The sequence below is a fragment of the Gossypium raimondii genome, chromosome 11 (genome assembly GCF_025698545.1).
Source record: "Gossypium raimondii isolate GPD5lz chromosome 11, ASM2569854v1, whole genome shotgun sequence".
Classification (NCBI taxonomy): domain Eukaryota; kingdom Viridiplantae; phylum Streptophyta; class Magnoliopsida; order Malvales; family Malvaceae; genus Gossypium; species Gossypium raimondii.
Genome location: NC_068575.1, coordinates 6,001,193 through 6,073,281, shown reverse-complemented (window position 1 = coordinate 6,073,281; position 72,089 = coordinate 6,001,193). Strand labels below are relative to the sequence as shown.

General features: G+C 32.1%; 4 protein-coding genes, 1 long non-coding RNA gene and 2 pseudogenes across 6 annotated transcripts; 3 read left to right on the top strand and 4 right to left on the bottom strand.

The window, feature by feature from the left end:
- Window positions 1-40: 40 nt before the first annotated feature.
- On the bottom strand, window positions 41-4,322 carry LOC105801288 ((+)-delta-cadinene synthase isozyme XC14-like; annotated as a pseudogene).
- A 21,430-nt stretch (window positions 4,323-25,752) lies between these two features.
- Window positions 25,753-26,214, bottom strand: LOC128034721 (uncharacterized). Its single transcript, XM_052623548.1, has one exon. It carries the CDS (start codon window positions 26,212-26,214, stop codon window positions 25,753-25,755), a length of 462 nt encoding a protein of 153 aa, XP_052479508.1.
- Window positions 26,215-27,913: 1,699 nt separating this feature from the next.
- On the bottom strand, window positions 27,914-29,881 carry LOC105761214 (uncharacterized). Its single transcript, XR_001123652.2, has 3 exons — window positions 29,769-29,881; window positions 29,257-29,331; window positions 27,914-28,147 (listed from the first exon to the last, which is right to left on the bottom strand). It is a non-coding gene; the product is annotated as an uncharacterized LOC105761214 (long non-coding RNA).
- A 1,803-nt stretch (window positions 29,882-31,684) lies between these two features.
- LOC128034720 (uncharacterized) lies at window positions 31,685-33,106 on the bottom strand. Its single transcript, XM_052623547.1, has 2 exons — window positions 32,451-33,106; window positions 31,685-32,369 (listed from the first exon to the last, which is right to left on the bottom strand). Exons 1-2 carry the CDS (start codon window positions 33,104-33,106, stop codon window positions 31,685-31,687), a joined length of 1,341 nt encoding a protein of 446 aa, XP_052479507.1.
- An 18,129-nt stretch (window positions 33,107-51,235) lies between these two features.
- Window positions 51,236-54,036, top strand: LOC105761216 (zinc transporter ZTP29). 2 transcript variants are annotated; one of them, XM_012578964.2, is made up of 6 exons: window positions 51,236-51,558; window positions 51,642-51,723; window positions 52,014-52,042; window positions 53,278-53,363; window positions 53,489-53,606; window positions 53,769-54,036. In XM_012578964.2, exons 2-6 carry the CDS (start codon window positions 51,709-51,711, stop codon window positions 53,812-53,814), a joined length of 294 nt encoding a protein of 97 aa, XP_012434418.1. In that variant the 5' UTR covers window positions 51,236-51,558; window positions 51,642-51,708; the 3' UTR covers window positions 53,815-54,036. The 2 variants fall into 2 exon arrangements, with proteins under 2 accessions (XP_012434418.1, XP_012434419.1); XM_012578965.2 differs by having other exon boundaries at window positions 51,237-51,558; window positions 51,633-51,723.
- Window positions 54,037-64,290: 10,254 nt separating this feature from the next.
- On the top strand, window positions 64,291-67,329 carry LOC105761217 ((+)-delta-cadinene synthase isozyme XC14). Its single transcript, XM_012578968.2, has 7 exons — window positions 64,291-64,477; window positions 64,637-64,904; window positions 65,211-65,589; window positions 65,704-65,922; window positions 66,046-66,184; window positions 66,465-66,713; window positions 66,791-67,329. Exons 1-7 carry the CDS (start codon window positions 64,361-64,363, stop codon window positions 67,097-67,099), a joined length of 1,680 nt encoding a protein of 559 aa, XP_012434422.1. The 5' UTR covers window positions 64,291-64,360; the 3' UTR covers window positions 67,100-67,329.
- Window positions 67,330-70,337: 3,008 nt separating this feature from the next.
- The window catches only part of LOC105801634 ((+)-delta-cadinene synthase isozyme A-like), a 3,302-nt pseudogene continuing 1,550 nt past the window's right edge, over window positions 70,338-72,089 (top strand).

The window sequence follows — 72,089 nt, the reverse complement described above, 5'->3', positions numbered from 1 at the left end:
GATCTATATAACTCCTTAAATACAATAGGACATGTAAAAATAACACTAACATATATAAAGGTTTATTGAGGTTTCAGGCACTAAATAACACCTTAAACAAAACATGATACATACAAGTAACATAAACACATACCATAGAGTATTGAGATGCTAGGATCTATATAACAACTTAAATAGAATATGACACATACCAATAGCACAATGATATACCATAGATTATTGAAATATCAAGATCCGTAAAACATCTTAAACACAACATGACACAAACAAAAGCCACTTAAAAGAAACCAAACACAAAAAGGATCATGAGATAAGGTAAATTCTTAATTCATCAAGTTGAGAGTGAGATTGGATTAATGAGCAAAGAAGTGATCCCATCTTTAGAATTTTTTCCAACATGTGTGTACTGATCTTCTCCATCTTTGTAAAGAAAATCGATGACCCTTGTAAGATTGAGACTTCGCATAAGAACTGGCATCGGAACAACCTTGGATGTCTCACTAAACATCAACTCATGGTTTATATCTTTCCAAGCATTCTCCACTTGCTTCTTCAATTCAATGCATGCTTCTTGTTCTGAAACTCCATATTCTCTCATGTAGCATTCAACAGCTGATGCACAATGCTCTCTCTCTTGCTCAAACTACATATAATATGCATTAGCCTTATTTATCAAATGTAAGTTATAGAATATACTCTAGCGAGATTCAAGGGGAAAAAATACCTTGTGTGAAGCAATATCATCCATGAGACGGCATATAATGGAAGATGCAGCAATAATTTTAGGGTTGGTAGATGCCCAATTAAAAATCTCAGGTGTTACCAAATCCCCCATTCCAATAAAAGATGTGAGAGTTAACATGATATAGCCAGCAGTTAAAACTGCGTTCCTCATATACTCCTCCATCGTTGGTAAATAGTTTTCATGGCACCAATTAGCCTCCACCATGTAAGCTTCAGATAATTGTTTAAACTATGAAATGGAAAGAAAACAAAAAGAAAAAATCGTCAGCTCAAGTCTAGAGTTAGGATGTTAACAAAATGGATAAATTAATTGAGACTCATTTTTTTAGGTAATTGCATTTAACTTTTTTTTCTCTCTCTTTATAAATACATATAATGAAGGTACTTTTGAGAAAATGTTGTCCGGATCCATACACATTTACCCTGAAAATTTGAGGTTTTCAATGAATCAAGGGAAAATGGGCATCTCTACTATGCACCTTTAGAATCTCCCCCAAGTTTACAAGCTGGTAAGTTGATTCCTTTATTCTTCAAAAATGATATAAGCATGGATTTGGGTAAATCAGTTTATCCATCCGAGCTTGAAATTTGGTTTAGACAAAAGTATTTAGTTTTAAAAAAATATTGTGGGCAATAAAATTAGTTTTGTTTAAATTATGGGTAGGGTTTGAGCACTAACATGCAAGGCTTGAGCTCAGTCCATCCCAACTTGCTTTTCGTATTGTATTCTATTATTTTTATGTATATTATGTAATTTATATCATATAAAAATTAAATTTATAATAATATAATATTATGTTGTAAACAGCTAAAATATATTGTCGTGACTTGTATGGAGCGGTGATTAAAGTTCTTGTCAGACACATGCTTGACATGGGTTCAAACCGTGTTACCCCAATATATACAAAAAAAGAACTATTAAAAATATATTAACTTGTCTAACTTTAAAACTTCGATAAAATACATATTAAATTAAAAGTAGCGTAAATTAATTTTTCTTCCAATTTTTTTTTAAAAGTATGGACAAATTTGAGGTTGAAAGACAAGTTAGCATGAGTAAATATATAGATCATATTAATACAATATAATAGCCTAGACCAACACAACTCATGAACACTTCTAAATTAAGGTACGAATTTATTAAATTAGCAAATCATGTGGATGTTAAATCAACAATGAATGAATTTACTTTGAAATGGCTTCTCAATTAATTCTTCTTTCACAAAAATAATAATAAATAAGATAATGTGTGAATTTACCGTGTTTTTCGAGTATTCAACACAACATGATTTTTCTTCTTTTGCCATCGCTTTCTCTACTTCTCCATAAACATCCAATAATGATTTGTAGAAGAATTTCATGTATTCTGGAAGTTTATCCATACAATCAACATCCCACCTGAAAATAAATTAAAATTTTACAATTTTAACATGTATGGATTGGAGTAAGCTTTAGATTTAAAAAATCGATATTTTAAAAGTGTGGAATATAATTTTATATATATAAATTGTTTGACCTCTGAATTGCATGTGTAAGGAGTTTGAGTTCTTCCAATGTCCCATATGCGTCATAAATGTCATCCATAATTGATGCCATGGCTAATACTTTAGTTAATATCTCTCTGGCAAGAGAGTATTGAGGCTCAAAGTATACTCCTAATATCCAAAAGTAACCTTCCACCAATCTATTTCGTATAAATGGTAACTTTTTGGCGAAGTCGAAATCTTTCCACCACCTGAAACAAAACCCATAACTAATCTTTCCACCACCTGAAACAAAACCCATAACTAATGAATTACTCATCCTTGAAATTTTGGTTAAAGTATTAATTAATGTTGAAGGAGTAATTTATTACTTGGAGATTTTGCTTAGCTCTTCCTTATGTAAATTTTGTAACAAGTTGAAATCCAACTCTGCAAACTTCAACAACGTTTTGTCATGTGACCCATCATCTTTATAAATGTCTATGAATCGCCTAGCCTCCAACCTTGGCAAGCATTTGCATATGGGTCGGTCTCGAGCACGGGAGACCAAGACTGAAAGGGGAAATTCGATGGTGCCAGTAGCTTTGGCTAAATCTAGATGAGTGGTGGTGAAACCAAGAGCTTCTTCCAGTATATCTTCTCCATGCACACGTAAATGTGCTGCTTCATATAATTCTAGTAAGCCTTTCACATCACTTGTTAAGGACTTATCAAAGTTTCCTTCATCATCTTTAAACTTGTAGAATGTGTCTGTACAATCGAACAAGATAGTATGATATATTTCAATGAAATTACAATGATTGCAATTAAAACTTTCCTCATATTAAATTTATAAGTTATTTTTAATGAAAATTACTTTTCATTGTTATATTTAGGCATAATGACATGACATTATTTGTTATATATGTCACATCAACAAATAATTTAAAAATATAAAAAATAAAAACAATGTAAAATTCAAAAACAATTATCATGAAGCACAAGTGGATAGCCATGCAAGGTGCCATGTTTAAATTTTAGTGTTTTAATCTTTATTTCTTTTGAAAACATAATAATTTGAGATTTTTTGAAAAGTTGTTAATTAAACTCATTTTTTAAGAAAAGGTTAATAACCAGTTTTAACTCAAAAAAATCAAATCAATAAAAGATATAAATACTAATGATTAAATTTATCATTATGCTTTATAGTTATCATCCGAACTTTGTTTTTAATAATTACTAATAACTTATATTTATTAAAAATAAGCATGTTGACATTTTATTTGATTGATGGAGCTTTTCGTGGCAATCATGGTTGGAGTGTTCTTTTATTCTATTTTCTTTTGTCGATTGGGGGTGCTTGTTTTGCCGGTCTATTTTGCATGTTGCCTGTTCTGCTTATCTTTTTTAGTTCGGAAAAGTCAATGTAAACTCTAAGCTCACACTAAAATTTTTAATTGTGTTAAAAGAAAAATTTTGATAAATAAGTGAAAATGGACTCACCACAATGAAAACTAAAGCCATTTTCTCTAAGTAATCGAAATCGAAGAGAGGTAGCCTCGAGAGTTTGGTCATCGTTGCAGTCATGCTCATAAATGTTGTGCAATGCTTCTTCTATCTCTCTTTCAAAATGGCAACTCACACCTAACCGTCTGATTGTATCAATCAAACGCAATTTATGCAGAAGTCATCATCCATGGCTACCTTAACCATCCTTCTTATTTCTTCTTTCAGTTCTCCATGTTGTTGTTGAATTGTAGCATCTTCCTTCTGCACAATTGTAATGTGAGAAAAAAAGATTAAAAAACTCAACAATACTAGATATGAGGCATAAAAGGAATTTAAACGCGAGAAAATATTATATGAAAACACGAATTTAGATTTATATGTAAGACTTTATTATACAATGTAGATTCTTTACCATTTTAGATGGAGGTGAAAGGAAAGTGTTCCCCCAAACGCAAAGATGAAAGTTGGCTAAGGGACGATTGTGGTTGGACATGGATCTATGAGTTGAAGGAGGAAGCTTTGATGAACATATTTGAGAAGACATTTTTTTAGAAATGTGATGAAATGGTGTGGCCAAAGAGCTCCTATGTAGTAGAGGAGGTTAGACAGGATGGTGAGACTGAAGCTACACATAAACTTATATAGAAACTGTCCCAAGCTTTGGGTTTCAAAAGGATAGTGGAAAAAAGGATAAACTACACTGTGAGTTAGTAAACTATAGGTAACTTTTCAATTTGGTCACTAAATTATTCAAAAGTTTTCGTTTAAGTCATTGGATTGTTAAAATTGATGCTATATGACTTTTTCTGTTCGCATTGCTTGCATCAATCGAAAATTTTCTTTCCTCTTCTCTTTTATAGTTTAGTTTTTTTCATAGAACAGCCTTAGATATCACATCATAAATCCACGAACCAAAATTCAAACAACTTTTTTCTTTGATCTCCAACACTGATTGCTAGATCCGTTTGGATCTAAGGTATGTTCTTCTACTCGTTGATGGGTACTGATCTACCGTACCAATCGTCAAATCGTTTCTTGGAGCTCACTGGTGAACCTTTTTTTTTTTTTAAATTTAACAGTCCCATGACTTAAATAAAAAATTTTGAATAGTTCAATGATTTAAATGAAAACTTTCGAATAATTTAGTGACTAAATTGCAACTTTTAAAAATTAAATAATTAAAATAAAAATTTACTCATAATTTAATGACTAATAATATATTTTAAAAAAATTATTGTAGAGGTAAATTCAGATAGGATATAGGTAAAATAATTTTGCAGGATGTTTGGGCTTCATGAATGTTAGTATTAGTGACAGTGTTGCTGATATAATAGCCTTCAAGTATTTTGTGTGGCGGGTGACGAACAGTGAAGTGCTTTGTGGATTGAAATTGGATACGCAATGTAACATAGCAATGATTCCTTGAATTTGGATGGTGATCAAATGGTTTGGGTTTGGAGTGTAGGGACACTAATGTAGATATTTTGTATTCCTCTATTTTAATGTATTATTTTAGATTTATTATTATTTTAAAAATGATTTGATATTGACAATATTTTTAAAATATATACTACTTATTAATTATATAAAAGTTACTTAATAAATTTCCTTAATAAAATTTATCATTAAACAAACTTAAAATCAACAAGTACAAAATGATGCTATAAATTAAATAATAAAATCATTCCATAATTTACATATTATTCAACTAATCCAAAATAAATAATAATTTTTTTATTGTAACATTCCTTTTTTATCAACTAACACGTTATACTCCAATCCGTACAAACAAAATGAAAGAAGAATTCGTGTCTGTTTAGTTTTTGTTTTTGTTTTTTTTTTTTCATCTTCGGCTAAGCGTCGGTGTTTTAGAGGTTGATGAGAAAACCTGAGCCCCCATTATTTCCCTTTCCTTGAAAAGCTGCAGTTCTAAATTACACGCTTTCAGCCACAAATTTTCAATAGGAACAGATATCCCGAGGTTCACTATTTTTTTTCTTTTAATTTATTAAATTGTTCAATATTTTGATTAGATAAAAATAAAATTAAATACAATGTAGTTTATGATTTTCTTTAAAAAATAAAGAAAGCTATCTTATTAAAAACCGTTTGATTTTATCATCTCAATATATGCCTAAATACTTTAGATTCAAATCCGGAAGAAAGAGAAAATACTATTCTATTAATTTAGTGCTAAATTTTAATACTAGTGCATGTAAAATACTCAACTACTAGCTAGTAATCCATAAATAAAAATAATATAATTTAATGCATTTAAATTCATATTTTCTACATTGAGAACAGAAAAAATACTATTAATTAAATGATAATTAACTACAAGTAAGAGTTTAATAGAGAAACCTTAATTCCCATAGCCATTGACTACCTTAACAAATCTAAAATAAATAATAAAATCATTTATATTTATATTCTAACATTTTTTTTATAAACTAATATATTATATTTCAATCAATACAAATGAAATCAATGGATACAATGAGTATCAATCCAGACATTATCATGTTTTTATTTGACTTAGGGTGGGTTTGGATGAGTGATTGGGTGTGGTGCGGTATGTTTAACTTACTTTTTGTCTCACGCTACAGTATCGCTACAGTATCTAATCCCATCGCCACCGCTATTTTTACACTAACTACAGGTAAACGCACCGCCCATCCAAACTCACCCATAATCAACGAAGAATTCGCGTGGCCTGTTTCTTTTCATCTTTCGCTATGCGTCGGTATTTTAAAGGTTGATGAGAAAACCTGAGCCCACGATTTCCTATTCCTTGAAAAGAGCTGATCGTCACTTTCTGCGACATTTCAAACGTGTTAAAAAGCTGCCATACTAAATTACACTTTGAGACCATTTCAGCCACAAATTTCCAATATGAGCAAATAGCCCGAGGTTCACTCTTTTGTATTTTTGTCTTTTAATTAATACAATGTAGTTTATGATTTTTTTTAAAAAAAATAAAGAAAGCTACCTCATTAAAAAATCGTTTGATTATATCATCTCAATACATAGATAGAAATCCGGAAGAAAGAGACTATACTATTCAATTAATTAAGTGCCAAAATTTAATACTAGTGGTACAAGTAACCAATTAATCACCCACCAAAGCCAACGTCCACATTTATTTCCACTATACCATTTGGTGATTTACTCCAAGTGTGTAATTTTTAAATTATTTCCCATCAAAACAACACCTTCAGATACTATTTCGTAAGTTGTAAACCAATCCCGATTGGGTTCCATTTGAAAGGTGCAGCTTGAATCAAGGATCCACTCCTCGCTCACTTTAGAATTGTTGACATAAGCGACTAGAAGTTCATCATCGTTGTAGTCTTCCACAACATCAGCTTTACCGAAATTTTTTGGTTGTTTTCCCTTTTGATTCGTAGCCTCCCTTTTGATCTTGTTCTGTAGCTTATAGCACTCAGATTTAATGTGCCCTTTCTTCTTGCAAAAGTTACAAGTTTTACCTCTGTTTGAAGACTTTGATCTACCCTTAGATTACTGCGAGGATTCCGTTCCTGTGTCCTTCCACGATAATCATCAGCATTTCGATATTGTCTCCCATGAATAATGAGACTCTCTCACTAAGAGTCGATTTTAACCACAAGATGCTTCATCTTATCATACAAGGTTAAAGAATCATAAACCTCTGTTAGAGTATGCCCAAAGATCAATCATGAAATGGTTGTAATAACATACTTGATTTATCATGTTTATTAATATAAGGCGTTACCATTATTATTTCAGTTTCTTTTCTGTGTGTATAAATAAACTATTTTATAATAATGTCCTGAGAATAATATGATTATTCTTAAAAGATCCTTGGTCAAGTATTATTGTTGGCTAGGACAACAATAATGCATTAAGACTAACTGTAGTTGATTGATGATAAAGAGTTGTCATTGATATGGAGTGTCAAAATCGATGCATGAATATGTGTGTTAGAGAACAACATATTGGTCTGACCCGTTATGAGTATGTTTCTTGGATTATTATGTAATTGTCACAACATTACTCATAGTGATTAATATGTATATGATCCTCAGACTTGAGATCGTTATAATCCCAACATCATGAGTTGTATATTTTGATACAGTCAAACATACACCGTAACTAGTTGTTCTATAAAGGCTGATGTTGGATATATCATGATCTATGTAGAGGGATATGGTTGATCGATATAGGATAAGTCCCTCCTACATAATGGGAGTAATATCTTAGGCCACTTGATTGAGTGAGACTAGAAATGCATGACCATGCTCAAATAAGTTGATATGATATGTCATACTTGTTTGTATATTATAGTCTACTTAAGATATCAAGGAACATGGAATGGACTAAGCAAGTGTGACTATTCTATGACTTGTGTCCAATCCAGAGATAAAGGACTTAAGGATTATTGCATGAAAGGTTAATCATAAAAAGGTTATGTCGAATCATGATTTCTAGTGAATTAGGTAGCAATGATGCATTGCTAGGTGCCATTCGTTGTTTGTAACATCGGAATTGTTCTAGTATTACTGCTAACGTTACAAGAACCTACAGGGTCACACCCTATAGTTGAAATGAACGGAATAAAACATAGTTGCTCAAATAAGCTCAAATGACCTTGTACATATAATGTATTCGATATGATATGTCATACTTATCTACCCCTAGCAGGGCTTCCTCTAAGTCCATCTGTGCAAGAATTGCTCGCATCTTTATCTACCACAATGCGAATCTGGTGTTGCGATCCAACAACAGAATTTCATACTTCAAAGATGCCATTACCGTGATTGAGATGAACCACCCAGAAGCTTAGATACCAATTTGTTAAAAATAGAACATCGATAATGATAATGTATCGCAAAGAAAAAATAGAGAGAAAAATAAAGAACACACAGATTTTACGTGGAAACCCTTTCGGGAAAAAAACCACGGGCAGAGGAGAAGATAATTCACTATGTCGAATTTGAATAATTACAAGAGGAGTAGACTATGTCTATTTATAGGCTTGTAAAACCATATTCTAATAAGAGTGTAGTAAGATTGAAACACCTTATTCTAATCAATATCAAATAGATGGAGTTTAAGAAGGTTTAAAAAACCTTAATCTATAATAAAATAAAAGAAGTGTAGTTCTATAGGGATTTTACTTTTATTTTATTTTACCATTGTATTTTATTTAAATAAGGATTCAGGTCGCTTAATTCTAAAAATTGGTAATGAAGAGAAGAGGTTAGATGCTTGAGCGATGGTTCATATGGTGGATGACGTGTGGAGAGCTGTAAAAGAGAGATGGTAGGTGTATTTGATTAAAGTAGAAGGAGAAGTATCCCTTCAAGATTAGAGATATGTATTTGTAGATGAGAGTGTCCCTCTCTTAATATTAGGTCTTTACATGTGTATAGTGCAAGTCCTATTCTGGTTGGCTACTTAAGAAGCATAATAGCCCTCTAGGTTGGTTGGGATGAGATAATTGTAGGTTAGGTGAGGTATCAATTTGAATGAAGCAAAAAGAAAAAAAGTGATAAACAGTTCCATAACTTAAATAAAAACTTTTGAATAGTTCAAAAACTTAAATGAAAACTTTCGAATAATTCAATAATTATATTATAACTTTTTTTAGACCAAAATGATAATTTACCCATAATTTAGTGACTAAAAAGCGAGGATTAGTGACTAAGGGGGGGGGGGGGATTATTATAGAGATAAACTCAAGTGCAATATAGGTAAAATAATTTTGTGAGATATTTGGGCTTCATCCATGTTAGTATCAGTGGCGGTGTTGTTGATATAAAAGGCTTGAATTATTTTGTGTGGCGGGTGACGAACTGTGAAGGGGTCTGTTGATTGAAATCGGATAGGCAACGTAAGGTAGCAATGACTCCTTGAATTTGGATGGTGAACATGTGTTTTGGGTTGGAATGTTGGGTCACTAATGTTGAATTCGGATTTTTTTTTTTAAGATTTGATATATACAGTATTTATAAACATTAAATGATAAGATTAAATAGATCGTAAATATAAAATATTTATCAATTATATAAAATTATTTAATAAACTTCAGTACTAAATCTATGATTAAATAGACTCCAAGTATAAAAATTACTCCATAAATTAAATAATATGATCATTCGATAACATGTATGTTATTCAACAAATCCAAAACAAACAATAAAATTATTTATATTTATTTTTAACATTCATTTTACTTATATCAATTAACATATTATATTTCAGTTGATACAAGCAAAATCAATCCATACGGTGAATGTCATATTTTTACTTGGCTTTATAAACGAGGAATTTGGGTGGCGTGTTTGGTTTCTGTTTTGTTTTTATTTTTTCATCTTTGGCTAAGCGTTGGTATTTTACAGGTTGAATCTGATATTAGTTTATATATTATTAGTAAATTGTGGATGTAATTAAGTGTCAAAATTCAGTACTAGTGCATGCAAAATACTTAACTACAAGCCTCAATAATTGTACCAAAGCCAATTGTATTGCATGCCCCACCAAAGCCAACGTCCACATTTATTTCCACTATACCATTTCTTTTCCTAATCAAAGTAGCTTCGAAGTCTAATTCTAACAGTACGTGAGATTTAATTATTTTTATATTTTTTATTTTGTAGTATTTGAATATTTTCTGGTTTGATTACAAATATTTAGGTTTGTTAAAATTGATATTATTAAAGAATATTGAAAATTTGTTGGTAGTTTGATTTGTTAGTAGCAGTTGGAATTAGTTAAGGCAGTTAATAGCATGGTTTGTATGGTCATGTGTTGTATAAATAGATTACTCTAAGACTGAAAGAAATACAAGTTTAGTTTCTTTCTACTTGTCAGTTAGGAAAGTCTCACAATTTTTTATTTACTACTTCTACGATTGTACATGTAATTTTCCTTTTGAGTTGGTAGCTGTTGAAACCATTTTTTTTAATTTGAAAAATGGGAATCGATTTTGAAAATGGAGACGCCACCAATCTTTTATTGAGGTGTGATCGGATCACCTTAAAAAGCGATTTTAGGTCTACATATTTAGAGAAAAAAAGGTTCGGAAGTCAGTTACGCACAAGGAAGGGTTAGCACCCTCGTGACGTCCAAAATTGGTACCAAATTGATTGTCTAATGTCTTAGTGTCGAAACTTGAAAAGATTTTAAAATACAATCCCATGAAATGAAAACCTAAATAATTGAATTGGTTAATAAGACATACCCATTTCAAAGAAATAAACCGTCACACTCAGTGAGTTAGAGTGCAGCAGTTCAATCTTCGAAGTTAAATTCGTCTTTTTTAAATTTTAAAAATTCATATGTTTTGAGAAGGATATTTAATTATTTAGGTCAATCGAGAAATCAGAATCCAGTAAGTTAGGGTTCAATTTCTCGAAATTCCTAAACACCAAATATTGCCTTTATTTTAAAATCAAGATAACAAAATGTCATATCCAGTAAGTTAGGATCCAACATTTTGAAATCTTAAGAACTTTATTTTAAAAATTGTATGGTTTTAATAAAATAAACACTTGGCTATCTAAATTCACCGAGAAGAATTGAAGCCTAGTAAGTTAGGGCACAATTCTCTCGAAAACTATGAACACCAAGCCTTTTTGAAATAGAATGATTGTAGTGCTTTGATAAAATACGTTTTAAGAAAACAAATATAGCATAATTAATGTGTAAGATAAATGATAATTCAAACACATACCAAGAAGTAACAAATAAGCAATAGATAAATTCAAATAAGAATAGCAATAATAGTTTTAATAATGTTATACAAATGCCTATATTGACAACCAAACATCAAAGAAATTAATGAACAATTTTCTAATGTACATCCAAAATAATAAAAGAGGAATTATACCTAACTAATCCTATCCACTCAAGTTCTAAAAGAGATTTATTAAATTACATATAAGTAAAATCAATTTAACATACATATATAAACATATTAAAAACACTTGAAATTAATAATCTTAGTAATATCTATTATCATAATATTAACATTTACCTTTTTTAAATATTTAATAATTTATGTGTATATGAATAATAGTATAATATGTAAAAAATATATTATCACGTAAATATTTTATATACAACACATTAAAAGATAAATTTTAAAACAAAGATAAAACATCAAAATATATATATAAATTATATCAAATCTTCAAAAAATGTATATTAATAAATGATAAATTAAGTAATAATATATTAAAATTTTCTTAAAACGTATAATGAATAAAAACTAATGTATGATGAATTTAAATAATATAATTAACAATTTAAATAATATATTTTATATTTTAAAATTGTACTAATAACAAGTTTAACAATAATAACAAACCTAAATATTAAAGTAATGTTTAAGTATTAGAAATAACAATGTCAAAATAAGAATTAAATATGTTTATCTTTAAATAAATAAAAATAAATTGCAACCGAAATTAAGAAAGAAAAAAAAAAGCTAAATTGTTAGTTGATTCAAAGTAGAGGGACTAAAACAGCAATTAAACACCAATATTCTGATACTCAAGTCCAATCGATAGAACGATGTCGTTTAACTAAGGATTTAAATGAAATTTGAATCAAACATGCTGTACAATTTGAAAAATAAAGAAAAACAAATCGAATTGAAATCTCTCAAAATGAAAGGGAACTATGGCGCAAATAGACCAATTGATAAAAAATGCGCGGATCCTTAGCTTTACTCTTTTACTCAACAACGGCAAGTCAAGCAGTCACAGAAGGAATTCGAAAAACCAAAAAAACAAAGAAAAAGGAAAACGACCAAAACGAAGGTATGATTTGGAATCACCTTTCATTTTCTTTCTCTGAATTTTTTTGATTTCTTTTACTGCTTCCGTGTAAACATTTACAGTATTCCAATGGCTCTTTTTTAGCCAAATTTACAGAAAAATAAAATAAAAAATAAAAATAAAACAAAATAAATAAAATGAAATTCACTCAAATCCCATTTGTTATTCTGTTACTGCTTGCTTTCGTGTGTATTTGCAGGAATTCGGCCAGCCTGGAACAACAGACGAAGGCACACCCGTGTGAGGAAGATGCACACGCGAGGTCTGTGTCGGGCTCGTCTACGGCGCAAAAGCAGCAGTCTGCTGTTGCTGCTACACCGGAACAATCTAGAAACCCCTAGGGTTTCTGAATTTGGGTCGTTTGGGCCATTATAATTGGGTTATTTTTCGGATTTTGTAATTTAATTTGGACCAAATTAGTTTCGGGTTTGTAAGTGGACTTTTATTGGAAATTTAATTTTTATTTGTTTTATTTATTTTAAAATTGTTTTTTTATTTCTGATTTGGGCGCCGGGCAAAGTGGGCCTATTACAGTTGTGTCAGACTTATGGGGTCCTACCCATGTGTCATCAGAGTGGTGTTTGTACTATATTACCTCCTTTTATGCTTATAGTCGATATACCTAGATTTACCTACTAAGGAAAAAGTCGGAGGCTGTTGAAATATTTGTTCAATTTCAAAATTTTGTTCAAGTACAATTTAATTCCAAGATTAAGATGTTCCAAAGTGTTTTGGGAGGCGAATTTAGATATTCCTTTCCACTTCTTCAACATTCTGGTATTCAGCACAGACTTACTTGTCCTCATACTTCAGAGCGAAACAGCATGGTCGAGAGAAAGCACAACACATTGCTGAAACCGATTTTACAATGTTTCCATACCAATGCACTTATGGGCACATGCCTTTCTCAGTGTGGTATACCTGATCAATAGGTTCCCTACTTCAGTGTTGCATGGAAAATCTCCACATGAGCTACTCTACAATGCTAAACCCGAGTATCTGCATCTAAGGACTTTTGGATATTGCTGTTATCCTTATCTAAGGCCTTATAACAAAAAAAAAAAACTTCAGTTTTGGTCCAAGCCCTGTGTTTTCCTTGGTCATAGTGCTCTTCACAAAGGCTATAAGTGCTTTAATGATCAGACATAATTTTTATATTTATATACTCAGCCTGAAGATCAAATTTTGGAGACGTATATAAATAATTTAAGTAAAGGTGCACCGGATGTCATTTATTGATACTTGCGAGATGTATGATTTTTATATGTGGCTTGCATGCTTAAGGGGACGAAATTGGATCTCCCACTTATCAATGCTTTGGTAAAAAGATGGAGACCAGAGACACACATTTCATCTTCCTTACGATGAGTGTACGATAACACTCGAGGACATTAGTTTACAACTCAGTCTACTAGTTGATAGAGAAGTCATTATAGGGCCAGTGATTAGTCCCAATTGGAGTGCAACATGCTAGAAACTACTAGGGAAGGTGTCGAACAAGTTTAGGGATAGTCGAATCAAGATGAAATGGTTGGAGGAAAACTTCCAAACTATCGAGGCTTCTACAAGTGACGTTGAAAAAGAACAATTCGTGCACATGTTCATCTTGAGGTTGATCGGGGGTCTGTTAATGCCAGATAAATCTCGCAATCTGGTACATTTAAAGTGGCTACTACTACTAGCTAACTTGAAAGAAATGGGACAACTTAGTTGGGGATCAGCTATGGTAGCGACATTGTACTGAGAAATGTCTCAAGCGACGATACCAGAAAATGTTAAAATCAGTGGTTGCATGTTCCTTCTTCAATCGTGGGCAAGGTATCAACTACCCTTTTCACGCCCACGAGTGAAACTCCCATACGAATTCCCACTTGTAATATGATAAAATTCATTGGATAATATCATTAATGATTTTCTTTTTCATTATTATAATTTCGAAATAACATATTATTTGAATAGGTGGAACAACCCCGCGAGACATTTATGTTATGCTTTTAATCAAGTTTTTGTGTTGTATAGAATGTCACGAAGTATTAATTTACTTACATTTGATTACCTTTTCAGGTTATGGATGAATTTAACAATATATATAATAGTTTTGATATGAATTATGATACATCTGAATTAAGTGAAGAAGCTCAACGAAGAATAGCCACAATTGTTACCCAAGTTGAGCACAACAATTATCATAATGAGGAAGAATATGTGTTAAGCAGTGTATTGGTACACCACGAAACTTATTTCACTATGCAACCACGTATGGATTCAAATTATACTGGTCAAATGTGGGTGGACGAAGTATTAAATGGGCACGATGATCGTTGCATGATTAGTTTTAGGATGCCAAAAAATATATTTCACAGATTGTTGCATGATTTGCAAACAAATTATGGCTTAAAGAATGGGAAAGTATCGGCGATGGAGAAGTTAGCATTATCATTGTATATTCTTGGAAATAGAGAATCAAATTCAAATGCAACAGAGCGATTTCAACGATCTGGGGAAACTGTTAGTCGAATTTTTACTGATATGTTGCATATATTTGCTCGAATGGGAATAGACACGATTAAACCCATTGAAGGTCAATTCGAGGAAGTACCGAACCATATTCGACATGATACAAGATATTGGCCTCACTTTAAGGTAAAATTTACAAAATCTTTATATTTTTAAAACATAAATTATTTCTAACTTTTATCTCATTACATGTATTTATTTTAAAGGATTGTATTGGGGCCATAGATGGAACACACATAAAAGCATGCATTTCGCCTTCTTCTCAAATACCTTATATCGGACGGAAAGGTGAACCAACTCAAAATATTATGGCAGCTTGTGACTTCAACATGTGCTTTATTTTTGCATTTCCTGGTTGGGAAGGAACAGCACATGATAGTAGAATTTTTTTACAAGCAATTAGAAAGCAAGAGTTGAAGTTTCCACACCCTCCGCCAGGTCGAACTTTAATTTTTTAATTACTTTTTACATAAAAAATATTAAAATTTTTAATTTATTTTTAAACTTGATATTATGTTTTACTTTTTTTGCAGGAAAATATTATCTTGTGGATTCCGGATATCCCCAAATGGCAGGTTTTCTAGGTCCATATAGGGGGGAACGATATCATTTACCTGATTTTCGTCGAGGTAATCACCAAGTATCTGGAAAAAAAGAAATCTTTAATCATGCCCATTCTTCGTTACGCTCTGTGATTGAACGAACATTCGGAGTGTGGAAAAAAAAATGGCCAATATTAAGAGATATTCCAAGTTATTCATTCAACAAGCAAGTTTTAATAGTTATTGCAACAATGGTTTTGCATAATTACATTCAAGACATGCTTGGTCAAATGATGAGGATTTTCGAGAATTTGAGAATATACGGACATGCCGTCTCTTCAAGCCGCTTTGACAGAGGTGAATCGAGTTCTTCTAATGAGAAAGTGACCTTGAAATCACAATGTTAAGGGAAACCATTGCAACTAATTTAATGAATCAATATTTGTAAACACATTTTGTATCATAACCTAATTTCTAGTAATAATGAAACTTGTTATGTCTTATGTTACTATATTTTTTTATTAAAATCATCCGTTTAGATACTTCAAAATTAGATCCAAGTATAATGTTATTATTTGTGAAAATAATATTTATCATTGTTATAAAAAAATATTTAATTATAACTATAAAAAAATTAAAAATAATTATCATTTTATCTAATAAATAATTTAAATTAATTATATAATTCATTAAAATATTGGAAGATACATTTTAATATTTTATTAAATGGTTTTGCATATTTTAATAATTTTTAAAATGTAAAATAATTTAAATAACTTCTATTATATATCAATTCTAATCTGATGTCCTTAATAGTCATTTTTCATTCTCACCTCACCGCTACAGCTGCGTTTGAATCCAAACACACACTCCACCATTGTTTCTAATCTCACCGCTACAGTACCCAATCTCACCGCTATAGTAACTAATCTCACCGCCACCGCTGTTTTTAACCTCACCGGAGATAAACACACCGCCCATCCAAATTTCTTAAACTCTCCATTCCACCGGTCTTTAGATACGGGAAACTATGATGTCTGAACCGTCATACAATACTCAAAGATTACTCACAGCTAGCCCGCCTGCAAGCACTTTATTATAATCCTCAATCGGAGCAAATTTTGCCATACAGTTGTTCTCCAAATTCATTAATTGAAAGTTAAAGGATGGCTTCCATCAGACGAAAGTATTATTTTAAAGAGCATTAAAACCCATTTTTTGACAATTTTTTTTAAAAAAAAAATCACCGTCTTGATCACACTTTCTTTCTATCAAAAAGTGGAGGCGATCCGAGAATCGTATCAATGGGACACCCTTCTTAGTATCTTTTTTTAATATCGTCCTCCAACAGTCGGATACCATGTTCGAAACCTGTGAGAACATATATCTCTCCATTCACTAGTTTATGCTGAAAGGACATACGAGGTCCATCATAAATCACCGCTGTTTTTGGCGGATCATCCTCCCTCAATCTCATTTTCTTGGCAAAGTCCAAGCTGAATAGTTTGGCGACTATTCAACTGCCAGCTGCATTGCGTGGTCGACAGGCAAATCTTTATGTTTTATTACGCTAACACATTTTCTTATCTATGCATATAAGCTGATGACTGGGGCGTATAAATAGAGACCTAGATTGCCTTTGTTTAAGCATTCTTAACTCTCCAAACACTTTTATTCAAGATTGCTCACTTTGATTTAAAAAACAAAAGTCAAATATGGGTTCGGTTTGCAAGAGTTTTCTCATCCTTGCTGTTTTATCTGTGATTGTTCTTTCCATTTCTTTGGAAGTGGCAGCTAGAGACCTTACTGAAACAAACAACGGTCAGCAGCCAACATGGCTTTTTAATTAATTAATTATCATCTCCTCTCATTTATATTTCATGAATTGAAATGTATCCTAATATGAATGTTGATAATGCTGCGAGTTTTGCAGGTAAGGCGGCTACCCAAAAAACAAAGGCTGAGCTAGGAGCTGCCAAATTTGGAGGGGCCCAAACTGAGCAAGATTATAACGGAAGAGTATACCCAACCTGGCCTTGCCACCCAGGCTGCTAGTTTATAACGGAAGAGGAAGCGAAGGTGCTGGCGCGCGAGGCGGTGGATTCTGAAACACATGCCATCCTCACCCTTTGCATATTGCCTGTATCCAAATTAATTAATTAATCAGTCTATATATAGCATATCCTACAATTTGCAGTGTCCTAAACTAAAAAGCTTCCTTCCTCGGACATATATTATATAAAGAAATTTAAATTGATAAATTTGTGCTTTTCTGATGATTTCTCTGCTCCTTTACTTATAGCCATGTTGTTATATAGCAAGTAAATCTATTATGATTACATCAAATTAGTCTAAATATTAAATGAATAAACTTAATTTATATAATATTAAAAAAATCAAAGAATTTAAATTTTAATAGAAATAGCATTTACTAAATAACCCAACCCAAATATTTAGTTTATTAGCCAAGGGCAATCACCCTATATCCACTTTGTGGGTTAGAATCACAGTAATTGCCTATCACGGATATTGCATATATATGTGGCGGTGATTTTCTCTTATTAGCGGTGTGTGGTGTGCGAGTTGTGCAAAAAACCGTTTAACACTAAACAATTTATAAATTTTATATTTTCTTATTTATAGTTGAATTCCAATCAAGAAATTCCATTTGCAAAATTATAAAAGCTTTAAACATTTTGAAAAAGACCATATATATGTTTGTAGGTTGTTCCAATTAGTTGTCTCAACCGGTGTTCTAATACTAGTTATAACTTCACAATTTCATAACCGAATTCTAAGTGGAGAGTAAGGTAAACAAAATGAATACACGATATTAATTGATGTAATTCGTATGATTTTATTCAATAATTAATTCGGATTACCTATTAGTTAAAGTTAATCTATCCTTATAATAATGGTAATTACAACCCAACAATAAATCTAATTGATACAATCACTCACCTAAAATCTTAACTTACAATCAAGATTAACTTTCCAAAAAAGTCTGTAAAAGAGTGAAAAAATACAAAGTAAAAGCAAGCAAACACTTGATTGAAAGTACTCTCAAAATCATTTGAGAGGCAAACATCCAAGTGAAATACAACAACCTATTTAGTTTAATTATGTTCGTTTTAGTTTGATTATCATAGGTGTCAAATTCTTACCAAAAAAAAAACCCCAATATCTATGGGTGTTAAAAAAATTCAATATCTATGGGTGTTGAGATCTTGTTATCTCAACACGTGTAAAAATAAGAAAATAAAAATAAAAAGTTTAAATAAAACTTTCTCAAAATCCTCTCAAACACTACAAAATATAAACCATCCCAACTACTTCCAATTTTTCTACATATCATTATACCATATTCTTTTGTCATAATTCATGAATCGGTGTTACGAAGTAGTTATTAGTTCTTTTACCAACATTACAATATTATTGTGCTCCAGTTCTTGATAATAAATTTATAAGTGTTTTATAATCAAATTAATTAATATCTTAAAAAATAAAAAAATAGTTATTAGATTGGATAAATTATAAATGCTGGATAAAATTTTAGATAAAACATATAATTGCACTGAATACACAAAATGGGCAATAAAACCTAGTTTTAATGTGAGGAGTGACAAATCCTAGATACCTAGAGATGTTGTTGCCTCTCTGCAATCAACTTGGGGTAGAATTTGTATTTTCTATTGAAATTTTATTATTTAATTAAACATTATTTGAACTGAATTTTTGTATTATTTCTTTATAAATAGATATTATGAGTTAATTTATTTACACAACTTTGAGAGCATTGTTGTTCTATTGAAAATAATGGCAATTTATTTTAAGAATAAATTTTATTTCTCAAGAAAAGCTCGTAGTTTCTTGTTTCCTATTTGATAATAAATTTGCCGCATTAAATTTTAGAAATGAAAGAACTTAACTTAATGAATTTAACAATTATCATCTAATAAGGATTAGAAATTCAAAAATATTAAAATGACTAAAATAAAATAGTGATAGCAAAATTTATTCAAGAGAGAAAGAGGAAAGATAGGAAATGGAGAAAAGAAAAGGAAAGAAATAAGAGAAAAGGAAAAGAAAAGAAAAAAGTGTTTATAATATTATAGTTTCTTTTACTAATATAATGTTTTTATGCAGTAATAATTTTATATATGTTTTGAATAAATTATTTGACATATTTTATTTATAATATCTTTATTTCTTGCTTTTTGAATCATTTATCTTTTTATGGCATGCATTAATTGTTTAGAAGGAATAAATGTTTGATTGTAATCATGTATTTGTCAATTACTTTTTGGGGGGAATGGGACAATGAGATTAGGATTGTTTGATCGTAAGCACCAAAAGGTTCATTCATATACGTATGATAGCCGTCGTTCGTGATTTTGAAAAGTTGACTTAGTCAACCAACGAATCTTCCAACTATCTCCTCTGACGCTCTCTTTACCTTCTGTCGACACTATTTTTTTGAAAATAAAAATTTAGTTGTTGATTTTAAAAATTAAAAATACAAATTAGAGTCGCCACCGATCTATGATTTAGGTGTGATCGGCTCACCTTAAAAACAAATTTGGTCTACAAAATTTGAGAAAACAGGTTCGGGAGTCAGTTACGCACGAGGAAGGGTTAGCACCCTCGTAATGCCCAAAATCGGTACCAAATTGATTACTTATTGTCTTGGTGTCGAAAATTTGAAAAGATTTCAAAAAGAAAACTTTTAACTCGTGAATGAATTAAAATGATAAAACATTCTTGTTTCAAAGAAATAAAGCATCACACCCAGTGAGTTAGAGCACAATACTTTTAAATCTTCAAAATTAAGTTTGTCTTTTGATTTTAAAACTCACACGGTTAAATCTAAGAAGGATATTCGATTATTTAGACCAAATGAAGAAAATCGAAACCCAGTAAGTTAGGGCACAATTTCTCAAAATTCCAAATACCGAATAGCACCTTTTTGTTTTAAAAATTCTTATTTCGAGAAGTCAAAATATCAGGACCAGTAAGTTAGGACCTGACATTTTAAATTCCCGAGAACAAGCTTTTATTTGAAATTTGTGTGAACTTATTGCGAAATAAATACTCGGCTTTCTAAATTCGTCGAAAAACAATCGCGATCCAGTAAGTTAGGACACGATCTTTCTCGAGAATCATGAATGCCAAATATTTTGAAAATTTATAAAATATGATAATTTTAATACTTTGACAAAGCCAAAATATATTTTTCTTTAAAAGTATGATAAAATGTTAATGCATAACATGAAACCATTACTTTAATTTAAATTATACATGTATATGTATTTAAAAAATAAAATACGATATATAAGTAAATTTTAAAAATATATGCATATGCATATATTAAACATGTATATAAAAGTTATGAAAATAAAGTGTAAAATATGTATAGGTATAAAAAATAAGTAAAATATATTAATAAATTATGAAAATGCGTATATATATGTATATGCAAGAAAAATGCGGAAAATATATTTAATAATTTTGAATAGTGTATGTATATACATATATTAAAAATTATATATTTGAATTAAAAATATGAAAACGATATGAAAATCATAAAATATAAGTATATGTACGTATGCATATAAAACTAAGAAAATAAAGTAATAATAAAATATATAAGACATGTATATATATTTTAAAACCAGTTAAAATATGTGTATATATATTAACATACATATGCGTATATATATATATATAGGTATAATAATATTAATATTTAATATAATAATAAATAATACTAATAATAATACAGTAATAATAACAATCTAACAGTATTAATAATAATAAAAACCTTAAAATGACAAATGAAGGATTAATTTGAAAATAAACAGAATTTAAAGGTTGAATTCAAAAATAAAAAACGAGAAAAGGATTAAATTAAAACGCGCGCAACATGAGGAGGACCGAAAAAACAATTTACCCAAACCTCCCAAAATGCTGCGCAGCATTGGATTAAATTGAAATCAAAATAAAATATGCGGTAAAATTTAAAAGAAATAATAAGCTTAATTAAAATACACTGAAACAAAAGAGGACGAATTAAGCAAATAGACCATCTAGGGCAGAAACACGCAGGTCGGGTCGACGCGCGGATCTACCCACGTTGAACGACTCCGTTTTGATTTCAGTATAAAACAAAAAAATCTGCTTTGTTTTTAAAAAATTTAATTTGTCCTGTTTTAAAACAAAATAAAAGAAAAGGGGAGGGGGTGCTCTACTAGGGTTTCCCTTAACCCAAACCCCCACCCAAGCCACCACAACCTCTGGCTTCTCCGACTCTGATCCGGCAGCAGGTTCCTTCCTCGCATGTAAGTGTATCCTTTCTCTTTTCTTTTGCTATTTCATTTATTAAAAAGAAAACGACCCCTAAAACATGAAATAAGAAAAATAGTAAAAAAAGAAAACGAAAACACAAATTCACCTTGAAAATCTTTTGCTTTTCTGTCTCTATTTTAGTATTTTCTTTAATGTTTTTTCATACAATATTTTTTTTGCTAACCCCGTTACAAAAATAAATTGGTCTTTATATCGCCTCTTTTTTTTTACAATTTGCTGTATGTATCTCTTATTAGTGCTGTTCGTGGCTTCTTTGTTGAAGGTACGTGCGTGTGTGGGAGTTGCTACGACGTGGGGCGTGCACGGCACTAGAGATTGTTGCGACTTGAGGTGTTGTTGCGAGGGAAGAACGTGGGCAGTTGTGGCGCCAGCTTGCTAACTGCTAGGGTTTCTAATTTTGTTTTGCTTGGGCCACTCTGTAATTGAGTCAAAAAATGGGCTTATAATTCGGTTATTGTGTCGGGGTGTTATTGGGTTTAAAATCGGGTCTGTAATTTATTGTATTTTTCATCTTAAGGTTTATGTATTTGGGCCCGGGCTAAAATGGCCTATTACAACTACCCTTCTTTGCTCGTTCTCGTGTAACGGGAACAGGGCAAAGACTTTAAGATGGCCAATTTTGCCCGGGCATACTGGACTTTAGCGCTCTTCAAGTAGCCTCATTCCAACCTACTACGTCTTTAGATGTATAGGAATCGGTGCTTCAATCCACTTTACTGCAACATCAAAGAGATAGCACTTGTACCTTGTAGCTTCTCAAAAGAACAGAATTTGCTATCTTTAGTCTGCTCCACTGCAACTTCAGGGAGATAAGACTGGATGTAACCTGCTCTCTGCAACCTTAGAAAGATAAGATCTGGATGTTAATCCGCTCCACTGCAACTTCAGGGAGATAAGACTGGATACGATCTACTCTACTACAGCCTCAGAAAGATAAGATCTGGATGTTAATCCGCTCTACTGCAACTTTAGGTAGATAGGATTAATTTCTTCTGTCTGCTCCACTGTAACTTCAGGGAGATAAGACTGGATGCGATCTACTCTACTACAACTCCAGAGAGATAAAATTTGTGGTTTTAATCCGCTCCACTACAACTTTAGGGAGATAGGATTGATTTTTTCTGTCTGCTCCACTGCAACTTCAGAGAGATAAGACTGGAATTTCACCGGTTTGTTCTCTGGGGAACATGACCTGTATAATTCAGTTTATGAACCTAATTATGCCTAGTGATTAGGATGTCATGATTAGAATGAACCAAATGCTCCTAACTAGACATGTATGAATGACATTTGAATGAATGTAGAACATTATTTTTTCCAAGAATGATCCCATTTAGGTTGTCATTACTCAAAGTTTATTAAGACCGTATCACTGACGCACTACAACGTCCTCCTACTCGGCCAGCATCTCTGAAGAAACACTTGACTAGATTGCCCCCACTGTAAACCTCCAAGTTTGATACACCAGGATGCAAAATTTGTACCATCTTTCTCCCGTTGTAATTCAAGAGTGAAAAGATTTGGTCTTTTCTCAATCCTCCATTATCACAATTCAAGGATACAGGATGTAAAACTCTTTGGTCTCTTACACCAATCCCAGGGTGTCATACCAAATGCTCATGCATAAATGAAGAATTTTCTTCTTCAGGAACAAATTCTTCTTAATACTCAGTGATCATTGCTTGCTTGTTCATTGAAGCTTTGTCACCAACACGACATCCTGCCATTTTGTTCAGTCAATTTTTTTGACAACAATATATGAAGGGATAGTCTTAATTTTTCCCTCTTAGATATTCATCCTTTAAGCTTGGTGCGTTCTAAACAATAATCTTGTTTCAAGTTCCCATATTATTTAGAAACTTCTAAAGTAATATGCAAAATTTCCTTTATAAAAGTATTATTATCCCATTGTCCCAATGAAAAAATGCTTGAACAAGACTATCGAAATGGACAAGATGAAATTCATTGAGAATAAAGCTCAAGAGAAATAGATTATAAAGAATAGAAAGAATAAAAGAGGAATAGATTGGAAACACGAATCTTGAAAAGGAATAAAATATTCCAAGATATAAACACTGAGAAGACTAGGTGCCCCAGATATCGCAGTTTGAACTTCTCTGTGCAAACTTCCTGAAGACCACTCTGAATCCGACATGTGCTTAGAATATCTACAATACTCTGTCAATGCCCCAAGATGTTGCGTCCCCTTTCCCACTGATTCAATCATTGCAAGATCACCGGATACGTCACTTGATCAACATTTGAGCCGCCCTTTTTCGGGTTTTCAACTCAAATCCCCTTTGGTCTCAAAGCGCCCTTTGTGGGTTTTCACCTTGGCCTCTCCCCCTTTTTTTTTAAGAAAAGTATTTCTTAACTGAATCTGAGTTTACAGGGTTTGGCAAATCTTTGCCATCCATCTCACTCAAAATCAAAGGTCCCCCTAAAAAGGCTTTCTTTACAACATATGGACCTTCCCAATTTGGCATCCATTTTCCTTTAAAATCCTTTTGTATAGGAAGGATCTTCTTCAACACCAGCTCCCCCTCATTAAATTCTCTAGGACGAACCTTTTTGTTGTAGGCTCGCATCAAGTTTAATTGATCATAACGAGATTGGACCCATTCTGCCTCATCCAATTTCAACTCAGATAATACCCGGAGAGAAGGAATTTCTATCTCAATAGGTAAAACTGCTTCCATCCCATAAACCAAAGAGAAAGGTGTTGCCCCAGTCGAAGTCCTGACAGACGTTCTATAAGCAAAGAGAGCGAACGGTAATTTCTCATGCCAATCCTTGTAAGTCTTGGTCATCTTTCCCACAATTTTCTTGATATTCTTATTGGCTGCTTCTATTGCACCGCTCATCTTTGGGCGGTATGGTGACGAGTTATGATGTCTGATCCCGAATTGACTACAGACCTCCGCTATTGCACTATTGTTCAAATTCAGTGCATTATCAGATATGATCCTCTCAGGCATTCCATATTGACATATGATTTCCTTTTTCACGAATCTGCTAACTACTGACTTCGTGACATTTGCATATGAAGTAGCTTCCACCCATTTGGTAAAGTAGTCAAAACCACAAATATGAAGCGATGCCCATTAGAAGCCTTTGGCGATATTGGCCCAATAACATCTATACCCCACATAGAGAAAGGCCATGGAAAAGTCATAACATGAAGAGGTGAAGGAGGTGCATGCATTTTATCGCTATAAATTTGGCATTTATGGCACTTCTTAGCATAGTTGATGCAATCCCTTTCCAAAGTAGACCAATAGTACCCAAATCTCATGATCTACCTGGCCATTGTGAAACCATTTGTATGCGTTCCACAGATACCCTCATGGACCCCCTCTAGAATTTTTCTAGCTTCCACTGTGTCCACACATCTTAGTAGTACCTGGTCCTTCCCTTTTTTGTACTAGGTCTCCCTATCTAGAATATAGTCAATAGCCATTCTTCTCAACACTTTCTTACCATTCTTCGTTGCCTGATCTAGATATTCACGATTTTTCACATATCGCAATATATTCAAATACCAGGGATGATCATCTTTTCCTTCTTCCTCAACATTATAGCAATGAGCTTGGGTTTCAGAAATACTCATCTAAATAGGCTTCATCTCCTCTAACCTATTCACCTGGATCATAGAGGCTAGGGTGCCAACGCATCAGCCATCTGATTCTCATCTCGTGGAAGGTAACAAAATGTGATGTCATCAAACTCGTCCATCAATTCAAGAACCATTTTTCGATAACTGATCAATTTAGGGTCTCTTGTCTCTCATTCTCCTTTAAGCTGGTATATCACCAATGCAGAATCCCCATACACTTTTAACACTCTGATCTTACGTTCGATGGCTGCACGAATGCCCATAATGCATGCTTCATATTTCGCCATATTGTTCATATAATCAAAATCTAGTTTGCTAGCAATAGGATAATGATCTCCGCTTGGAGATATTAGGATTGCCCCAATTCCATTACCTACAGCATTTGAGGCTCCATCAAAATTTAGCTTCCACACATGATCCATTTGGGAATTTTCTTCAGTGACTACCACATACATCAGATCCTCATTTGGGAAATCAAAGTTCAAAGGCTCATAATCCTCCAAGGCCCTGCTAGCTAAAAAGTCAGCTATTGCGCTCCCTTTTACGGCCTTCCGACTCACATACACTATGTCAAATTCAGAAAGCAAGATCTGCCATCTAACCATCCTCCCATTCAAAGCAGTCGACTCCATCATATACTTTAAGGGGTCTAACTTTGAAATTAGCCATGTCGTATGATACAACATATATTGCTGTAGTCTTCGAGTTGTCCAAACCAAAACACAACACAACTTCTCAATAGCCGAATATCTCACTTCACAATCAGTGAATTTCTTACTGAGATAATATATTGCCCTTTCTCTTCTCCCTGTCTCATCATGTTGGCCCAACACGCACCCCATAGAATTATCAACACCGTTAAATACAATATTAATGGCCTATCAGGACTAGGTGGTGATAGCACTGGAGGTTTAGACAAATATTGTTTTATTTTGTCAAAAGCCTTCTGACATTCTTCATCCCATACGCCCGGATTATGCTTCTTTAGAAGACGGAATATGGGATCACATTTCTCAGTTAGTTGTGAAATAAACCAAGAAATATAATTTAGTCTTCCCAAAAAACCCCGTACTTCCTTCTGAGTGTGTGGTGGAGGCAAATCTCTTATTGCCCTAACTTTGTCTGGGTCAACTTCAATTCCCTTTCCACTGACTATGAAGCCTAGCAACTTCCCTGACCTAGCTCCAAAGGTGCACTTGGTTGGATTAAGCTTGAGTTGAAAATTTCTTAGTCTCAAAAATAATTTTCGCAGAACCTGAACATGCTCCACCTCCGTTCTGGATTTTGCAATCATATCGTCAACATAAACTTCAATCTCCTTGTGCATCATGTCATGAAACGAGGTCACCATGGCTCTTTGATAAGTTTCCCCCGCATTCTTTAATCCAAAGGGCATCACTTTATAACAGAACGTCCCCCACAAAGTGATAAATATGGTCTTTCTCATATCCTCCGGATGCATCTTTATTTGATTGTATCCAGAAAAACCATCCATGAAAGAGAACAACGAATAGCCTACAGTATTATCTACCAAAGTATCAATGTGAGGCAACAGAAAATTATCTTTTGGACTGGCCCTGTTCAAATCCCTGTAATCCACACACATTCGCACCTTTCCATGTAACACCCCTTACCCGAGACCGTTTCCGGAGTCGAGCACGAGCATTACTTAGCTTATTTTACTAATTCGGAGCATAAAAATTTGTTTTGAAGATTAATATCACTGTTTACAGCAAACCTATCCAATCGCGCAGCAGTTACTAAATTGATTATAACTCAAGCTACGGGCCTCGAAATTTAATTCTATAAATTTTCCCTGAAACTAGACTCATATATCTTCCTACCATAAAATTTTTAGAATTTTTGGTTCCTCCAATTAGTACAGTTTATTAGTTAAAGTCTCCCCTGTTTCTTCACTCGACTGTCCTGAGCTCTTGCTACTAAAATCAAGTTTTCTCATTATAGGATTTTCATATGATATTACCACTTGTTTCTCCAGAAAATAGACTCAATAAGTATTCTATGAATATAAACTACAACTAATAAATATTTTTATACCATTTTTAGTGATTTTCTAAACTCAGAATAGGGGACTCCAAAAATAGTTCTGACCCTGTCTCACTAAAATTCACATATCTTAAAATATAAATTTCTTTTTGCTAAACCGTTATTTTTCTATAAAAATAGACTCAACAAGATTTCATTTCATATATCATTCACCCTCTAATTCATTTTATACCATCTTAGGTGATTTTTCAAAGTCGCGTCACTATTGTTGCCTGAATTCTGTTTCTTTGCACAATTTTACCCTTTCATAATTTCCATACATAATTTTACATAATTTATCACTTAGACTTTTATAACAACAAATAACTTCATCCTTGATCATTTAAACAACCATTTCATCATCAAATACTTACACATCATTCTATAACAAAATCATATTTACAAACATACAAAATGACTAAATTCCTATACATGCCATAACTAAAAAAAATGTTCACCACCACAATTAGTTCAGAATCGGCTTTGGATGCTGATTCAACAATCCGACTTTGACCTAACCTGCGCATGGAAACAACCGTATGCTGAGTATGGGAATACTCAGTGGTATTACCATAATTCAAATTAATAACATTAATCGATAAATTATATACAATTAATTTATGTCTACAATTATTCGTTAATTATCTCGCACTTTAAATCAACTTGTTAATTAATAACAATAAGCAATATTTCAAATCTTGTATTTAATTGTATTCATACATTATTTCACTATCTCAATTCTATCGGATTTTCCAACATCTCCTTCCAATAACTCATTTTATACTTTTAATCTTTTAATAATCAAATTAAACATTCGAGACCAACATGTTTCAATAATAATAACAAGAATAACCATCTTTCAATTCGATTCGTCCATTTTAATCAAATTACACATATAATCTTTTAATACTCAATTTATTCATTAGATCCCTAAATAAATTTCAATAACTTGTATTCAATTAAATTCACGATGATTCCACTATTTGAATCATTTATTTTCACTTCTCATTTCTCAGCAATAGCTATTTCAATTTGCTTTACTTTACTTATATTTTTCTTTACATCATCTCATTTCGATTCATATTCAAGATCATTCAATTTAAAAATTTATATTGTCAAAATTATTCATTTACCCCTATTAACAAGACTCGGACCTTGGCGGATACACGGATCCAACCAAACACACCAGAATGGCACCCAGTGCCTCATCGGATAGTTCGAAGCAATAGTTGACACCCAGTGTCTCATCGGCAAAGCCAAAGTAAGTTGGTACCCAGTACCTCATCGAATCTATCCGAAGTAACAGTATGACACCCAGTGTCTCATCGACTCAAGGCCGAAGTATCCCTAAACACTTCCAATCCTATGGCATGCCAACTATATCCGACTCAGCCCGACTAGTTAATAGGGTTTCCGAATCACATTTCAATTCAATCACTTTCTCATACTTTCAATTCAAATCATTCCAATTTAATCACCATTTGGTTCAATACATTTTTCGATTTCAAATTCACTTTCAATTCAATCACAATTCAATTCAATCATGATACTCACCTCAATTTGCTTATCAGGTATATTAATTTAATTTTAACAATTAATAATTAAATTCGAATTATGGTAATACTAACCGAAATTTCTCTCGAGTCACTCCTTGTCCTCTTTCTCCTTTCCGTTCTCGGACAATGACTCGTACACGACATTAGCTACGTAATTAAACAATTAAAAATTATTAATACACAATTTCATTAAAATATTTCCTTTTATACCTAAACTTTACCCGAATTCTAATTTAATCCCTTATCAATACTAATTTTATTTTTCCCAATCTAACTCTATATTCTCTCTTAATTCTTACTATAAACTCAATTTAATTCTTCAATTTCCCCATAAATCCCTAATTTCGGGATTCTTTCAATTTAATCCCTATCAATTCAAAACTTATGTTTTATTTTACAAATCAATCTTTTACTAACTTCTAACTTAAAATTCAATCAATTTAACCCCTAATTCATCAATTAATTCAACATGAACAACATCTAAAATTTTACTAACTTTCAAAATTTCAACTTAAATCAAGTAGTATTTTGTTCTAGGATTCCAAAACTCAAAAATTATAAGAAAATGACTTAATTTGACTTACCAATTGAGCTTGGAACCTCAAAACCTTAAATTTCCCTTTTTCTTTTTCTTTCTTTCTTTCTTTCCTTCCTTCCTTCTCTGCTTGTTTTGCTCTCTGTTTCTTTCTTTCCTTTTTCATTTGCTTTATCTGATAGTATAATATAATAATAATATAATATAATAGTTTTATAATTAAATAATATTTTAATGTATTTAAAACATAAAAATCTAAGATTTTTATCATACTTATGCCGCCTCATTTATGGGACTTGGCATATTTACCTATTTAGTCCTTTTAACTTTCTTTAATCTATAATTAAACTTTTATCCCTATTGCAATTTAATCCTTTTCATAATTAACTATCAAAACGTTAAAATTTCTTAACGAAACTTTAATACTACCCTATTAACACTCCATAAATATTTATAAAATATTTACGACTCAGTTTATAATACCGAGGTCTCAATACCTCGTTTTTGACCCAATTTACCTAACAATTTCTTTTAAATCACAAAATTCACTAATTCAAAAATATTTCTAAAATCACGCTTAACTTATAATTATTAATTAATAAATTTTGCTAACTTTTTCATCGATTTTAGTGATCTCAAATCACTGTTCTGACACTACTGAAAATTGGGCTGTTACATTCCATCTTTTTTAGGGACAGGGACAACATTAGCTACCCATTCTGAATATTTAACCTCTTGTAAGAACCCAGCATCAAACTGCTTCTTGACTTCTTCTTTTATCTTTAGCACAATGTCAAGCCTTATTCTTCTGAGCTTCTGCTGAACTGGCTTGCAATCCTCTTTTATAGGAAGACGCTGCACCACAATATCAGTGCTTAACCCAGGCATATCTTGATATGACCATGCAAAGACATCTTTGAATTCCCGGGGTAATTCAATGAGGTCTTGCCTTGTCTTGGTGAAAATGTCAGTTCCGATCTTTACCTCTTTTCCCTCCTCTAGACTCACAATCTCCAATGATTCTTTATGAGGTAAGATTTGCTTATCCTCCTGTTCTACCATTCTCAATAAGTCCGGAGATACATCACAGTCTACGTCATCCTCAAAATCCTGTGATCCCTCTAAACACATGTCTTGTTCAAAAGGTGATTCTGAGTTTGAAGCAGCGTCATTCATATCCTTGATATCCAGGGACCTATGATAGGTACCAAAGAATATACAAAGAATATATGAATTTATGAACAAAATATGATTATGAAATGAATAAAATGATGTAGAAAAAGAATAAAAGAATAATTACTCGAAGAAGAATAAAAGAATAATAGCTCAAAAATGCATACGAAAAAGTGTATTTATTGAAATTATAACATTCAACATGTGCATAATCCATAAAGAAATTATATTTTAAGTCAAAAACAACAAGGATGTTCTGCATATTTACTCTGAACAAGCTCTAAAAACTACAGGAATCTCTTCCGCGGTCCAATTGTTCAGATCATTTCTAGGCTCGTAAGGGCGAATCTCTGGCAAGGTATCTCTTTCAACTATGTCTACGACATTGATGTGGACATCTCCTAGCAATTCTTCAACACCTTTCACTTCAAGCATTCTTCGCTTCGGATGAATAAACCCTCTTGATACGAAGGTCTTAGATATGTGAGGAAAAGCCATAGGCTCCCACCTAACTTCATTTCCACTCAGGCGTGCCCTGCTTCTCTCCTGTCTTCTCTCCATTTCCTTTCTTCTTTGTTTTACATCTGGTCTATAGCCCAGGCCAAAACGATCAAACTTTTCTTTCATCACTGGTGCTTCGGCTCCTCCTTGCAAATATCTTCCCAATCTTTTTCCGGGTACAGCTCCTCTTCCAACCATTAATTGAAGACCCATTCTTATAGTTTTAGATATCTTCGGCACTGGAATTCTATTCCCCTCGGTAATAAAAGTTGCATTCACAAACTCTAAGGTTCAGAAAGAACATTCCACCGCCTCCTCATCCGTCTTCACATATGGTGTATTGCTGGTTATTGACGTAATAATACCCTCCTCGGCACTTATTGTCACCAACCGTCCCTCTGACACTAATTTCAAATTCTGATGCAGTGATGAAGGCACAGCCCCTACCGAGTGTATCCAAGGTCTCCCTAACAAACAGTTATACGAAGGCTTGATATCCATTACAATGAAATCCACTTCATAAGTATTTGGGCCAATCTGTAACGGGATTTCAATTCTCCCCAAAACTTTTCTTTCTGTTCCATTGAATGCCCTTACCACATTTTGACACGTTTTCATATGTGAGCTATCCACAGGTAGCCTATTGAGAGTAGATAAGGGCAGTATATTCAATGCGGATCCATTATCAATCAAAACTCCTGGCAGCATGTACCCTTTACATCGAGTAGTAATGTGCAGAGCTTTAGTGGACCCCATACCTCCAGATGGTCTTTCGTCATCATTGATGAAGATAAAATTATTAGCGCTTATATTGTTGACCAACTGATCCAATTGGTTGACAGAAATATCACTTGCCACGTATGTTTCGTTTAACACCCTCATCAGTGTATTTCGATGCACCTCTGAACTCATGAGCAAGGCTAACACAAATATACGAGCTGGTTGCTTATGCAGTTGCTCTACTACGCTATACTCTCTGTGCTTCAAAAATTTCAAGAATTCAATGGCTTCTTCTTCCTCTATTGGCTCATTAATCAATAGCCTCTCTTCTTTTCACTCTGTCGTAAGAACTTTTCCCTCCGCCGATTCTGCTTGACCATTCATCCGGCTGCAGTGTCTCTCAGTACTTGTACAAGAACCTGTCTTTTGGTTTTCTTTTATAACACTAACTAAAGCTTCCTTTCCTGAAACTGTTACATTGCACTCATAATTCCAAGGGACCTTCTTACTATCCTTATACGAAAACTTTATCGGCTTCTGAATTACAATCTTCGGTGTCACCTGTGACCCAACCTCATTAACTTTAGGGCGCGAGATGATAATCACAGGAAGACTTACCTTCGAAATCCTCGTCACTAACTTCGATGCGCATATACTTCCTTTTCCTTCCACCTCTTCAAAAACCTCTATTTCTCCACTAACCATCAAGCTCTGGACCAGAGCTCTGAATTCCCCACATCTCTGAATTTCATGTCTCACCTCATGATGGAACTCACAAAAACTTTGGGTCTCACCACCTCTCACTAAATCCGAGACGATTAACCCTCTTCCTACCATTTCTTTCCAAACCCTCCTCAAGGGGATTTTTACCTCAGCAATACTCTCATTGACTCTTCTCCCCATACTTTCATCCATCATGTTTACCGCAACATTAGTATGATTAGGTAATGGATTTTCTGTACTAGATGAATCATCTACCTTGACAACGCCCATCTTAATGAGCTTCTCAACAAGCTTCTTAAAAGATGTACAATGTTCTATGGAATGTCGCGTAATTCCTACATGGTAATCGCATTATGCATTCGCGCCATACCATTTGGGATATGGAGGCTGCAAAGGGGTCAAGTAAAATGGGGCAACAACATGTGCGTTGAATAAATTCTGATACAACTCCTTATACGACATAGGAATAGGTGTGAATTGGGGCCTCTCAGTACTTGGCCTCGCACTAGATTCCTGTTTTGATGAACCCTGCTGACTTGTCACTACCTTTCTGGGTTGGTTTACCGTAATTGATTTGTTGTATGTATTCACGTTGTTCACCTCACTTTCTTTTTTCTTTGAGGCTTGTCTTCTGTTGTTCTCTCCAACATCAATTTTCCCGCTCTTTATAGCACTTTAATCATCTCACCACTCATGACTATGTCAGAAAAGCTTTTCGTTGCACTTTCTAACATGTGTGTGATGAATAGAGCTTTCAGCGTATTTATAAAGAGCATCGTCATTTCTCTTTCAATGAGCGGTGGTTGGACCTGCACTGCCACCTCTCTCTACCTCTGAGCGTTGTCTAAAACCTTCATTCGACTTTTTCTCCATGTTCTGCAATGTAATCCTATCAGGAACTATTTCTGACACATGACCGTACTGTTTCATAAAAGCCTGTGCCAAGTCCCTCCAGGAGCTAATCTTAGCACGGCTTAATTGATTATATCATTTAGACGCTGCCCCCGTGAGGCTATCCTAAAAACTGTGTATCCATAACTGGTCATTATTGACATACCCCGTCATTCGTCTACAAAACATGGTAATGTGGGCTTCAGGGCAAGTGGTCCCATTATATTTCTCGAAATTCAGTATTTTAAACTTGTAAGGAAGCACTAAATCCGGTACCAAACTTAAATCCTTAGCATCAATCCCGTGACATCTTTCAGTAGTTTCCATTGCTTTGAATTTCTCTTCAATCCACTTTCATCTTTCTTCCAATTGCTTTGGTAATTCCTCTTTTGTTTTTTCTTTTTCAACTGCTTCATTGAAATCAGGAACAATAGGATTGGCAGGATTATTCTCAGGGCTAGAGCCTGATCTGGCTTGGAAATTCATGGACCTTGAAGCATCAGCCTGAAACTGTTGTGGCCTAATTGTAACAGAAGATTTGCGCGGGTAAACCTCAACTTGAGGCTGCGCACGCGGAGGGGTAAAGCCTGGAGGATACAAGAGTCCTTCTTCACCTTCCTCTTCAATGTTGGCCATAAGGCCTTTTCCCTTTTCTTTTCCACTGGTCAAGAGTTGAGTTAACTGGTTCATTATACTCCCTTGGGATTCCATCATTTTGTCCATCAAATTTTGTTGAATCTTCTCAAGTTGTTCTTTCATTTGCTGCTGAAGCTGATCCTGCATGTCTTTTTGAAACTGTTCGAGTTTTTTTAGCCTTTGATCCATACTCTTTGATTTCGCCCATGTACCGTAACGGTGTTGAGTTGGCTGGTTAGATTCCAGGTTAGCTGAAGAATAATTTTAATCAGAACCTTTTAATAATTTTAAATGCATGTAATGCGATGTATGAAAATGAAAGCAAAAAATGCGTCAATTTTAATTTCAATTACTTTCAAAAAAACTTTATCAGAAAACAAATGTTTTTACATAGAATGAGCTACAAATATGGCTTTGCCCTAATACTTAAGACCTTGATCTTTTTAAGCAATGAAGCTAATTCTTGTCTCCGGTCCGACTCCAATTCATACTTCACACTCAACGTGTCTGTTTGTACTGCCAAAGTTTGTAGGTGATCTGCTACTTCTCGAATCTGAACCACAGCTTCTCCCATAATATGATCCCTGTTTCTGACTTGATTTTGGAAATAATGAAGTTGCTCATCCTGACGACCTTCCTTTGCCTCTAAATGTTCAATCCAAACCTCACAATTCGCAATGTTGCTTCTAACCCCTCTATTTTACTCTTCATTTCTTCAATCTTGCTCAGACTTGCTTTCAGCTCTATTACAGAGTTTCGACTTCTATGCTGACAAAGAGCCCCTTCTAACTCAACCACTCTGTCCTTTAATTCGCCTTTTTCCTTTTGGCTCTCTGACAAGCTCTTCTCTAAGGCTTCATTTCGTGCTTGCACCTCTTGCAGTTTTCTTTCCCACCGGTCTGACTTGCTTTTTTCTTCTCGAATTTCTTCACGGCACTACTCTAAAGTTTTCTCAAGCTCGGTAGTTCTCATTGATAGACACAGCTTCTTGTAATCCGTCTTTAAGCTATCTAATTCTTTTTCAGCTTTATTCTTCCCCTTCCTTAACTTATCAGCCTCGAGCTTCTGAACATCCACATCCAGTCTCAAATTCACCTTTTTGTTCTCCATTTGCTCTATTTTCTTCTCTAATTCTGCATTTCTTCTTTCAAAGTCCTGCTTTATGATTTCCAACTCAGAAGGGATGACCCGCAAATGTTCCTCTATTGACTGACTATTTTCTAAACTCGGCCCAGGAATGTTATCGTTGATCCTCTTAACCCACCATTCACTATACTCGGGAGTCGTCATTGGACCCATAGCTAATCTCCCCATTCGGTGAGTCTGATTCCATGCACTGCCCATCTCACGAGCTTTCTTTTTGTAACCTTCACCCCCATACGAGATTTCACACTCGGCCAGCCCCTGAGTTACAGGTACAAACTGCCTTGACCTGTATTGCCTTAGCACTAGCAATGGGGCATAACCAATAGCACCCCAAATTCTAAGCAAAAGAACCCAATCAAAATCCCCACATCGATATAAGATCTCATCTGGAAGCAACCACAGAGCTCTCCACTCGATATCCTCCTCTTACAAATTCTGAAAAAGTGCCATCCATTTCTCCTCCGAGATGTCATCTCTACTTGGCGTAGCCACTATCTCCTTCAATGGTGAATAACTTTCAGAGAAGACCCGATATGAAACTTTATCAACCTTCCAAAAGTGGCTGTGGAACCATACAAGTAGAAGCTGCGCACATCCAATAAATTTGCCCTCTCCCGCTCTACGTCATGCATTCAGTGACCTGAAAGTTTCTGCCAAAATTACCGGGACTGGTGAAACTCTCTTATCAAGCCTATCGAATAAGTCAGTAACCGCCTCGTCCACATGCCCCACAGTTTTAGGGAACACAACCAAACCATATATACTTAAAACAAGGACATCTACCCTTTTCCTCACATCTGGGTATGCTAAAATGAGGTCCTTTAAATTTTTCCAAGGAATACACCTGCTATCCCCTTTTTACTTAATCCGAGCTGTAACCCACTGCTCGCTCATCCCCGTTATATTCATCAGCTTCCTCAAGAAGGTTGGTACATTTACCGCTTTCGAATAAATTCTATCTACCTGAACCCTCGAACACCGAAGTAAAGCCATGTACTCCTCTATTGTAGGCACCAAATCAACCTTCCCGAACGTGAAGCAATTATAGGCCGAATTCCAAAACTGGGCAAGAGCTCGAAACAGACGCTTGTCTACCTTCATATCAAGTAAATAAGGCAAATCCCCATAATTTAAATAGAATGACTGTCTAACCTTATTATTCCACTGATCCCAAATCTCCTTTAACTCCTGCAAGTTGTTCTGAGCCACGCTAATACGGGTGAAGTCCCATAATTCTGATACATATCCCTCGGCCAAACTATCACATTTTTCACGCTGTACCATCTCAGCCCAAGTTCGGACAGCCGCATTGTCCTCCATTCTATCAAGAAACCCATTTCCCATGATAAGCTTTTTATTTAGCAACCGAATATGAACCAACGCCTTTATAATGAAATGCCATGTAATTTTAATGCCATGCAATTAGAATAAAACACAAAAAGTCAGTATCAGATATAAAAATAAACCGAAAGCAATAAAAATACCTAATCCGGTGACTACTAGGGTTTGGTATAGTTCTACCTAGGGCAAGTTCCTAAAGTTCACTATATGAGGTTTTGGCTTTTAGGGCAAAGGTACCCGAACCAGCAGATTCCTCGATCCTCACCTATTATAGGCTCATATAGACCGAGTTCGGTCCAGGGGAATACATTTCCCTATGGCTACACAGAGATGAAAATCTCACGAAGACATAGGTACGGATGTATCCCGAAAACGATCCACTAACCTGCACGGAGGTGAAAACCTCACAAAGGACTAGCTTCTCACTCCCACTTAGAGGGGTAAAATTGACCATGAAATGCAAAAATGCAAATAAACCAACGGACTTAAGCCAATCAATCAAGCATATGACAATTAAAACTAATGAATGCAAAGAGAAAATCAGGTTTTAAAACAACTTTTAATTTTCGACAAAAAGACAGAAGATAATCAATTCATGGCTCGACTTTCCTAATGATCCCCAGTGGAGTGGCCAAGATGTCGAAACCATTTTTTTTAAAACAAAAATTTAGTTGTCTACTTTAAAAAATAAAAATAAAAATTGGAGTCGCCACCGATCCATGATTTAGGTGTGATCGGCTCACCTTAAAAACAAATTTGGTCTACAAAATTTGAGAAAACAGGTTCGGGAGTCAGTTACGCACGAGGAAGGGTTAGCACCCTCGTAACGCCCAAAATCAGTACCAAATTGATTACTTATTGTCTTGGTGTTGAAAATTTGAAAAGATTTCAAAAAGAAAACTTTTAACTTGTGAATGAATTAAAATGATAAAGCATTCTTGTTTCAAAGAAATAAAGTATCACATCCAGTGAGTTAGAGCACAATACTTTTAAATCTTCAAAATTAAGTTTGTCTTTTGATTTTAAAACTCACACGGTTAAATCTAAGAAGGATATTCGATTATTTAGACCAAATGAAGAAAATCGAAACCCAGTAAGTTAGGGCACAATTTCTCAAAATTCCAAATGCCGAATAGCACCTTTTTGTTTTAAAAGTTCTTACTTCGAGAAGTCAAAATATCAGGACCAATAAGTTAGGACCCAACATTTTAAATTCCCGAGAACAAACTTTTATTTGAAATTTGTGTGAACTTATTGCAAAATAAATACTCGGCTTTCTAGATTCATCGAAAAACAAACGCGATCCAGTAAGTTAGGACACGATCTTTCTCGAGAATCATGAATGCCAAATATTTTGAAAATTTATAAAATATGATAATTTTAATGCTTTGACAAAGCCAAAATATATTTTTCTTTAAAAGTATGATAAAATGTTAATGCATAACATGAAATCATTACTTTAATTTAAATTATACATGTATATGTATTTACAAAATAAAATACGATATATAAGTAAATTTTAAAAAATGCATATGCATATATTAAACATGTATATAAAAGTTATCAAAATAAAGTGTAAAATATGTATAGGTATAAAAAATAAATAAAATACATTAATAAATTATGAAAATGCGTATATATATGTATATGCAAGAAAATGCGGAAAATATATTTAATAATTTTGAATAGTGTATGTATATACATCTATTAAAAAATATATTTGAATTAAAAAATATGAAAACGATATGAAATCATAAAATATAAGTATATGTACGTATGCATATAAAACTAAGAAAAATAAAGTAATAATAAAATATATAAGACATGTATATATATTTTAAAACCATTTAAAATATGTATATATATATATATATTAACATACATATGCGTATATATATATAGGTACAATAATAATATTTAATATAATAATAAATAATACTAATAATAATACAGTAATAATAACAATCTAACAGTATTAATAATAAAAAAAACCTTAAAATGACAAATGAAGGATTAATTTGAAAATAAACAGAATATAAAGGTTGAATTCAAAAATAAAAAACGAGAAAAGGATTAAATTAAAACGCGCGCAACAGAAGGAGGACCGAAAAAAATTTACCCAAACCTCCCAAAATGCTGCGCAGCGTTGGGTTAAATTGAAATCAAAATAAAATATGCGGTAAAATTTAAAAGAAATAATAAGCTTAATTAAAATACACTGAAACAACAGAGGACGAATTAAGCAAATAGACTATCCAGGGCAGAAGCAAGCGGACCCTGACTGCGGGTCGGGTCGACGCGCGGATCTGCCCACGTTGAACGGTGCCATTTTGATTTCATATTAAAAAAAAATTCTGCTTTGTTTTTTAAAAATTTCATTTTTCCTGTTTTAAAACAAAATAAAAGAAAAGGGGGGGGGTGCTCTGCTAGGGTTTCCCTTAACCCAAACCCCCACCCAAGCCGCCGCAATCTCTGGCTTCTCCGACTCCGATTCGGCAGCAGGTTCCTTCCTCGCAGGTAAGTGTATCCCTTCTCTTTTCTTTTGCTATTTCGTTTATTAAAAAGAAAACGACCCCTAAAACATGAAATAAGAAAAATAGTAAAAAGAGAAAACGAAAACACAAATTCACCTTGAAAATCTTTTGCTTTTCTGTCTCTATTTTCGTATTTTCTTTAATGTTTTTTCATACAATATTTTTTTTGCTAACCCCGTTACAAAAATAAATTGGTCTTTATATCGCCCCCTTTTTTTTACAATTTGCTGTATGTATCTCCTATTAGTGCTGTTCGTGGCTTCTTTGTTGCAGGTACGTGCGTGTGTGGGAGTTGCTACGATGTGGGGCATGCACGGCGCTGGAGATTGCTGCGACTTGAGGTGTTGTTGCGAGGGAAGAATGTGGGCAGTTGCGGCGCCGGCTTGCTAACTGCTAGGGTTTCTGATTTTGTTTTGTTTGGGCCACTCTGTAATTGGGTCAATAAAGGGGCTTATAATTCGGTTATTGGGTCGGGGTGTTATTGGGTTTAAAACCGGGTCTGTAATTTATTGTATTTTTTATTTTAAGGTTTATGTATTTGGGCCCGCGCTAAAATGGCCTATTACACCTTCACTTTCTTATGCTTCCGGACGGTGTAATACACCATAACTTACTTTTTGGACTTCTGAATTTCAATTAAATTTCAGTTGAGATACTTAAATAATTTAAGTATCCTTGTTAAAAATAAAAAAATATTGTTATACAATATATCACAATCCCATTCAAAATTTGATCCGTCTTTGAGATTCAAAGACCAATCCAACACACCATCTCACGGAACCCTCTCGCAGGGCCCCCTTGCGCCTCACCACTGCCTCGCGTGATCCCCTCGTTATATGGCTCACCACCATTCTCCTACTTGCTCGCCATATAGCTTGTCACCTTCAAACCCGTTAGCTTGGCACCTCGTGACATCGGTTCTCACTTCGTGGAGTCTCAGCATGCAGGTATATCTTTAAGAATATGTGTCAGGCTTAAAGAGGGTAACATGTTATTATGCATGCCATCTAATTATCCTTAACACGCCATCATGGATCATACCTTATAAACAGTGGCATAAATTTGGGGTTGACAGGGGCCAGCCCCCTAAAATAGTTAGAAAATTATTTATTTAGAGATTTTAAAAATTTTAAAATTTTAAATTAGTAAAGGTAAAATTGTACTTTGGTCCCCTTAAAAATGATAAAAATTTGATTTAATCTTTTAAATATTATAAAGATATAGACTATTAATAATTAATAATTTAATTTCCACCCCTAAAAAATTTTCAAACTTCACCTCTACTTATAAATATATGAAATGAGCCCATGAGAAGGATAAGAATGAAAAACCCATCAATAAATGTTAAATTTGATATGATTTTGAACTTCAAATTTGCTCAATTTAACCCAATTCAACCCACCATAATCCATGGCAAATTTGCTTAGTATAATCTTATGGCGTATTATTACAGAAAGAATCCTAGTGCAAGTAGTTATAACGATGCATTGAAAGTATAAAGGATTTTCCTTTCTAGAGAACCGGTATTGCTTAATCTTTATGACGTTAAGCAATGTGTTAGGTAACGTGTAGTTTCAGAGTTTAATGCATGAAAAATGAATGTAGCTTTTGAGATGATATGCAGAAGGGGTGGACTGCATAGCAGACTCATTCAAAATTGAACGGAAAGAGATTTTGCCTTGAAAATGTAAGGATCAAATATGTAAATAACTCTGTATATGCAAGTATATATTTACCCCTTGACTTCCCTACTTTGTTTTTGTTAGTGCAGTAGGCAGAGTCCAGAAAAGGGGTGAAGTTTGAAACAAAATTGTTTTTTTTGTTTTCTTTATTCGAATATGAAAATTTGATTCCATTAATTCACATTTGAATTTAACTTAACTCAATTTAATCATAAAAAATTACTCTCACCCAATTCAAAAAAAAAAAAAAGCACTTAAACTCAAATGTCAAACTTCAAACCATTCGTAACCCTAATCCAAAAGAGCTTGAAAATTTTAAAACTTAACTTGACAGGTCTCCTCCGTACCTAGAGACAACCTAGTTTTTGGTATAAGCAGTGGGCAAAGCTTGTAGCTTGCTTGCCTGAAGTGGCAGTTGGATGTAAACAACATCGATCTCCATGTGCAGAGATGAAGCTACAAAACTTTTTTAGTGGTTGAAATGAAATTTTAATTTTTAGTAGTCTATATATTTATAATTTTTAAAGGATTAAATTAAATTTTCATAATTTTAGGAGAGGTCAAAGTATAATTTTACCTTCACTAATTTAAAATTTTAAAATTTTCAAAAAGACCAAAATAATAATTTTTCATTTTAGAGCTGCCTCACAGGATTCGCCTCTGTCATGTGGTTAGGAGTCATTTTCTTGGGATTCAAAGTATCAACAAATTTAAGACTAACTGACTGAGACAATGGAGTCAATGGTAGAGGGCAGCTGAAGTGTTAACGCCCAGTTATTAATATGGCATGCAACTATGCCATCGAAAATATCATCCATAGGCTTTGCTAGTAGTCGCTGAATCAGCGATAATTTCTGCTTGATTGCTTTTGTTTCTGTAGAACGAAAATATGAAGTTCATAGGCTTCATCGGTAGGGATTGCTAGATCCGAATCACAATTCGAATTAATTTTTTTTCCTAACTTTGCTTGACCCAAGTAGATTCAATAATCAATTTTATTATTTTAAAATAAAAATTTTATATTAGATCACATCTATAGGATGAGCTACCCAACCCATAGATAATTTGGTGATAGACTTTTAATTATCAAAATTTCAAAATAAAATCAATTTTCAATAAATCAATCTATATATATTTATTTAAAATATAGTTATACAGTTGATGTATAATTTTGGAGGTAATGTTTGGTGACGGTCCCCACAGATGGATGCAGAGAGCTGTTGGATATAGGAGATACGGGGGGAGAGAGGACAAGTTCGTAGAGCATGAGATTGAGAGTGGTTGCATGCTCCACGCATGAGAATTGAGTATTCTATATGCAACCCTTTTATGCGGACCTAATGTTGCCTTTTGTTCTCTAATCGGTACGCTTGATGAGTCATGATGTCTCTTATACACGTGATAATTATGGATGATCATTCTATATAGGCGAACTTGAGTAAATTATATGAGACTAGTAAAAGCATGATCTAAGTTAAAGTCATACTAGTTATATTTGTTGTTCGGGTATTACCTTATCATTGTAATTCAAGAAAAAAAATCAATAATAATAAAACCACCAACACACAAGCACAAAAATAATTTTACTAAACTTTAAAATGAAAAGGTTAACTGCATAATTAGTCCCTCACTTCAAGATGAAAATTCAAATTAATTTCTAATATCAAATTGAAGTTCAATTTAGTTTTAGAATTAAACTGTAACACTCCCAACCTAGTCGTTACATTCCATCACTGAGGTGAACATATAAAGCCTCCTTTTTAGGTGTGTTGCTTTTGTATGAAAAATCGCTCTTTTGTTTATAGGAAAATATTCATTTGATTTAGACCGACTTTGCTTAACAATTCAATTACAATATTATTATTGTAAAGATTTTGGAAAACGAGGTAAGGTTTTTAAGAAAAGACTTAACAAAACTTTTAAGTATTTTATAAAGCAGCAGAAAACACTTAAAGTAATGGATTTCTAAATGGTAAAGCAATCATGCAAATAACAAAGTATTATCTAAGTGACATGTCTTAGAATGAATTACAATCTTGAGAACAATTAAAGAAAACTTAAATAAAAACTTCAAAATAAAAATAACAAAAAACGAGTTGCTAATCCGAGGTTCCTCCAATGCCTTTCCAAATCCTAGTTTTCTGTGTTACCTGAAAGGGAAAGAAAGGGAGAATGAGCTTACAATGGCTCAGTGAAAGACTAAATTCTAAATCCCTACATATAATTGACAAAAATAACATATATAAAAATTCAATAGAAATTAAAGCATTCATCATGAAATACATAATAAATATATTAATAAAAATTTTATATGATGCAACTTATGTTTTAAAGTTTCCACCTATCCATCCTTGTCGACACTCCAAAAACCCACTACAATAGTTGGCCATCCCGGTTTGATTTGCAAGGACGATGGTCGTTCACTTGTTGCCTGTGAAAGTGAATTTTACTACAGTAACTTACTATCTCGGATCCCTAAACAAAGAACATTGCCTCAGTTTTAAAAAATTCATTTTTTTATGCATCGGGTAAAAACGAATATAACATTAAATGCAATATGCGATTAATTTATTCAAGTCTTGGTGCAAAAAAAAATGAATATTTAAACATGCTGGATAATATGGAAATGGAAAAAATAGTATAGAATAGCTTACGGGGTCAAAAAATGATAACAAAATAATAACAGTGGTAGTTGGAATAATTTTAGCCGATTAATAATACTATTTATTAATGCCAATAATAGTAAAATAATAAGTGGAACATTAGTAATGACAGAAGATATAATAATAAAAGAGTATGATAATGCTATGATCATGGTCGTAATATTAGTGATGACAAAATAAAATATTAATTAGCAAAAATAATCATTTAACAATAACATCAACAAAATAAAACAAATAGAAACAAAATGAACTAAAATGAGATGATTAAGAAACTTAAGGATAAAATGCAACTTATGTAAATTAAAGGATAAAATATAACGAAGGAATTAATTAATGCGAAAAATTAAATAAAAAAGGCAAGGTGAAATAAAAAGGATTAAATCAAAACCATAATAAAATTTTAGGGATAAAATAATAAAACAATAAATAAAGAGGAAAAATTAAATAAATGAGGGATTAAATTGAAATTTAAACAGAACTTAAAGTATAAATTGCGAAATAAATAAGAAAAAGGAAAGCAAAAGACTAAATTGCAAATATAACAAAATTTAGCACCTAAATTACAAGGAAACATAATATAAGGATTAAATTAAAATGGAATAAAAAAGTTTAGGGACTCAGAGGGCAATTGATTCAATCCGTGTCATTCCCTTGGGTTGACTGTAGGTCAAAGGATCAAATGAAAAAGGAATCAAAATAACAGGGTAAAAATGAAATAAAATAAAAAATGTGCAAGACTAATTTAAAAATATGCTAAAAAGCAGAAGGGCCAAAATAGGAAATAACCCCTTCCTTCCAAAACACGTGGATCTTGTGAGGGGTCGGGTTGGACATCGGGTCAAACTCAAAACGACGTCGTTTTGGGAATTCTGAAGTTAAGTCCAAAACGACGTTGTTTTGGGAGCCTATATAAGGTAAAATTTATTTAAAAAAATTCATTTCAAACCTTTTTTTAAAAAAAAAAAACTTTTTTCCTTCCATTTTTTTCTCTCAAACCAACCCTATGTCTGGCCATGGGGGCTGTTGCACATCTGTTTCGGCCACCAGTCATTGGTGATGGCAACCGCCGCCTCCGGTGGCCGGAAAACCCAAAAAAGGTCATTTTTTGAACCCCTTTTTAGGAGAACACATTTAGGGGGTTAAAACACAAAAAGTTACAATCCTACCAAAACCCCAAGAGACCTTTCGGTTTGTCTTCCTCTTTGACCCGGCTTCAGGCGAATCACAATACTGTGTTCTTTTATATGTTCGCTGACTAGAACTTATTCTTAGAATCTTGTAGTGGGAGAATCATTTGTTATCCCAGATTGAAGAGGTTCGCCGTACCCGAGCTATGCAACGTGCAGCTTGTAAGAAACGAGGTGGACTTTATGGCCGAGGTTTGGCTACTATTGCTATTATATGGTACACAAATGCTGTAGGTGGCCAAATTCTGACCAAAATTGCATTTTGTTTCAATCAGACTAACAAGTTAGAGATATCTTGTGTTTTTTCCCTCTATTTTCTCATGCTCAACATTTACCCTTTTTCTCAATTAACAGGGGAAGTTTACATTAATTAGTGCATTCTCAGATAGTAATTTGTATAGTGATGCAAGGTATATTTATTCTTTAAAAAAAAATTTCCTCAAAGTTAAATTCTTTGTTAAAAGTAAAAGGATGGATGTTTTTTTCCTAATTGGAGGCAATGGCTTTGTGCAAATTGTTTGCAACATTGGATGGTAGATTAAAAAGTGTTGCTTCCTTCAAGATGAGATGGTCCATATCTAATCTAATTTCCTCTCTCACAAATTTTGGCAACCAAATATAAACATGCTTTTTAATCACTGAGGAGATTCCAATCTTATGCAATTGATCTAATTATGCACATAATAATTCAGGAGGAAAGTGCTTCTCGGTGATACTGTGGGATTCATATCTGATCTGCCAGTACAGGTAACTGAAAATCATTGAGTATATGTGTCATTGATTATATTTTTCCCCTTTTTTCTATTTTCGGTCTTCATTCACTAATGGATATTGCTCTTATAGTCGGTGGAAGCATTTCATTCAACCTTGGAAGAGGTGCTGGAGGCTAACCTCCTTGTGGTATGAACGGATAAACTTTCCCTTTTTTTAAAAATAAAAATTGTCTATTGTAAATTGTAGTTTCGACTTTCTTTTATTCTTTGTCTATTTATAAAAGTAGATTCTTTTAAAGATGCTGACCTTTTGATTACCTTTAACCAATCAAATCTGATTAACACCATCGAACCTTATCTTGGCTGTACACAGTTTTAAAATCCAGATAAATTAAAAAGAAAAAAAAGAAAGAGAATATTTCTTAGTAACTTAATTTTATCCTTCTTACAATTCTGAAGTTTCATATTCTTTTGTTGCGAAGCAATGAGTTATTGAGAAATGACTTTTAAGTATGTTCTTTTATGAAAGAATTGAAACTTGAAAGGGCAGTATCTTGGTTAAAGAATATTGATATCTGCCTTTAATCTTTTCTTCCTTACACCAGATTTTCCCTAGTAGCTTTTTTACCCTCTTTAGTAGTGTTGGCATTTGCCAAATCTTCTATCACCTAGATAAATCCTCTTTAAGAGGTCAATTATTATGCAATCAAGGGTTTGCTGTCACTCACTGTTATTATTGTTGTTATTGTTATTGCTTTTCTTTTGAGTAGTCTGATTCTAAATGATTTTTTCATCCTTTCAAAATGCCTTTATTCATTTTGAAAAGATAGTCATAATCAATTATCCTTTTTATATCCTCATTCTTGTTTACCATGGATTTTTGAGAATTTTTTCTTTAGTGTTCATCTTATGGCTTTCATCCATTCGTGATGTATTATTCTTATTTTTTATGAAACTATATATTTATGGTATTATGTCGGTTGACATTTAAAATAAAAATAATTATAATAGATGGTAAAGACACGAAATTTTGTGAAGGGAGATAGTATCTTAGCAACAAAAGCTGTTTGAGATGATGAGCTGACATTGATATTTTGTGAACTTTGCGTGAATGAAGTCAATGATGGTAATAGACCGACAACTCATCTAAACTCAAAAGGATGGGAAAATGTCATTGCTCTTTTTCAAGCAAAAACAGAAAAAAAAATTATGGAAAACCTCAATTGAAAAATAAGTTGGATACATTAAAAAAGGAATGGAGGCTATGGAGAGAGTTGCTTAACGAATCTACAGGTATTGGATGGTGTCCATCTAAAAAGATGATCGATGCTATCGAAGAATGGTGGGTTGAAAAAATACAGGTTAGTGTTAACTTTATCATTATTTTAATGCATAAAGTTTATTGAAATTAATAATTTACAATTATAAAAATCTTAGTATAACATTTAACACTTAACATGTTATGTAGGAAAATCCTGATTTTAAAGGATTTAAGAAGAAAGGAATTGAACCACGATTGAATGAGTTAATGTGGCAAATGTTTGGTGGCATTATAGCCACTGGAGAGAATGCATGGGCACCTTCGTCTGGTGTTCTTCCAAGTGGGGTTCCTATGGGAGATGATGCACCTAATGAGGGATTCGGTGATTCAGTTGAACATAGTAACTAGAATGAAGGTATTCCTCCTGATGAGGTACCATCAAACCCTTCTCATGAAATTCCTAATCGAAGAAAGCAAACACTTGGGGTTGTACACGGTAAAGGAAAAAAATCAAGTTCAAGTAGAAAATCATCAAGAAATACATTAACTACTCAGATTGAGACATTGTGTGAGGGTATGGCTAGTCCAAGGAAGTCAGTGAATGAAATTATTTTTCCTCACTCTTAATATACTATTTCAAATGCAATGGATGCTTTGCGTGCTTTGGGAGATGAAATTCCAAAAAAAAGATGAACTATACTATTTTGCCATCAAAATGTTCCAAATACTGGTGAAATGAGAAGTGGTTTTGAACTTAGATCTAGATGTTAGGGTTTGGTGGCTTCGACGTATGCTGAACAAAATCCAATTGCATCATTTTCATCCTTGGTAGCAACATCCTCATTTCCCTTCCAACCATACCATCAACCACCTCCACCATAAGCTCCTTAGAATTATTATTGTAATATAACTATACTACTTTTTTATATGTAAAACTAATGTATGATATTTTTTATGTTTGGTATTTTTATGCTATGTTTTTATTCAAGTTTCTGTGTTGTATAGAATGTCACAAAATATTAATTTATTTTCATTTGATTACTTTTTCAGGTTATGGATGAATTTAACAATATGTATAATAGTTTTGATATGAATTATGATACCCCTGAATTAAGTGAAGAAGCTCAATGAAGAATAGCCACAATTGTTATCCAAGTTGAGCACAACAATTATCATGAAGAGGAAGAATATGTGTTAAGTAGTGTATTGGTACACCATGAAACTTATTTCATTATGCAACCGCGTATGGATTTAAATTATACAGGTCAAATGTAGGTGAACGAAGCATTAAATGGGCATGATGATCGTTGCATGAATAGTTTTAGGATGCCAAAAAATATATTTCACAGCTTGTTGCATGATTTGCAAACAAATTATGGCTTAAAGCATGGAAAAGTATCGGCGATGGAGAAGTTAGCATTATCATTGTACATTCTTAGAAATAGATAGTCAAATTCAAATGCAACAGAGTGATTTCAACAATCTGGGGAATCTGTTAGTCAAATTTTTACTGATATGTTGCATACATTTCTTCGAATGGGAACAGACATGATTAAACCCACTAAAGGTCAATTTGAGGAAGTACCGAACCATATTCGACATGATACAAGATGTTGGCCTTACTTTAAGGTAAAATTTACACAATCTTTATATTTTTAAAATATAAATTATTTCTAACTTTTATCTCATTACTTGTATTTATTTTAAAGGATTGTATTGGGGCCATAGATGGAACACACATAAAAGCATGCATTTCGCCTTCTTGTCAAATACCTTATATCGGACGGAAAGGTGAACCAACTCAAAATATTATGGCAGTTTGTGACTTCAACATGTGCTTTATTTTTGCATTTCCTGGTTGGGAAGGAACAATACATGATAGTAGAATTTTTTTACAAGCACTTAGAAAACAAGAGTTAAAGTTTTCACACCCTCCACCAGGTTGAACTTTAATTTTTTAATTAATCTTTATATAAAAATATTAAAATTTTTAATTTATTTTTAAACTTGATATTATATTTTGCTTTTTTGTAGGAAAATATTATCTTGTGGATTCAGGATATCCACAAATGGCAGGTTTTCTAGGTCCATATAGGGGGGAACGATATCGTTTACCTGATTTACGTCGAGGTAATCATCAAGTATCTTAAAAAAAAGAAACCTTTAATCATGCCCATTCTTCGTTACGCTTTGTGATTGAACGAACATTTGGAGTGTGGAAAAAAATGGCCAAATGATGAGGATTTTCGACAATTTGAGAATATACCTGACATGCCTGTCTCTTCAGGCCATTTTGATAGAGGTGAATCGAGTTATTCTAAAAGTGAAAGTGACCTTAAAATCGCGATGTTAAGGAAAACCATTGCAACTAGTTTAATGAATCCATATTTGTAAAAACATTTTGTATCATAACCTAATTTCTAGTAATAATGAAACTTGTTAATTCTTATGTTACTATATTTTTTTTATTAAAAATCATCCGTTTAGATACTTCAAAATTTAATCAAAGTATAATGTTACTATGTGTGAAAATAATATTTATCATTTTATAAAAGAATATTTAACTATAAAAATTAATAATAATTATCATTCTATCTAATAAATAATTTAAATTGATTATATAATTCATTAAAATATTTATAATAAAATATTAGAAGATACATTTTAATATTTTATTAAATGAATTTATAAATTCACATATTTTAATAATTTTAAAAAAGTAAAATAATTTAAAAAACTTCTATTATATATTAATTCTAATATGATGCTTCCCACCTCACCGCTACAGCTGCGTTTGAATCCAAACACACACTCCACCATTATTTCTAATCTCACTGCTACAGTATCCAATCTCACCGCTACAGTAACTAATCTCACCGCCACTATTGTTTTTAACCCCACCGGAGGTAAATACCGCCCATCCAAACTAAGCCTAAGCACCTAGATTTTTTTTTTTCAAAACTCTCCTTTGAAATTTATCCCCCAAATCAACAGCCCCACTATCCAGTGAATTTAACGCCTCAAAACAAGATTTGCTTAATTCTTTATCAAAAAGTTTTGGCTTTTGATTTCGATTTTCCTTCTGGTTTTGGCACGATTTTCGTTCCACAATCGTCCATGGGCCAAAAGAATCCCCCATCCTCGCCGAAGCTGGTTTAACGACGCCTGGACAGGAAACCTGCTCCTTTCCGGCGGCGAAATTCAGATCTGGACCATTGGAAGGGCAAATGTCCTTAAGGTTGCCATAACAGCCACAGGAGAAACAAACGGCTGGCAGAGACTCAAACTCCACCCTTTGAAGCTTTCCATCGACAAGGATCTGCGAGACGAGTAGCTTCTCCAAGTCAACGAAGACAGGATCCTTGCAAGCAGTCCTCTTGCGCCACTTTCTGTTTTAACATCCAACCGGGTTACTTTAAGCTACCAATTTCTTCTAAAACTTGTCGTTTATAGAGAAAACCCAAAATGCCCGGAAAGCGGATCCACACTAGGACCATGTTTGGAAACGGCTTCTACGGGTTGAAATCAACTGTCCAAGGTTGAACAGTGAGGTAATGGCCAAAAACAACCTATGACCCTTGAGCCAAACACCATATTGTAGTCAACTTTGCTTTGAAACCTAACCAAGTAATACCCGTTTTCAACATCCATAAGCTGAAAGGGTTGAGAGGGCCTCCACAAATTGGAGATCCCACTATGTAAAACTCTATAACTTATATTTCGTCCCAACAGCTTTACAACAACAGTAGTTGCCATGTCTTTAACAAGCCATTTCTTGATACGATCAGAAAAATCGATGGTCGGGATTCCGTTGACGTTGGATCTTAAAATATTACCCTCAACAAAGACCAAATCTTCGTCATTTATAATACCAGAGCCTAACAATGGCCCAAGAGACCACAGCCTTCAAACTCAGATCGACGACCATATCTTCAACAGCGTCTTCGGTCATCTCTTTGAAACGAACTTTCTTTGTGATACGGTCTTAATTAGAGTCTCCTTCACTAATTTCCCGATCACTAGATGCTATCAAAATTTCCAATGACATTTTTCGATGACTAGCTTGATATTGATTTCAGTTTCTTAAAGTTTTTTTTTTGAAGTTATAAATTTATATAATGCTTTAAATGCAATATGACAATACTAACACTAACATGTTCCACGAATTCTTTTTCTTGGCAAAAACAAATTTTATACAATAAAAATGGAAAAAATATATGTAAAATAAAGAAATGAAAAAACTGTCAGTCATAAATATTGTTATTTATGTTTCAATGAAGTGTATGTAAATTGTCACACAAGTTATGAATATTTTTAAAATATTAACAATTTAATCACTTTTCCATTCAAAGGAAAGCAATTTGATATTTTAAAGATTGAGGGATAAAGTGATCCAAAAGGAAAAAATAAGAGTTAAAAGTGACAATGAGTAAATGACAAAGTGACAAAGTGACAAAATTCTCAGAAGCTGAGAAGTGCTTTTGGCCAGATGGAGAAGTGAAAATTTTTAGCTTTTCAGCCAAAAAGTGCTTTTGGGCTGGTTCATTTACTTTTTTAGCCACACACGAACGCCCTTCTTTGCTCTCTGCTCTCTGCTCTCTGCTGATTCTTTGCCCTCATCCCTGCCCTCTGTTGGTTCTTTGTTCCTCTGCCCTCTGCCCTCTGCCGGTGAGTTTATCTTTTTCTTCTCTTCTTCTGTATATTTTTATTTGTCTGGGATTGATTTTCGTAATTGATTGAAGATTGGATAGGAGATAAACTTAGGTTGTCAACGCTTCCTTCATCTCCTACATCGAGCGAAAAGAGTAAGAGACAACAATGGTTACTTTCCGGGTAAGGATTGAATCTCTTTTACATATAAAAGCCGGCCCCTAGTCAAGAAGATTCTTTCTGAAAAGAAAAAATGCCGGGGCTGGGTTATTGAAGACCTCTCAACCTCTGAAAAAAAAAAACAGAGAAGATTTTATACTTAGAAAAACAAAACGCGATGCAGTGGAATTTCTCTTCGGATTCGGTTAAATTTCAGTTTCCCTGTTGATACTTAATTTTTTTCCGTATATTTCCTTTTTGTTTCGTGACAATGTCCGGTGAAACGGCATCGTCTTCCGGAATCGTCTTGGAAGGAATTGATGATGTGGAGGACTACGTTTCGGTGAGTACTTTTTGTAGTTCTTATGATTGTTTGGATGCTGAGAAAATGTAGGAAAAAGAGTATGAATACTGAATACCATTGCATTTTTTTTTTGTTTTCTCAATGATTTAATTTAATTTTGATCTAATCAGAAAAGTTTTTAGTTACTTTCTTTATTAAGGACTGAATTTAGGGTTATAAAGCAAGTTAAAATTTACTTACTATTTTTATTTTGAACAACAGTGCGTAAAATCTTAGTATTAAACGAAGTTGATCCGTTTTTATGAGGTCTGAAAATCCACGAGTATATTTTCTGTTGTGTTATTGTTCTGAAAGTTGTTATACTTTTACTTTTTAGAAATTAGAAAGCTAAGAGTGAAAGAGATAATGAACTTTTAGTTTCCTCCATTTTCTTGGAGATCAAACAGTTGTATTCTTTTCTTTTTCATTTAGTCCGTTAAAATTGTTTCTTGGAGATCATGTCTTGGAGATAATCTTAGATTTGTTTGGTAGCTTGACAACTATATGTGAAAAGAACACAAACTGTATCTGTCTTATTTATTTGTTTCCTCTTTTACTGTCTGTTTGGTTGCTGAAAATTCACAGCTTTTTCTTGCCTCTTTTAATTCCTTCTGCACCCTTTGGAATGTCACTGTTATAACTTACATACAAGGCCTAGAAAGGTGTTTTATTTTTTTAGAAAAATTTTAACAAAGAGGGGAGTACACTGTGGGAGTGAGTCTAGTTTTGTTTCCTGCTGGAAACAGAAGTTAAAAGAGCTGCAGTTCATTTCGTATGAATGTCTAATATGAATGTCACGTTAAAAGGAGGTTGTTGCTTGCACCTTCTCTCCATTGCTAGTTGTTTTATTTTCTCTTTCTTGTTCAATGTAATATTGATGTAAAACAAATCCTTAATCTAAACGTGATAGATTTTCTTGCCTCCTGTTGTTTCTCTCTCAATAAAACTTCATAAGATATTGATTAAAATTTTAAACCCCATTTTAATGGTAAAATATCATGGTGTCATGGAGTTGCAAATGCTGGTCCTGATCCATTGTTCAAAGTTCATAAAGTTACAGAATGACTGAGAGCAGTCCACGAAGCAGAGAGAGCATATCTGCATTGTTGATTCATAATCAAAAAACCCTGCTCTGTATTGATATATTTATTATTAATTCATTGTTCTATCAAAGAATATTTATTCATGCTAAAGAGTGCAAGTTAAAGTATCATCAATCATTCGTATTGGATCAGGTTTGTTCCCGAGCAGCTTAAGTCCCGAGCTTATCTGTTCCCGAGCAGCTTAAGTCCCGAAATTCTCGAGGGCTTGTTAGGATCAGGTTTGTCGTACCATCAATCATTCGTATTGGATTTTGGTTCGGGAAAAAAAGAATCTGGTTTACTGTGCTCTCTGATATTATCATCTAGTGAAAACCTACTCTAAATTTATGTTTAAAATTTTCAGTTGGTGGGGTGATGGCCTTCCTAACATTACATGAAATGCTGCCATTGGTATTTGACTATTCCGGGCAGAAGCAAGCTGTCAAGGCTGTGTTCTTCGGGATGGCTTTCATGTCTGCAAGGTAACAAACTTCTAATATTCGGTTCTTAGCTCGTATGTACACATGCACTTTGATTATCGTTTTCGTATCGAAAGATTAATCGTGCACAAACAATGATACTTGCATTATATATGTTTGTTTTCTTACGAACTTTGACGTATCTCGTTCTGGTTTTGTCTGCAGCCTATACTTTCTCGAACTAAGCTTACCGAAGGACATGAGCTTGTAACCTCTTTCCATATGAGCAAAAAGATGTTGTAAATTCCTGAACCAAGATGTTTTATTTTAGTTGATTTCTCTGATAATTTTATCCAAACTATGAGATGTCTTAAAAGCAAAAAGGATGAACACAGCCCCAGTTTGAATTTGTTTCCTTGTAACAACATGAACATTGAAAATGGGAAAAAAAAGAGGGGGTTACAAATAAATTTATGGATATTGTACTTTTATATACTTGACTGTTTAATTTCCTTACGAACCTCATTTTATTTCTTTAACAAGGTGCAAATTCAGAATTGTTATATCTGATTTTTATTGAATCTGTCATCTCTAATTGGCACATTTTTAGATTAGTTGTTAACACTATTAATTGTATTTGTTAAATTGGTTAGTGTGATATTTTTAAATAAAAAGTCCCTTTAATAACAATGTAATTAAAAATGTTTCAATTAACTTGAATTTAACAAAAATAATTTTTATAAGATTAACAATTTAACTAAAATTTTAAAATTTAAAAAATAAATTTTAATCATCTGCCAATTTAAATTTTAAAAGGTTCCAAGTTAATGCTCAAATGCAGATTATATTTTATCTAAATCATTCGATTTTAAGGATTTAGCTTTTCTTTGTCAAAATGTTAAATAGATCGAGTTATTTTAAATTTAATAAATTTCGAAACACTTGTCTGGCTATTGAAAGGTTGAGTTGCCATACTATTGACCCCAACACCATGTTCATAACAAATCACTTTTTCTTCTTATTGTGCTTTGATTACTGTTTGTTAAAACAAGTCGATTTCTATATGGGAAATGAAATGAAATTACCGAATTCTATGCAATTTCATCCATTTGTTTACTTGGACAAATTAGAAATGGATTCTTTTTTACAAATAATTTTTATAATAATACAATTGTATCAATATCTAATTACAAATATTTAATTTTTATATTTAAATTTTAAATATATTAAATTTTATAAATAATTAATATTAATTACTAAGAAATATTTAAAATTAATATTATATATTAAAATATTAGCAATAAGTTATAATAAATTATTTTTTTATATTTTTACTAAAATATCATAATATTAACTAATTTTAACATTATTTAAATATATATTTACTACTTTATAATGTCATGTCTAAAATGGACATTTTATTCTTCAAAAGCACTTTTTGACAACAATACCAAACACTCAAATTTCTCAAAAACACTTCTCAAAAGCAATGAAGAACTGGCCCTAAGCCTAATCACCTAGATTTTTTTTTTTTCAAAACTCTCCTTTGAAATTTATCCCCCAAATCAACAGCCCCACTATCCAGTGAATTTAACGCCTCAAAACAAGATTTGCTTAATTCTTTATCAAAAAGTTTTGGCTTTTGATTTCGATTTTCCTTCTGGTTTTGGCACGATTTTCGTTCCACAATCGTCCATGGGCCAAAAGAATCCCCCATCCTCGCCGAAGCTGGTTTAACGACGCCTGGACAGGAAACCTGCTCCTTTCCGGCGGCGAAATTCAGATCTGGACCATTGGAAGGGCAAATGTCCTTAAGGTTGCCATAACAGCCACAGGAGAAACAAACGGCTGGCAGAGACTCAAACTCCACCCTTTGAAGCTTTCCATCGACAAGGATCTGCGAGACGAGTAGCTTCTCCTAGTCAACGAAGACAGGATCCTTGCAAGCAGTCCTCTTGCGCCACTTTCTGTTTTAACATCCAACCGGGTTACTTTAAGCTACCAATTTCTTCTAAAACTCATCGTTTATAGAGAAAACCCAACATGCCCGGAAAGCGGATCCACACTAGGACCATGTTTGGAAACGGCTTCTACGGGTTGAAATCAACTGTCCAAGGTTGAACAGTGAGGTAATGGCCAAAAACAACCTATGACCCTTGAGCCAAACACCATATTGTAGTCAACTTTGCTTTGAAACCTAACCAAGTAATACCCGTTTTCAACATCCATAAGTTGAAAGGGTTGAGAGGGCCTCCACAAATTGGAGATCCGACTATGTAAAACTCCATTCCTTATATTTAGTCCCAACAGCTTTACAACAACAGTAGTTGCCATGTCTTTAACAAGCCATTTCTTGATACGATCAGAAAAATCGATGGTCGGGATTCCGTTGACGTTGGATCTTAAAATATTACCCTCAACAAAGACCAAATCTTCGTCATTTATAATACCAGAGCCTAACAATGGCCCAAGAGACCACAGCCTTCAAACTCAGATCGACGACCATATCTTCAACAGCGTCTTCGGTCATCTCTTTGAAACGAACTTTCTTTGTGATACGGTCTTAATTAGAGTCTCCTTCACTAATTTCCCGATCACTAGATGCTATCAAAATTTCCAATGACATTTTTCGATGACTAGCTTGATATTGATTTCAGTTTCTTAAAGTTTTTTTTTTTTTTGAAGTTATAAATTTATATAATGCTTTAAATGCAATATGACAATACTAACACTAACATGTTCCACGAATTCTTTTTCTTGGCAAAAACAAATTTTATACAATAAAAATGGAAAAAATATATGTAAAATAAAGAAATGAAAAAACTGTCAGTCATAAATATTGTTATTTATGTTTCAATGAAGTGTATGTAAATTGTCACACAAGTTATGAATATTTTAAAATATTAACAATTTAATCACTTTTCCATTCAAAGGAAAGCAATTTGATATTTTAAAGATTGAGGGATAAAGTGATCCAAAAGGAAAAATAAGAGTTAAAAGTGACAAAATGAGTAAATATTAAAAACTAAATTTATCTTTATGTTTTAAAAATATTTTTAAAATTAAGTTAAAATAACTTTTAAAATGTTTTGATTATTTAAAATTATATTAAAGGTTTTACATTTTAATTGAAACAAATTTAATTTTTTTAACAGTTTAAAATCTCTTTTAAACAATTGTAAATTGAAAAAAAACAATTTATAAAATTATGTATAAAAATATATTTAAAATTTTAAAGTGTTCTAATTTAAAACATATTTACTTTATAAACATAATAATTTAGTTGGCCTCCAACTTGACAAAAAAATCATTTTTAACCCTTCATTTAATTTCTTTTGTTTTTTAGCCCTTAAACTTGCGTTATTTTGTCAAATCACCCCAAAATGAATAGAAAAGTTAACATTTTTTTTAACTTTATAGACATGGAATGCATATGGACTGCCACGTGAATGTCACGTCAACATTTAATTAATTTTTAAAAATTTAAAAATTCAAAAAATAATTTAAAGAAATCATTAAATTTATTGAACTAGTATAATATTTTTAAATTTAAAAATTAATTAAATGTTGACATATCATCTACATGACAATTTATGTGTTTGTCACATTATCAAAGTTCACTGCTAACTCTTTCATCCATTTTTGGGTGATCTAACAAATTTCAAGGACTAAAGGAAGCTAAAAATTAAATGGAAAGCTAAAATAATAATTTTTTATACATTTGGAGGGGAAAAGTCATTATGCCTAATATTTATATAGTTTTGTAAGATCATGAAAGTATAAGGTTAAAAGTCAATATGCTGAATAATTACATAGTTTTTGTAACATCATGAAAGTATAGGGTTAAAAATTTCTTAAATTCATTATGAAATAAATCTTAAAAATCTCAATATTAGTGGTTAAGAGTTTGGTGTGAAGTTCTAAAAATCAAGGTTTAAACCCACACTTCTCCTTTCTTTTTTATTTTTCTGCACTTTAAGGAACAAACTTAGAATAGCTTATCTATTAAATGTGGTGGAATTCAAAAACCATAAAATGGGTGCCTAATGGCCGAAGTATTATCTAAATTTCCACCTTGTACTAAGTTTTATCCACGTCGTTTCCTCCAAAACTTTTTTCGAATTTCGGCCAAAATGAGCCATCTGCCAAACAACCCCTCAATTTTTCCAAACCCCAACTATTAAATCCTTTCCTAACCCCACTAGGACTTCCTATTCTATTTCAACTCAAAATTGAACCCTAATCCTCTCTATTTCTTCCCTATTTTCTCTTCAGCCCCCTTTTACAAAAAAAAAAAAACTCTTTGATTTTGCTAAAAATTTCGTTGAAATCTCGAGATTAAATCAAGTTTCAATCGATTCAATTTTAGTACCCAATCGTTGTAATGCCATCAATTTTGTTTCAATCATGTCAAGAATAGTAAGTATTCTCATACCTAATTTTGTTAAACCCTTGAGATCTGGAATACATCTCGTTCTTGTCGATCTTTCACATTGAATACGAATTAACTTAAAAAATTTTGATTAGATGATAAATCTTGAACATTGTCATTAATCTTAGCGTTTTGGATTGATTGGAAGACCCATTGTAGGTGATTAGATCAAGTTTGAATGAAGGATCATTGCTCAAGACCTCAAAAAGTCATATGGGTGTTCTTTTATGACTAAACCGAGTTAAATTTGAATCTGCCCAGTCCACACAGTCACATACATGACCATGTCTCCCTGAAATCCCTTGCACCTTTGTCTTTCACACGACCTGAGACCCCACACACAGGCATCTCACATGGTCGTGTGACTCACCTGCAGCTCAAGTGTTCGAACCGCACACGCGGTGTGGTTCCTAAGGTTTAAAACTTACAATTTTGACATTAAATTTTAATATTTCATTCAAACCAGTCCCTAAATTATAGGTTTGAATGCTATGTAGAGAACTAGATCAGGAAATTAGGTCCCCGATTGGGCAAATTAATATGGTTTTTAGTCGTTCCCGGATGATTGTTTGATTCGTGAATAATCTATGTGTTATGTATATAAATGTCTGATGAAATAAATCGTATGCCCTAAATTGTTGATATATTGAATGATTACTATATTCATCATTGCTACTGACTTGTTATGAGGTAGAATATTGAAATGTTTTGGATGTTTGGAATTTATTGTAATGCATTGCATGGATCGGAGGAAGAATTGGTAGTATATCTGCAATTAAACGTTGTTGTATAGCCACAGTGATAGTAGATTCCATTTGCAATGGTCTTGCAGTATACCCACAGTGATAGCAAATCCTAAATGTGATGTTTTTACTGTGCTTTTACAATCCCTTTGATAGATGTTATCTACGAAGGATTGCATTTCCTTATACACTAATAGATTTCACCTGCACTTAAACTGTAAACCAAATGTGATAAATCCACATATATTTACAGTGCTAGTGGTGGGAGTTCGAGGGAACTCCCATATATGGCTTGAAATCTGAGACTGTCATATTCGTGAATAGACCTGAGAAATTGATTGATATACACAACTGTATTTGAAAGTTAAGAGTTTACTCATAACCCTATATATTTTAGTTGGTGCTTTTACTCTATGTTGTTGAAAATAAAAAAAGAAAAGATATGGTCTTTAGGGAGGACAATAATCCCTATATTTTGGGATGTGATCAGAATCCTCTGTGAATTACATAAGTTGTACATATCAAATTTGTGTCTTAGACCTTATAACATAATATTTTGTAATATATATAATATATACGATTGTAAAAATTAAAAAACTAATTTACAATTATTTTGAACTTTATTAATTTTAGAATAACTTTACGAATTTCATTAAAAAGTAGCTTTGTAAACAATATGAAGCAGAACTATTTTAAATTGTAAAAAAAAAATCTTCTAGACATTTTTCTTTATAAAAATATGATTTTAATTTAATTTAAAGTACAATTAATAAAAGTGTATTAAATTTAAAAATAGTTTTGACAATACAAGCAATATTCATTTAGAGTGTCATTTTCAACTATTCACATCAACATTAATCTTACGGTTTATTTGCGATGCCTGATTGTGTATATGAATGAAAAAATATCTAATTATTTTTATAATGAATTTTAAAAATCATAGAATAATTTTTTATTCAAGTAATTTATAATATTGATAAAATTTAAAGGTAATTATTTTTATATGGTTTTGAATAGTTTATATATATATATTAGTTTTAAAATTCTGAAAAAAACATATTTTATTGAAAACATATTTATAAATATAAATATTTTTCCCGAAAAATGTTTTAAACATATTCAAGTGAAAATAAGCATAATAATAAACATATTCTTCTTTTCTTTTGGATCTTTTTACCTACCACCTTTAAATTTTAGTAAATTTGTTTTCTTTTAAACGGAAACACTAAACAAATTGTTAAAGTTTTAATAATATTAACATGACCACTGCATGACAATTCACGATAATTCACAAAATTTCAAAAAAAAGTTCTTAAATTTTTAGAAAAATTATCTATGTTATAATAAAGTATATATAAATTACCACACAAGTTGCAAATGTCGTTAAAATTTTTCCATCCAAAAGAAAGCAATTTCACATTTTAAAGGTTGAGGAATCAAAGTGATTCAAAAGAAAAAAAAGAGAGCTAAAAGGACAAAATCATTTTTTAACCCTTCATTTAATTTTTCGCCTTTTTTAGCCTCAAGCTTGCGTTATTTTGTCAAATCATTCCAAAATGAATAGAAAAATTCACATTTTTTTAACTTTGTAGACATGGAATACATATGGATTGCCACATGAATGACAAGTCAACATTTAATTAATTTTAAAAATTTTAAATTTTCAAAAATTTATAATTTTTTAAAAATAAAAACTATTAAAATTATTGAAATAGTATAATAATTTTTAAATTTAAAAAATTAATTAAATATTAACATATCATCCACATGACAATTCACATGTTTGTCACATTATCAAAGTTCACAAATGCTAACTCTTTCGTTCATTTTTGGGTGATTTGACAAATTTTAAGGGCAAAAGCAAGCTAAAAATTAAATGGAAAGCTAAAATAATTTTTTTATAAAGTTGGAGGGGGAAAAAAGTCATTATGCCTAATATTTAGATCGTTATTGTAACATTCTAAAAGTATAGGGTTAAAAGTCATTATGCCTAATATTTACAAATTGATTGTAATGCATTGCATAGGTGGGTTGATATGATAGGAGGAAGAATCGACAATATATCTGCTATTAAATGTTGGTGTGTACCCACAACGATAGTAGGTTCCATCTGCGACGGTTTTCCAGTATACCCACTGTGATAGCAGATCCTAACTGCAACATTTTTACTATGCATTTGCATTTTATAAAAATAGTTAATTTTTAATTTCAGTCCCTTTAATAGGTTTAAATTTGAGATTTAATCTATATACTTTAATCTTTAACATAATTTTGTTCTTATATTTTTCAGATAAAACATTATATAGTTATATATGATTGGAATATTCTAAGAGTATTAGAGACTAACATATGGCTTCCCATTTTTTTAGATTTGTGTCGCTTTTTCTTGACATTATAAGGCAATGACCACAAGTAAATTTTGACCTCTAGACTATCCTGAAACTTGAGATTTAATTTATATACTTTGTTTTTGACATAATTTAGTCCATCTACATTTATAATGTTATCGGTTAGTCTAAATAGTTACAATTGTTAAGCATTTCAATCAAAATGCTAACATTGTTTTTAAGAAAAATATTTCAACAAACAAAATTATTTTATCTTGACGATTTTGAATAAGTGTTTTTAAGAAAAAATCCTAATAAGTAATTTTAAGGTTATTTTTATTTTCATGTGACTATCAAGTGATTTAAAAAAAATTTAAATACTAGATAAAATATCCAATGATAATTAACTAATGCATACTTTATGATAATATTTAAATTTAATGAAATAATTATAAATAAATTTTAAATTAAATTATAAGGATGATTTTTTAAATATCCAATGATTAAAAATTGAAATATTAATTATAATTAAACAATGTTTATATTTATGGTAATATAATTTATTTTTATAATAATTTTATATATTTTTATTTTCTTACCTAAAGAATTTAGATAAAATTTTAAAATCTAACCTTTTCAAATTTTACTTATAATTTTAAATTTTATTTATTTAAAATTATTAAAAATAATTAAATAAGTTGTACACATCAAATTTGGGTTTTAAGACCTTATGAAATATGATTTGTAATATATATAATATATATACGATTAGAGAAATTAAAAAAAACTAATTTAAAATTTTTCTGAACTGTGTTAATTAATATAATTTTAATTAAAAAGTAGTTCTGTAAAAGAAATGTTTTAGACATTTTCCTTTAAAAATATTAAACATGATTTTCATTTTATTTAAAATTATATAAACATTAGTTTTAGGCTTTGTAATATATATTAATTTGCGTTATGCATATAAATTAAAAATATCTAATTATTTTATGCTTTTTATAATGAAGTTTTAAAAATATTAGTTTTAAAAATTATAGAATAATTTTTATTTAAGTAATGTATAAATTTGCTTAAATTTAAAGATACTTATTTCTATAAGGTTTTGAATAGTTTTATATATTTTAATTTAATAAATTTTGAAAAAATATTTTTATTGAAAACATATTTATAAATATAAATATTTTACCCCTAACATATTTGGAAAAAAATTTAAAACATATTTAAGTAAAAATAGGTGTAATGATAAATTTTGCCCTTGTTAAAATTGTTAAAATTTGAACCGTTCAATCGAAGTTCTCATAAAAAAAAAAAACAATTTCACATTTTAAATGTTGAGGGACCAAAGTGATTCAAAAGGAAAAAAAAAGAACTAACATGACAAAATGAGTAAATGTTAGGAATTAACTTTATTTTATACCTTAAAAATATTTTAAAAAGTAACAAAGTTAAAATAACTTTTAAAATGTTTTGTTTATTTAATTTTTAATTAATTAAATCTGACATATCATCTACATATAAGTCACATCAACAAAGATAACAAATATAAACGTGTCCATTCATTTTGGGTTGATTTGAAAAAAATTTAAGAACTAAAATAAACAAAAATTAAATAAAGGACCAAAATGACATTTTTTTGTAAAATTTGAGGGCAAAAAAAATAAAAATCATTATGCCTAAGTCTTACATAGTCCTACAATGTTTTTTAAAATTTTAATTTAAATGATGATTATATAGATATTTTATATTTTAACATTGTTTATTTAAAATTTAATTTAAACTTTTATACAATGGCTAAAATTATCCATAGTCCCTTCTCAATCCTTTAAAGGAAGGAGGATAACGTAACACATTTCATCTCGCTTAAACTCACGTCTTTCTGTAATGACCACAATGTCAATGTCTACTTAAAACTTGAATGCAAATTATTTATCACTTTAATTGTGATTCAATTTCATATAAAAATTATTTTGTTTACAGTTTAGTTCTATTTTTATTTGATTGAATTAATTTGGTATAAGGACTTATTTAGCACTCCAACATTACCCCAAAAAAAATACCAGCTTCCATTTAATTTTTCGCCTCTTTTTAACTCTCGAACTTGCATTTATTCTATCAAATCACCCAAAAAAATGAAAAAGTTAACATTGCATTTATTTTGTCAAGTTTAAAGACTAAAATAGGCGAAAAATTAAATAAAGGACCAAAATGTCCTTTTTTTTTGTAAACTTGGAAGGCAAAATAGTCATTATGCCTAATTTTTACATAGTTTTGCAACTTTTCTTAAAATTTTAATTTAAATGGTGATTATATGGCTATTTAATATTTTAACATTGTTTATTTATAATCTAATTTAAATTTTGGTACAATGTCCCGAATTACCTATACTCCCTTCCTAATCCTTAAAATGGAGGATAACACGCTTTAACCCTCTTAAACCCACATCCTCCTACATTGGCAATAATGTCAATGTCAACTTAAAACTTGAATGCAAATTATTTATCACTTCACTTGTGATTCTGTAACACCTCCAACCCGGTCTAGGAGTTTCGGCTAAGTCGAAGGCTTTACATCCGATCATCGAAGTGGTCCTGTAAAGCCATACTTTTTTCTCAAATGGATTCATATGAAATTTGTTCTTTTGTTTTTAGAAAAAATATTCATTAATTTAAACCGACTTTAATTAACAATTCATTACAATATTATTGAGGTGTAATTTTGAGAAAACGATTACGTTTTACAAAGTTTTTATCAAAACATTTAAGTATTTATAAAGGAGCAAAAATATTTAAGGTGATAGCTTTCTAAACCTAAAAGCATGCAAATATCGAGTTTAGGTAAACCTTATGTTTTAAAATAAACAAGCTAAACAATTTCATACCTAAGTTATAAAAACAAGAAAAATACTTAATAATTACAATCCCAAAATAACAATAACGGAAAACGGGCTATTAATATGAGGTTCCTCGATACCATTCTAACCTTAACAAATATTAACTTTGCTAACGTGGACATATACATAAAAGTCAAATCAAAGATTAATTATTTTTATTTTTAAAATTTTAAAAAATTTATAATATATTTCTAAGTTTTACAATTTTTAAAATAATTTTAACAACTTTTTTTTTTGGATCTTTTAAAAAAAAGTAATTAATAAGGCATTATGCCAATTGATTTTTACCGGAACATACTGTTCAATTTCAAGATGTCATGCTGAGAAAGTTCTATAAATAGTTCAACATAGGAGCTCTTTGCCTCACACCAATTCATCTCATTTCGTAGTGTTTCCCACATACAGAATTACTATCTAACGAAATGTCTTCATCAAAGCTTCCTTCTTCAACTCATGGATCCATCTCCAACCAGAAGCGTCCCACAGCCAAGTTTCATCCTTGCGTTTGGGGGGATATTTTCCTTCCATCTCCAACAACGGTAAAGAGTTTAGATACATACCTGTGTTTTCACACGAGTAAATATCAGTCGTTAATATATTGTTACGCTTAAATCACATATATACAAGTGTTTGCACATGAGCAAATATGTTTTCGTGTTTATATTGATTTCGTATTGTACTACATTACAATTTTGCAGAACGTTGATGCTAAAACTAAACTACAACATGAAGAACTGAAAGAAGAAGTAAGGAGGATGATTAAGGTAGTGATGGATGATGAGTTGCTCTACAAATTGCGTTTAATTGATACAATCAAACGGTTGGGTGTGAGTTACCATTTTGAAAGAGAGATAGAGGAAGTATTGCTCAATATTTATGAGCATGACTATAAGGATGACCAAACTCTCGAGACTACCTCTCTTCAATTTCGATTGCTTAGAGAGAACGGATTGGGTGTTCCTTGTGGTGAGTCCATTTTCCTTCCCGTTTTTCACGTCAAATCTTGTTTTTTTATTGTTTTGACTGCTAATTAGGGTCAACAAAATAATATAACTATTTTGATTCAACAAAATTGTCCAGCTCCCAGTAACTTGAATAGATGATCCAACCTAATCAAAATTGTTAAAAAATAAAATAATTTTTTTGAAATTTTCACTCTATAATATAACACAAATAAATAATCAATTCAATACTCCAGATCGAGATCCATATTAGATTTAATTTTTCTATATTACAATGATTAATATAATAATATTTTATTGGGTTGATTAGAATGGTTCCACAAGTTCAAAGATGATGATGGAAACTTTAACATGTCCTTAACAAGTGATGTGAAAGGCTTACTCGAATTATATGAAGCTTCACATTTACGTGTGCATGGGGAAGATATACTTGAAGAAGCGCTTGGTTTCACTACCACTCATCTAGGTTTAGCCAAAGCTTCTGGCACTATCGAATATCCCCTTTCAGCCTTAGTCTCCCATGCTCTATACCAATCCATCCGCAGGGGCTTGCCAAGGTTGGAAGCTAAGCGATTCATTTCCATTTACCAAGGCGATGCTTCACAAAACAAAACGCTGTTGAAGTTTGCAGAGTTGGATTTCAACTTGTTACAAATTTTACACAGGGAAGAGCTAAGCAAGATCTCAAGGCAATATATTACTCCTTCAACATTCAACATTAATTGTTTATCCTAATTTAAAAGGACTAACTGATACCTAATAATGAACTATACATAGTTAGGCTAATGTGGGTTTTGTTTCAGGTGGAAGAATGGTTTAGACTTAGCTACAAAACTACCTTTTGCTCGAGATAGATTGGTAGAAGGTTACGTTTGGATATTAGGAGTGTATTTTGAGCCACAATACTCTTTTGCTAGGGAGATATTAGCAAAAACATTGGTCATGGCATCAATAATGGATGACACATATGACTCATATGGCACACTTGAAGAACTTCAACTCCTCAAGAATGCAATTCAGAGGTTAGCAACTTCTATATTTACACAGGATTCAATTTTAAAGCGATTCAATTAATTAATGTAATTATATATAAAAAAAATATTTAAAATGTTTGATTTTGAACTTTTCTCTAATTGATTTTGCAGGTGGGATGTTGATTATATAGATCAACTCCCAGAATACATGAAGTCGTTTTACAAGCCATTGTTAGATTTTTATGGAGAAGTGGAAGAGGCAATGATTAAGCAAGAAAAATTATATCATGTCAAATATGCGAAAGATACAGTACGTTTGCATTTTATCTTTTTTTTTTAAATAATTTTACATAAATAATAAAAATTAGTAACCCTGTTCTCATATATCATATGGGGAAAGTGTCGAATATAAGTGGAGTTGGCAAGGAGACAAGGAGTTATTTTGTTATCCTTAAATATAGATATATGTTCAACATGAGCATATTCCATTTTATAAAAAGAATATTTATATTTAAAGGATTATAAGTTAATACATATGTACTCTAAATTTGAAATTTTATTATGACCTTTTTTTTTGTCCCTTTTTATAGTTTAAACAACTGTCAGAAGCTTATTTTGTGGAGGCGAAATGGTATAATGAAAACTATGTTCCAACAATGGAGGAGTATATGAGAAACGCAGTTGTAACTGCTGGTTATATCATGTTAATCGTCACATCTTTTGTTGGAATGGGAGATTTTGTGGCACCTGAAATTTTTAATTGGGCATCTAACAATCCTAAAATCATTGATGCTTCTTCCATTATTGCTCGTCTAGTGAATGATGTTACTTCACACAAGGTACCTTTTTTCGAATTTTGCAAGAGTATTTTCAATAACTTATATTTGATGAATAAAACTAATACAAATATATATAGTTTGAGCAAGAGAGAGGGCACTGTGCATCGGCTGTTGAATGCTACATGAGAGAACATGCAGTTTCAGAAGAAGAAGCATGTAGTGAATTGATGAAGCAAGTGGAGAATGCTTGGAAAGATTTAAACCAGGAATTGATATTTAGTGAGATATCCAAAGTTGTTCCAGGGCCAGTTCTTACTCGAATTCTCAATCTTACAAGGGTCCTCGATTTCATTTACAAGAATGGAGATGGGTACACACATGTTGAGAAAAATACAAAAGATGGGATAACTTCTCTGCTCATTGATCCAATTTCAGCCTCTTATTAAGGAATTAAGAATCTATATCATCTAGCGATCCATTTCGTGTTTGTGTTGGTTTTTTATGTTATATTGTGTTTAAGATGTTATTTAAGTCCTAGAGTCTCAATAATTCATAGTGTATGTTTGTGTGTCTTGTACGTGTCATACTATGTTTGAGGTGTTAACACCTCTTTAATTCATGGTATATTATATTAGAATAATAAATGATTTCATAAATCAGCTCATATTATTTTAAATCTAACGTGTTTTATGATATTTTTTATTATTTAATATACATGACATTGAACCATTATCTTAACCTCTATTTATTTAATTATTTATATTTTTTGTGAATTAATAGGATAAAATCCGAACAACCAACGTGACTAGTACAGCTCAAATCTAAGTCACACTTTAGATGGTAAACACCCTTAATCATTAGGCCATCACATGGGGTTCTTAATTATTTATAATCTTAATTCAACCTCCAAGTAGAAATGTAATTCAATCCAAATTCAATTAAACTAAAAAAAATTAAGAAACTTATTAATACATTACAAATTATTAAATTGTAGCATATTCACAGTGGGTGAAAAATTAAATAAAAATATATGTTTATAAAAATTATATTAAAATCAACTAAGGCTTTGGTTAAAATACAAAGAAAGAAATCACAGGAGAACTTCAAAATCAAAAGAAACAAAGCAAGGGTTGAATCGATCTACACTCTGTTATCAAAGCTGCGATCTTCTTGTTTTAAAGGTAACCCTTTTTCCCTCAATGATTTCAGCACCCTTCTTTTTGTTTTTGCGTCCCTTAATTATTTCACATTTAGGGTTTTCTTTCCGTTAAAATTGGGAACTTTTTTTTTTGTTTTGTTTTGTTAATCTTCTTTTTTTCCTTTTCCTTAAATGTTTTAAAGTCGATAATTTTGTATGTGGATATGCATGGTAGGGTTTGTTCATTTGTGGGGATTCTGACGATTCTCCGAGTTATTGGGTTGGCATTTTAGGTATGTTTCCGTGATTTCTATTATTCAAAAAACATTATTTACGTCATTAAGCTATTAAAATTGATACCTTGTGCAAATTCATCAACTACCCAAGCCAAAACATGGCTGCCACTTGTACGAATTCGAATTCTCATTTTGTTTTTCAAAACATTCATTTTCTTGGATAACAAGATGATCATTCATATACTACAAAGAATGCATAGAATGTAGATATATTGACCCAATGTACAATTTTTAAAGATTAGTTACTACCCAAGACTAATCCTTCCAATAATCGTGATTGTACATTCAACATCTCCAAAGATGACGAAGATGAAAATAATAATAAAGATTTTATTCTTTATTAAAGGAAAATATTACTTTATAATAATTATAAAATGTAAGCTTAATTCTTTTTATATCTTATTTAGCAGCAGCATGTTATGGGCCAAAATCAGAAATGATGAAAAACGGTGCATTTTATTTCAATGAAAACAAGTTAATTAAGGAGCAACAGTTAGCTTAAACGCGGCGTATTGGCATAAGTATTAGTTTACTTAAATGTTGTGTTATTGTTAGTAACAAACTTTTGAACCATCTTTCCCGGTTGTTTTTCCACTTTCTATGTTGGTTATGGAGAACCAGAAAAGGCATGCCGAAAAATACACAAGAATTTCTCCTCTCTTCATTTCCCTCTTCTCTACTCTCTTTTTCCCTAATTTCTCTTATTCTTACCGAACAATTTCAATCCACATCAAGGGTATCAAAACAAGCACGATCTTCATGGTCAGGGAAGGGGTTACCATACATCTGCAAAAGGAGGTCAATGGCCTACAGCAGGAGATTGCAAAGATTCAAAGTGATCTGGCCCTCTTAGATACGAAACTAGAAGCGAAGATGGACGCCAAGTTGCAAGCTTTCAAGGAAGAGATGAAAGGAGAGATATGGTCGTGTGGCAGACTGTGTAACAGGCTGAGGTCATGTGGTTCACAAAGTCCCTAAAATCTACAGGTGCACATGGCTATGTGGGGGATCGTCTGGCCCTAAACTACACATAGTTTGTCCCGATTTACTTGATAAAAAATACACACCTTTCACCATGGGTTCGATCAATGTTCCTCACGCTTGATTTTGCTCCGATTCACCTAGATTTGATCTTTCAAACAACATTTACAAACGAATTAAAGGTTGGTATCAAGGTTTTTGTAAGATTATCAAAGATTTGGCAAGATTCATAAAGATCGATTAATCTAACCTAAAGATTAATATCAGACATTAATATTATGGAAATTCGAGATTTAATCATCGAAATAAGGTGCATTTATCGTTTCTTGAAAAAGATACAGATGTTATTGATGGTAATCTAAATACTGATAGAACTCAATGAGTGAGAGATGATTTTGTAGGGGTTAGAAAAATAATCTAAAGTACAAAAGTGAAAATATGGAAGAATGGGAGAAAAACAGAAAAAAAAAAAAGAGTATGGAGAACAATTCTATTAGAATTATGAGAAAGGGGCAAACTGAAAAATTTAATTACGAAATAAAAATTGATTATATACCTAGGGTTTGTAAACCCTAGGGGAGACAATGGTAATTTATTCATGCTTGCCGAAATTGAAAAAATAATAAATGGGAGGAAGAAAGCTCAAACTTATAACTTCTAGGATATAAGACTAGCTCTTAACCATCAAGCCTAAGGCTCATTTTTTAATTAGGCATTTCTACTAACCCTATTTATTTTGAGGATAATTTATATGAATTTCATTAAACCGTATTATGTAGAACTATTTTAATTTTAAAAAAAATTGTTTTTGACATGTTTTCTTTAAAAAATGTAAACATGAGTTTAATTTTATTTAAAATGAAACCACTAAAATGCATTAAAATTTAAAAATAGTTTTGATAATACAAGAGTGCGAAATGTCGTTATTTTAAATTATCCACATTATTATTGATATCCTACTAAAAATTTTAAAAAGAAAGTAAGAATATCGAGAAAAGATATGTCAAAAATAAAGAAATTAATGAAAATACTATTCTTTAAAATTATAATATATTTCTAAGTTTTACAATTTTTTAAAATAATTTTAACAACTTTCTTTTTTTTTTTTTTGATCTTTTTAAAAAAAAAGTAATTAAGGCATTATGCCAATTGATTTTTACCAGAACATACTGTTCAATTTCAAGATGTCATGCTGAGAAAGTTCTATAAATAGTTCAACATAGGAGCTCTTTGCCTCACACCAATTCATCTCATTTCGTAGTCTTTCCCACATACAGAATTACTATCTAACAAAATGTCTTCATCAAAGCTTCCTTCTTCAACTCATGGATCCATCTCCAACCAGAAGCGTCCCACAGCCAAGTTTCATCCTTGCGTTTGGGGGGATATTTTCCTTCCATCTCCAACAACGGTAAAGAGTTTAGATACATACCTGTGTTTTCACACGAGTAAATATCAGTCGTTAATATATTGTTACGCTTAAATCACATATATACAAGTGTTTGCACATGAGCAAATATGTTTTCGTGTTTATATTGATTTCGTATTGTACTACATTACAATTTTGCAGAACGTTGATGCTAAAACTAAACTACAACATGAAGAACTGAAAGAAGAAGTAAGGAGGATGATTAAGGTAGTGATGGATGATGAGTTGCTCTACAAATTGCGTTTAATTGATACAATCAAACGGTTGGGTGTGAGTTACCATTTTGAAAGAGAGATAGAGGAAGTATTGCTCAATATTTATGAGCATGACTATAAGGATGACCAAACTCTCGAGACTACCTCTCTTCAATTTCGATTGCTTAGAGAGAACGGATTGGGTGTTCCTTGTGGTGAGTCCATTTTCCTTCCCGTTTTCACGTCAAATCTTGTTTTTTATTGTTTTGACTGCTAATTAGGGTCAACAAAATAATATAACTATTTTGATTCAACAAAATTGTCCAGCTCCCATAACTTGAATAGATGATCCAACCTAATCAAAATTGTTAAAAATAAAATAATTTTTTGAAATTTTCACTCTATAATATAACACAAATAAATAATCAATTCAATACTCCAGATCGAGATCCATATTAGATTTAATTTTTCTATATTACAATGATTAATATAATAATATTTTATTGGGTTGATTAGAATGGTTCCACAAGTTCAAAGATGATGATGGAAACTTTAACATGTCCTTAACAAGTGATGTGAAAGGCTTACTCGAATTATATGAAGCTTCACATTTACGTGTGCACGGGAAGATATACTTGAAGAAGCGCTTGGTTTCACTACCACTCATCTAGGTTTAGCCAAAGCTTCTGGCACTATCGAATATCCCCTTTCAGCCTTAGTCTCCCATGCTCTATACCAATCCATCCGCAAGGGCTTGCCAAGGTTGGAGGCTAAGCGATTCATTTCCATTTACCAAGGCGATGCTTCACATAACAAAACGCTGTTGAAGTTTGCAGAGTTGGATTTCAACTTGTTACAAATTTCACACAAGGAAGAGCTAAGCAAGATCTCAAGGCAATATATTACTCCTTCAACATTCAACATTAATTGTTTATCCTAATTTAAAAGGACAAATTGATGCCTAATAATAAACTGTACATAGTTAGGATAATGTGGGTTTTGTTTCAGGTGGAAGAAAGGTTTAGACTTAACTACAAAACTACCTTTTGTTCGAGATAGATTGGTAGAAAGTTACTTTTGGATATTGGGAGTCTATTTTGAGCCACAATACTCTTTTGCTAGGGAGATATTAGTGAAAACAATGGTCATTGCATCAATAATGGATGACATATATGACGCATATGGTACATTTGAAGAACTTCAACTCCTCACGAATGCAATTTAGAGGTTAGCAACTTATATATTTACACACGATTCAATTTTAAATTTTAAAATTGATTTAATTCGTTCATGTAATCATATATATTATGTTTGATTTTGAACTTTTCTCTAATTAAATTTTCAGGTGGGATGTTGATTATATAGATCAACTCCCAAAATACATGAAATCATTTTACA

Coding starts and splice junctions, on each gene's coding strand:
- LOC128034721 (XM_052623548.1), bottom strand. CDS start 26,214: ATGGAGTCGACTGCTTTGAATGGGAGGATGGTTAGATGGCAGATCTTG.
- LOC128034720 (XM_052623547.1), bottom strand. CDS start 33,106: ATGGGCGTTGTCAAGGTAGATGATTCATCTAGTACAGAAAATCCATTA. Junction 32,370..32,450: donor GGAAAAGTTCTTACGACAGA/GTGAAAAGAAGA, acceptor TTTGAAGCACAG/AGAGTATAGCGTAGTAGAGC.
- LOC105761216 (XM_012578964.2), top strand. Junction 53,364..53,488: donor CGAGGGCTTGTTAGGATCAG/GTTTGTCGTACC, acceptor TAAAATTTTCAG/TTGGTGGGGTGATGGCCTTC. Junction 53,607..53,768: donor ATGGCTTTCATGTCTGCAAG/GTAACAAACTTC, acceptor TTTTGTCTGCAG/CCTATACTTTCTCGAACTAA.
- LOC105761217 (XM_012578968.2), top strand. CDS start 64,361: ATGTCTTCATCAAAGCTTCCTTCTTCAACTCATGGATCCATCTCCAAC. Junction 64,905..65,210: donor CGGATTGGGTGTTCCTTGTG/GTGAGTCCATTT, acceptor TGGGTTGATTAG/AATGGTTCCACAAGTTCAAA. Junction 66,714..66,790: donor ATGATGTTACTTCACACAAG/GTACCTTTTTTC, acceptor AAATATATATAG/TTTGAGCAAGAGAGAGGGCA.